Here is a 70,637-nt window from a genome sequence, read left to right on the forward strand (position 1 = left end):
CAAATAGGGGGTTGTGGCCTATGGCATCATTCACAGATGGAAATAGCCATGGTGTCTAGTAGGTGCAAAGTTATTCTCAATAAGATTTTATTGTAGGTAATTGCTAAAGTTGTTATCAATAAAACCAGAGAGATACCTCTGGGAGTGTGCTGTGTTCTCAACAACTTTCCAACTCTGTTCATTCCTGGCTACCCTTTTCCCTTCTCCGAAGTCTGAAGATAATACAGGGTGCCCCCAGGTGAGTATCTAACAGTTCCTTAGAAAGGACTTGCCCAGGTGTGGGAAAAGGTGGGGCAAAGAATGCTGACATGCTGTTCTCTTGCCCTGCAGTTGCAGCCAGTAGTCAAAGCTTTCTTATGTGGCTCCATCAGTGGAACCTTCTCCGCCCTCCTTTTCCAACCCCTGGATCTCCTCAAAACGCGCCTGCAGACTGTCCAGCCCTCTGCCCATGGGTAAGGCCTGCTGTCCTCGAGTTCACTGAGGAACTGATTTCAACAACTTCTCTCAGACGTGGGAGCATCTTTAGTGGGTTAAGTCAACTTCCATTCTCTTGGATGCTCAAAGAGAAACACAGGCCTGGCCCAACTTTCCTGTACTTTGTATATATTCTTTTTTGTTGGCTGCGCCAATGGCATGTGGATGTTCCCAGGGGTCAAATCCAAGCCACAGCACTGACAATGATGACTCCTTACCATTGGGCCACCAGGGAATTCCTGGATATATACGCATTTACATCTCATGTTAGTTAAGTGGGGTCATACCCTGAGCGGCTTCCTGGGATCTGCCCTGGTGACATTTGTATTTTATTGTGCTAGCCTGCAATGTTATAATTGAGCTGCCTAGCACAGGCAGTGGGTGGTTTTCTGGAAATAACATAAATATTGTCTCTTGTGTGCCCCCTTGTTGGGCTCAGCACTGTGCCAAATGTGTGTCAAGTGAGAGATCATCCCATTGTTTGCACTGTGGATAGACAAATAATCATGTACGAGCCACATCCTGAACACACGGGAACTCCAAGTAATTCCAAGATGCATTGTGGAGATTCTCAAGTTCAAGTGTTCCAGAAAAGAGTCCATACAGAGAAGTCTTTGAGAGGGGGGTTCTTGCATGAGGACCTGATCTAAGTGTTTTTTTCCTTCCTTGCCTCTGTTTTGTCTGCCTTCAGATCCAGACGCGTTGGGATGTTGGCTTTGCTCTTGAATGTGGTTCGCACAGAGAGTCTGCTGGGCCTTTGGAAAGGGATGTCTCCTGTAAGCTGCCTTCTGGGTCTTCTCCTGCACCCTCTCCTTTTATAATTAGCCATTCCTCACCCACCTTGCACATACCCTCTTTTAAGGGTGCGTTAGAGTTGGAGGTGGTGGGAGGGCCTTTGTGGTTCTGCCCGGCTCTCTCACTGTCACCCTGGGTGCCCTGGGCATGACTTAGTCTCTACAGCAGATGCAGCTGACGGGCGGGGGCATCAGCAGGGCCTCACCTTCCCCCATCCAATGCTTCTATACCTGCATTTCTTTGCCTGGAAGGCTTTTTCTGCCCTAGGAACCCACTTTGCCAGAAATGAGGAATTCACGCTCACCCTAACCCCACAGCAACCCCTAACCAGTGAAAGAGGCTTTTAAAACCTCCCTTCCCTCAAGTGGAGGGATAAGCCAGGCATTCAACACTGATTCCCAGTCTCCCCCAAGGGGATTGCCCAGGGCAATAACTGATTAGATGCTGCACCCTTCTCCCATCTCCTTTCCCTTCTGCCTTTAGTGTTCCCGGCACACCTTCAATCAACTGCTTGCAGGCACATCCTGGGTCTTTGGGGGAAGCCCCAGCTCAGCTTGGGGTCTTCCACGTTGGTCTTTGATTCCTTTCCTCCCTCTGGCTCTTCCTGCAGTCCATTGTCAGGTGTGTCCCTGGAGTTGGAATCTACTTCGGCTCGCTCTACTCTTTGAAGCAGTACTTCCTGCGAGGCCACCCCCCCACCGCCCTGGAGTCAGTTATCCTGGGGGTGGGCTCCCGCTCAATTGCAGGGGTCTGCATGTCACCCATCACTGTGATCAAGACACGGTATGAGGTGAGCTCGACAACTTCGGGCCCTTGGGATGAGTAAACAAGACACCGGGCTCTGAGTCAAGTGGCCACTGATGCCAACTCCCAATTTAGAACCCAACAGAAAGGCCGACATGGTCAGAGAACCCATCTGTGTAGTCAGGCCAAGCCACAAGTGAACCGGAGCCCCCTTGGTCCGGGGAGGTACCCTGAGGGTGGCATGGTTCAGGGCGCAAACCAGGTCCACCTACCAGCTGCTGGTTCTGTACTTTGCAGAGTGGGCGGTACGGCTATGAGAGCATCTACTCAGCCCTGAGGAGCATCTATCACAGCGAGGGGTACCGGGGCCTCTTCAGTGGCCTGACAGCAACACTCCTTCGTGACGCCCCCTTTTCTGGAATCTACCTGATGTTTTACAACCAGACCAAAAACATTGTGCTCCATGGTATGGTTAAAGGAAGGTGTGGTGGGAAGAGATACTCCTTGAGAGATCACATTCTCACTACTTTCTTTGAGATGGGAGACTATCCCTGTTCTTAGCAGCTCCAGATTCTAAGCCTAGTCTTAGGAATTAAGCCATGTCTGCATTGTGTGAGGCATGGGGCCAATGCTGGGGTACAGCATGGCCATGACAGGCATGGTCCCCACCTTTCTGTGTTGATAGCTTACAAAGGCAGAGGACTGATGTAATTCCTGAGTCAGGGAGGGGGTGGAATGAAGCGTGTTTTGCACAGGCCTTGTGCTGATACTCCCCATATCTGCTTGATCTTGATTTCTGGGTCCTACCCAAGGCCTCCTAAGTCAGAAGCTTTGGAGTAAGACCTGGGAGACTATATTTTTCTTTTCTTTTTTTTTTATGTCTTTTCTAGGGGTGCACCCATGGCATATGGAGGTTCCCAGGCTAGGGGTTGAATCGGAGCTGTACCACCGGCCTACACCAGAGCCACAGCAACTCAGGATCCGAGCTGCGTCTGCAACCTACACCACAGCTCACGGCAACGCTGGATCCTTAACCCACTGAGCAAGGCCAGGGATTAGTCGGATTTGAGCCACAACAGGAACTCCCCAACCTGTAGTCTTTAATTTCTCCAGTTTTCCCAATAATGTACTTTGTAGCAATTTTTATTTATTTTCAAGCATATAAGCGAACTTCATACTCTTAGCATGGGTTTATCTGATATTTGCTCTTGACTAGAGTCATTTGTACCTTTTTAGCAAGAGGAGCCATAACTGATCCCAGTACCTTATATCAGGAAGCTAAGGACATCCATTTGACCCACTGTGGGTGATGTTAACTTTTTGTCACTTTTTATCACACGATAAAAATTGTATCTCCTCTGAAAGCCCAATAGTTTTTTTCTTTTGTAATATGTAAGTATCTCTGTGGGGAGATATTTTGAATTTATATAAATCTATATAAGCCCCCCTGTTTTATCATCCATATATTTTAGCATCAGTCAACAATTCTTGCCTGAATCAATGATGATGTGCATGGTTGTGAAAAGGTGAATTTTTAGTCCCATTTTTCTATTTGCATTCTATTTATACCTTTAAATGTTAAATTCTTAGCTTTGTTTGAGTCCCAGACCCTCCTGGCTTTGAGGAAGAATTAATGGGCACTGGCACTGCTATTTATCTGTGACTGTGAGATTTACCTATAGCTGAATGTTGCCTTTGTTCCTTTCAGACCAGTTGGATGCAGTCCTTGTACCTGTTGCAAACTTCAGCTGTGGGATATTTGCTGGTATTCTGGCCTCACTGGTCACTCAGCCCGCAGATGTTATCAAGACGCACATGCAGCTCTCCCCGGTGAAATTTCGGTGGATTGGCCAGGCAGTGACACTCATTTTCAAAGTAAGGCTTTAGAATAAATATTGGGGAGTTCCTGCCATGGCTCAGTGAAAATGAATCTGAGTAGTATCCATGAGGACACAGGTTCAATCCCAGGCCTCACTCAGTGAGTTAAGGATCCGGTGTTGCCCTTAGCTGTGGTGTAGGTCACAGATGTGGCATTGCTGTGATGGTGGCGTTGGCCAGTGGGGGCAGCTCTGATTGGACCCCTAGCCTGGGAACCTCCATATGCCACGGGTATAGCCCTAAAAAGACCAAAAAAAAAAAAAAAAAGAAGAAAGAAAGAATAAATATTGGTTCATATTAAGACCTGCTTTCTAAAGCCATAGCTCACAGCCTTTACACTTTACACATTAGAATCACCTGGGGAGCTTTGAAAAATCCCCCTCCCAGGGTGGAACCTGGATTCATCATATTAGATTCTCTGGGGAGATGAAACGCTGGTGTCAATATTTTAAGTTCCCCTAATGATTCCAATATGTTGCCAAGGTTGAGAATCACTGCTAAAAATCTATAGTTATGGGTTGTTTTTTTTGTTTGTTTGGATTTTTAGGGAGGGAGCCTTTCCTCAGGATAGCCCGAGATGTTTGCTAAACAAACATGCACATGGATTTGTTTTGTGGTGGTGCCCACCACATGCAGAAGTTCCCGAGCCAGGGATCGAACCTGTGCCACAGCCACAGAAGTAACCAGAGCTATAGTAGTGACAATACCAGATCCCTAACCCGCTGAGCCACCAGGGTACTCCATATTCTTGGGCTCTACCCGGACCTACTGAATCAGGAGATCTGGGCAGACTTACTAACCTAATTAAGGAGCTAGGAGGAAATGTAGTCAGAAAAAAAACCCAGAAGGACATTGTTTGTTTCTAGGAGTTTGCTCTAAATCAGATGGACAGATGGTACTGAAGATAAAAAGTACAGTAGATGTAAAGGACACTAAAATGCTATTTAAAAGCCACCCAGTTGGCCCTTTGGAAACATGTACTTTTAACAGATTTTTTTTTTTTTAAAGGGCCACACCTGCGGCATATGGAAGTTCCCAGGCTAGGGGTCGAATCAGAGCTGCACCTGCCAGCCTATGCCACAGCCACAGCAACGCCAGATCCAAGCCTCACCTGTGACGTACACCATAGCTCAAGGCAACGCTGGATCCTTAACCCACTGATTGAGGCCAGGGATTGAACCTGTATCCTCATGGATACTAACCCGCTAAGCCACAATGGGACCTCCCAGATATTCTTGTTCAAGGTAAATTTGCCACCTAGATCTTTAGATTTTTCTGTACTTCTCAAAATTTTCTACGTAGCAGAGGAACCATGTAAGCATATGCAGCAAGTATCTGTCTTACCTTAGATATCAGCAAATATTTGTGAATCTGATCATATTCCTCACAAGTGCTTAGGTTGCCTGATTTCTTATTCTTCATACCTAAAATCGGGAAGTTTGAAAATTTATTTTTCAGTATATGTGAAAATGGCAGGAATGATAACAATAGGAAGGAACCATCCAGATTAAGAGGCGTTTTGTCTTTAATTCCTATATAGGCAACCAAGAACATGCAGTGAATTTAAAAAAAAGATTCTCCCCCCAGACAAGCAAATTTCCAAAAAGGCACATTTTTCTTTAGCCTGGAGCCAGGGCCCAGGGCTTGGCAAGCAGACCTGAGTCTGGATTTCAGCTGCCGCTTGGGGTTTGGGGCTTCTGTGCCTTGTATAAGCTGTACCACTGTACAGTGTATATAATAACCCTATAAGATTGTCATCTAAGAAATAAATTTCCCCTGGATAGAAGACACCTTAAGTTTAGCAATGATACCCCCCAATTTTTTGCTTCCGTTTTCTTCCTAGGACTATGGGCTGCGTGGCTTCTTCCAAGGCAGTGTTCCCCGGATCCTCCGCAGGACTCTGGTGGCAGCCATGGCGTGGACAGTCTATGAAGAGATGATGGCCAAGATGGGCCTAAAGTCCTGACCAAGTGGGGACTGGGCAGAGATGGGATCTATTGCCCATATTGTTTTATGCCAAGGGCCACTTCATCTCACTAGCCGGGAACAGGATGAAGTCCTACCTGGAAAGCCAGGCAGACATGTCACCCTCACTTACCCAGTTCAAACAGAGAATTGGTGGGCCTTGACTCAAGCCTTCCAAATCTCCAGAAGAGGAGTCACTGATACGGACACACAGTGGGGAGTTAAGAGAAGGGTTTGCATGCCCTGCAATGCTACTTGAAAAGGTATTTCCAGAGAGAGCTCTGTCAGGTGGCTCTGCACAGCCACCTACACCACGGTTCCTCTTTGGATCTGCTCTTGGGCAAGGAATTGCAACACCAAGGACGCTGTGGGCTGAGGACTCCAGCAGGGATCTGGATCTACAGAGAGGAGCCACTGTCACCAGTGGCTGGATCTGCATCTGAGGGGATGTTAGGATAAGGAAGAAAATATGTCACCACTTGGTTCCTAATCAATTTCTCAGAGGCTCCAGTGCAGGGAGACCATGGCTTCCTAGCCTCTACGTATCCAAATAATACTTTTGATCTTGGCCCCTGCACTGTTTCAACTCCTAGTTGTTCTGCCACTTTTCTGCAGCTGAAGTTGCGATAAATAAAGTGAAGCACTTTATCACTGAAAAACCTCGTGTCATCACTGTTCCAAAATAACAAAACAGTCTAAGGTGGCTGGTTTTTGATCTCTGTAGGTCCTCAAAGCTAAAAATTTTTTAAATATGTATTATATGATTCATCACTGCATGTGAGGCAGGGTGTTCAGGTGTCTTGATCTCTTCAGTCTTCCTTGACTCTCATCTTGGGGTGATGGGAGGCTGATGCCATTGAGGGCCCTGTGGGAGCTGGGGGGCTGGGGTGGGGGGCTGGGGTTGGGGCAGAGATGAGGCCTGAGGTCTGGAGGTACAGGCTTCATTCCAGTGCAGATGAGCTTATCTCATACACAGCTGGTGGATTCCAGCCACCAGAGTCCCCTTCCTTGCTCTGCATTTGTTCTTTTGGGGGCAAAAAAAAATTTTTTTTCTTTTTTTTAATTATTCAAATGAATTTATCACATCTGTAGTTGTATAATGATCATAACAATCTGATTTCACAGGATTTCCATCTCACAGCCCAGGCACATCCCCCCCCCAAAAAAAAAATCTTAAAATTTGGAGAAATAGTCTCATTTTCTCAAAATGGGGTCAATCTGAAACTTGCCTTTATGAAGTCTGTGGTCTGCATATCCCAGTCCTCAAGAATTTGTTTTTTCCTCTCCCGCAGTCTCCCACAAGTATTAAAGCTGAGAAAGGAAGTGGTTGATGAGCTTCAGCTGGCTTTGGGAACACTGCCCAGTGCCCTTTTAAATAAAACTGATTTTGGAGTTGCCGTTGTGGCACAGCGGAAATGAATCCGACTAGGAACCATGAGGTTGCAGGTTCGATCCCTGGCCTCACTCAGTGGGTTAAGAATCCGGTGTTGCCATGAGATGTGGTGTAGGCTGGCAGCTGTAGCTCTGATTTGACCCTTAGCCTGGGAACCTCTATATTGCTGTGGGTGCGGCCCTAAAAAGACAAAGATATTAAAAAAAAAACCTGATTTCATTCTTGGCTGTCTCAGACTTGAAGCAAATTACTTAGGGGTGGGGCTTTGTGGGAGTAAACAGTCATCTGGCAGCTGGAGATAAGACCTAGTAAGGCTCCAGGCAACAAGGACAGAAACACTGCTTTCAAGTTGTGTTATACTCAATTTCCAAGAATATATTATGAAATACCTCAAAAGATCACAAGAGTAAATGATACATTGCCCCTTCACTCACGTCACTCAAATGGAACAATTATCAGGATTTAATTTAACCACTTTTGCTTGTCTTTCTCCTCTCCCCCACCTCCTTTTTTCTTTCCTTAAGGAGATTGCAGACATCATACCATTCCACTCTTCACACGTCAATGCATTTCTAAAAATTATGGACATTCTTCTTACATAACTACAACGTTCTTATCCCACCTGAAAAAAAAGTTAACAATTTTCTTGCTTATCCAACACTCAGCCCATATTCACATTTCCTTGATAGTCTCAAGAATGGTTTTTTCAGTTGGCTTATTTGAGTCAGGATTCAAACAAGTTCTGAGATTGTTTCACCAGCTGGTCTAAATGGTAAGTGATTTTGAGGCAATCTAGGATTAGTTAGTTCCTAAGGGCCCAATCAAGTTAGGGAACCTAGCAATTAAGGACTCGGGGTTGCAAAGCTGAGATCTGCTGGCCAAGGCAGTGCTCCTACCAGGGTCCCCAGGCCAGAGCAGCGTGCATTTCTAACTTCTTGCTGACTTCATATTGTCAGGTTAACAGCTTTTCTCACCACATCCCGGTCTGGAGTCGAAAGTCAATGGTTCTCAAACTTGGCTGCACATTGGAATCTTCTGAAGACCTCTGAAAATCATTGGTGCCCGGGGTTGCCGCCCAGAGGTTCTAGGGTAATTCAGCTTGGATTATGGCCTGGTTATGAGGAGTTTCAAAAGTCCCTCTGGTGATTTTTTTTTTTTTTTTCCTTTTACCGGCCACACCTATGGCATATGGAAGTTCTTGGGTTAGGAGTCCAATTGCGGGATGGGAGCCATTTCTGTGACCTAACGTGGCAACGCCAGATACTTAACCCACCGACTGAGGCCGGGGATCGAACCCGATCCTCTGGGATACTAGTCGGGTTTGTAACCTGTTGAGCCGCAACGGGAACTCCGCCCCCTAGTGGTCCTAATGCGCTGCCAAGGTAGAAAACTACTGAGGAGCCTGCAAGGCCCGACAGCTCAGCTTCAGCCTAGCACTGCTCCAAGGGTTAAAGCAGGAGCTTCTCTGGGCCGGCATAACAGGGACTGGGGGATGCGGGGCGTGGCTCCGGGACGGGGGCGTGTCTTCGGCCTGAGAGGAAAAGGCGGGAGCGTCTAGGCCGCCGGACAACCTACCTCTGGCGGGGCTTTGTAGGATAGCGGAAACGCCTCTATTTTTCAAAACAAAGAGAAGCGGGAGGCGTGTGCTGCGCGCAGGGCTCACGTTGGTTCGTCTCACCCCGGCTCTTCGGCATCGTAGGCTAACAATGGAGGAAAGCCCGGGAAGCGGCCGGCACTTGGAGAGGAACCTTTGGAGGACTCCTCTGAAGCTCCCGCCCTTGACGATCCGCTTGCAGGAGACGCTGGACCAGCTGTCCCCGCAGGAGCTGCGCGACTTCCGTACCCTCCTCAAGAATGTGGACGCGGAGCCGCGCGTGAAGGAGCTGCGGTTGGAGCTGGAGGGCGGCAACGCGTCGGGGCTGGCCCAGCTCCTCGCCAAATACTACGACTCGGAGGCCGCCAGGCGCGTCATGGTTCAGGTGCTGCAACAGCTGCCCCGCGCCGACCTGCTGCAGCGCTGGCGGAGCGCCGCCCCTGCTGTCGCCGCGGCTGGCCAGGGTGAGCTCGCGGGGATTCCGGGGGCGGGGGCAGTGGAGCGGGTCCTCGGTGACCTCGGGATTAGGCCACACAGCCCGGGGATTCTCGGGCTGAGGGAAGGGGAACTGGAGAGGGAAGAAAGGACTGGCGGGGGAAGGGTCGGATGTGAGCTGCAGGTTAGGCCCTGGCGTCCAGGTGAGCGCCAAGGGAGCGGAGCTGGAAGATTGCGGGCTGCTAGGGACCGAGTGAAAGCGCGATGGGAGATGGGAGCCCTGGGTAAGCGGCCAGGAGAGAGACGGTTCCCAGGAACCGAATACAAGTGACCAAAGAGTAGCCATTAGAGTCTACCAACTCCTTCTGGAGCGGGCTTAGAAATCACTGACTCAGCAGGCTTGAAATGCATTTTAAACAAGTTCCTCTTAACGATTGTGGGAAGGAGAAGGGAAAGATGATGTGAGAAACCCAGTGTTGGAATCCCTCTGAAACACGTCCATACCATTAGAACATTTGCCATAAATTTGGGAAGATGCGGCTTAGGATCAAGGAATAGTAACAAGCTGGGGAGGTTAGGGTTTATCCCCACAAATTTAATAAACGTATGCGTTTGTAATATGCGAGTGTGTGTATGTGTGTATACATAGAAGGCAAGAGAGAGAGAAAGCAGTTCTTAAACCGGGCGCATTGAGGTAGACACTAAAATAAACCGTTGCTGGTCTCTGCCAGTCCCGTGCTTATGATCTGGTTGAGTTTTGAGGTTTGTTCCTTTGCCAATTTTTTTAGGTTTTTACTAGATGACAACTGTAAACCACCTCAAAACATGGTCAGTAGGAGGAATACCTGCCCTGTGAAGCCTTTCATTCTCCTTTGACTTCATCTGCACAGCACTTATGATAGTATCTCTCTAGGCTTAGTTGATGTATCATGCTTTTCTCATCACTCCTTTAGACTGTGAGTCTCTTGCAATTACAGTGGGTTCTTTTGTTCCTTTGTTTATTTTTAGAATCAAACTGCCCAGTAGGATGACTACACAGTGTAGAAACCCAATAAATATTTGAATTGAATTCTAAGAGATTATTTAATTAAAAAAATCAAATAGGGTCCAGTTTATTTGACTTCATTTTTCTCTTTATTGATGTCTTGGTCTCCTTTTCAGGAGGTGCATGTGCAGTCATGTTCATTGATCCTAACCTTTTCACCTCTGCTCTGGGTCTCCCTGTCCCTGAGCCTGACTGGGGTCTAAGGGAGTTTTGTTAAGTTTCCATCCTCCTGAGTTTGGGAGAGGCTATTAGAAAACGGTTCTAAAGCAAGATTGAAGGTTGCCGGGCCCCAAAACATAAGAGGCAACTGAATTCCTTGGGAGATGCACCTTGTTAACAGGAATGACAGTAGATCTTGATTAAAAAGAGAAAAATGTGGGAAAAAAATTTTTTTTCTGTTTTGTTTTCTCATGAAAATTCATTCAGTGATTCCAAGAAAGATGGCAAAGAGAAGTTATGACTGTATGGAAGATGAATTGGTAAGTTTCTTGACTCTTACCCCGACACTACACACAGGTCAGCAGATAGGTCAGTCACCATTTGCACTTTTTTGTGCTGCCTCTGTTGGGTTGAAGGCAAGTATTTGTGTGGTTTTCTCAAGTGGTCAGATCTCCATGCTTTCTGTCATCAACAGTAAAAGCAAAACATGAGCCAGTTAAAACCACTTTGCATACATTAACCAAATGAGATAAGTACTGTTATTATCTCCATTTTACAAATCAGGGCTTTGCAGGCTCTTATGGCCTTGGGCAACTACAGAAGTTGCTGGCTTCTGGCTCTTTTTGTTTTTGTTTGCCTCTTTTATAAGGGACATGTAAAACTGAAGTAGAGGAAATGTAAAGTAGAGAAAATAGAAAAATGAATCTTCAAACTCCAGCCCAACCTACTTACTGCCCTGCTTCTACAGTTAGCAACAAGTGGCCAATCTTTTCTTCTGTCCCCCCATTATTTTAAAGCAAATCCAGATATCATATCACTTTCATACATATTAATACTTTAGAATGTATCTAAAGGAAGATTTTTTTTTAAAGTCCATAATACCATTATTCTACCTAGAAACAAATTCCTTAAACTTGGCAAAAGATGCTTTTTTTTTTTTTGGCTGTGCTCTTAGCATGGGGAAGTTCCCAGGCCAGGGACTGAATCTGAGCCACAGTAGTGTCAGAGAGAGAGAAAGTAGTACTTATACTTAACCTGCTAAGCCACCAAGAGATTTCGGGCCTTCAGATTTCCTTGGCTGGTTCCTTTCTCTTTTACATTTGGATTGTTTTGAGTCAGGATCTGATTCAAACAAGGTCTATACAATTACATTTGATGGTTTGTCTCTTAAGAGACTCTTAATTTATGATATCTCTCCCTTTAACCTCTTATTTGTTGACAAAACCAGGTTATTTCGCTTTTAAAATGTCTCACATTCTGGCTTTTAATAACTGTTGCCCTGTGTTGTCATTTACCATTTTCCTTTAGTGGTAATGGGTGTGTATAGGCATTTAAAAATGAGATTGGGAGTTCCCGTCGTGGTGCAGCAGAAACAAATCTGACTAGGAACCATGAGGTTGCAGATTCAATCTCTGGCCTTGCTCAGTGGGTTAAAGATCCGGCATTGCCGTGGGCTGTGGTGTAGGTTGCAGACATGGCTCGGATCTGATGTTGCTGTGGCTGTGGTATAGACCAGCAGCTATAGCTCCAATTGGACCTCTAGCCTGGAAACATCCATGTGCTGCAGGTGTGGCCCTAAAAAGACAAAAGCCAAAAAATAAAAATAAATAAATAAGTAAAAATGAGATCGGCTTATTCATCCTAGTTTGAGAAGGTATTTGAAAGAAATACAGATCTTGCCAGGCCTCACCCCAGAACTGATGAGAGAGGAAATCGGTGTTATGCTCCTTCTCTGAACTGGGAAACCTCATCATTAACCTTAGAAAACACTCATTTCACATATGTGGCATATTTGGATTTCTGAGTTTGGTTTTATTTAAATATTGTTTCTTGGCTTTCCTTGAAAACAGGACTGCTATGACCTGAGTGGCAGTCGGAAGGCCTTCCTCATGTGTGTGCAGAAGAACAGGCCAGGTGCTGAGCAAGATATCCAGTGGATGGAGGAATGGCTTGACCAGTGCCATTTTGAACGTACATTGTGCATCGATCCCAACAAGATGGTAGCAAGTTAAAAACAAAAGCAAAAATTTGTAGCTTGGATATGATAATTTTTCTTCTTTTTTACAACATTTGGGGGCCTTCCTGCTGTGGCACAATGGGATCAGCAGTGTCTCTGCAGTGCTGGGACACAGGTTCGATCCCTGGTCCAGTGCAGTGAGTTATAGGATCCAGCGCTGTCGAAGTGGCAGCATAGGTAGCAACTGTGGCCTGGATCTGACCCTGGCCTAGGAACTCCATATACTAGGGACAGCCAAAAAAGAAAAAAAGTAAAAAGATAAATAATTTAAAAATAAATTTAAAAAATTGAGTTTTATGACCTGGTTAGAACCAGGGCCTGCTGAGCAATGGATGTGAATGTCCTGATGAAATTCTCCAGCTTACCTATTAGATACAGGTGGTTTTGTCATGTTAAGTGTGTGATACTGCTTGGAGCCCAGCAGGGACCTCCTGGGTTTCAGTCTTGGCTAAGGGCTGAGCCGGTTACAAACCTGACTAGTATCCAAGAGGACACAGGTTCGATCCCTGGCCTCACTCAGTGGGTTAAGCATCCGGCATGGCCTTGAGCTGTGGTATAGGTTGCAGACTTGACTTGGGCTTGTGGCTGTGGTGTAGGCCAGCAGCAGCAGCTCCGATTCAGCCCCATATGGGAACTTCCATATGCTTTTTAGGGCCATGGATTTGGCCCTAAAAAGTGGGAAAAAAAAAAAAAAAGCCAGAGGAATCTCAGCATCCCAGCAGCATTGTAGCCTAGGGGCTTTGAAAGGTCCTAATGGGACTTCCTTGGCACAGTGGGAGGAATAGGGAGAGGGATTGCTGAGAGCCCTGGGCAGAATTACACTGGGATTGAGTTAGGTGAGGTGACACAGGAATACAATGAAGTGGAGGTGGGTGGGAACTCCATTTTGACCTCTCTGACTCCAGCTGAATCCTGGCTTAGCCTTGCCCTTATCTGGGGATAATAATTTAGGAAAGTCTTTGATAGACCCCAGGAGTCACTCCTCAGGAATATCAAGGAACAGCATAGCAGAGGAGGAATCCTGCCTCTTCCTAGTTGTTACCTTAACTGAGAGTGATTTTGCCCCCAGTGCCCTCAGGACATTTGATAGTGTCTGAGGACATTTTTGGATGCCAGAATAGAAGCCAGGGGGTCTACTGAAGACCCTACAGTGCACAAGCCAGCACTCACAGTGAAGAGTGACCAGACTTGAAGTGTCACTAGTGCATTAATTCTAGAAATTCTGCCTGAAATTAAATGACTACTTTCTTCTCTAAAATGGGGATGGGGATGATGATAGTAGTTGATTCTGTAGGGCTGTGGTAAGGATGAAATGAGCTGCTTTGTATAAAAGTTCTCAGAATAGTAACTGAGATAGTAAATGCTCAATAAATTTTGATTTTATTATTTCAAAGCTAAAAACAGATCCCTTCATGTTTCCCAAGGAGTGTACCAGAATCTCTTCCACATTAGGCAGTCTTTTAAATCTAGTCTTCCATTCACATGGCAAATCTTATCAGTGTTCTGGTTTATTTTCCCAAAGGTCCAGAAGCAGCCTCTTTTCTCTACTTCCTATCAACATTTATTTGTAAATATTGAACAATCTTGGGAGTTTTCCAGCAGCCTAGTAGTTAAGGATTTGGCGTTGTTATGCTGTGGCTTAGGTTTGATCCCTGGCCTGGGAATTTCCACATGCTTCAGGTGTGGCTAAAAAACTAAAAGCTAAAACAAACCAAAAAAACAGCATGAAAAAAATTGAGCAATGTTACTGGTAAAATTATTTCACTTTTTTTTTTTGCTGTACTCACAGCAATGTGGAAGTTCAGGGATCAAACCCACAGCATAGTTGTGGCAACACCAGAGGATCTTTAACTGGCTGTGCCACAAGGGAACTTCCTATTTCACTGTTGTAAGTTTCATTTTCCTTATTATTAGTTTTGGTTGAACATTACTGGCTATTTGTTTTCGTCTATGAGTTACCTATTTGTATTCTTAGCCATTTTTCCTGATGGATTTTCTTTTTTCTTATTCTGTAGTTCATTTAGACAAAATAGGATGTAAATATTTTTGTCCTACCTCGTTACCTGCTTTTTGACATTTTGTTAAGCCATATGGAATTCTTTGAGGTTTTGCGAGGAAACTTGTCAGTCTTTCTTTTTGTCAGCTTCTTGGTTTTTGTGTCTTGATTAAACCCATGCCTTTCCAACTTAAATTTTTTAAAATTATTTTGTCTACATTTAAAAAAAAATAGTTTAAGGTCAGCCTTCTACTTGCTGGAATTTTTTGGGACAGTGAAGTGGGTGGTCTAACTTTATTTCCGAGTGGATAGCCAGTCATCTCATTTTTTTTTCTTTTTTTTCTTTTTCATATGGAAGTTCCCAGGCTAGGGGTCAAATTGCTGCCAGCCTATGCCACTGCAGGATCCAAGCCCAGTCTGTGACCTACACCAGAGCTCATGGGAATGCCGGATCCTTAACCCAGTGAGTGGGGCCAGAGATCAAACCCACCTCATGGATACTAGTCAAGTCTGTTACCCCTGAGCCACAAAGGGAACTCATTTGTTGATGATACATCTTTTTCCTAAGTTTTTGAAATTCCACTCGTACCATTAACTAAATCTCTGTGTATACTTGGATCAATTTCTGGATTCTAAAATAGTCCATTCTGAAGTTCCCATCGTGGCGCAGCAGAAACGAATCTGACTAGGAACCGTGAGGTTGCAGGTTTGATCTCTGGCCTTGTTCAGTAGGTTAAGGATCCAGCATTGCCGTGAGATGTGGTGTAGGTGGCAGACATGGCTTGGATTCCGTGTTGCTGTGGCTATGGTGTAGGCCAGCAGCTACAGCTCTGATTAAACTCCTAGCTTGGGAACGTCCATATGCCACAGGTGCGGCCCTAAAAAGACAAAAAGACTAAAAAATAATAATAATAAAAAATATTAAAATAGTCCATCATATATTTGTTTATACCTATGCCAGTATATCACTGTTTTATTCACCACGACTTTTATAGTTTTATTTTGATGTCTGATATGATCTATCCCCCATTCATTGTTTTTTGGTTTTCTTTCTTTTTTCTTTGGTCTTTTTAGGGCCACACATGAGGCATATGGAATTTCCCAAGATGGGAATTGAATCGGAGCTATAGCTGCGGGCCCATATCACAGCCACAGCAATGTGGGATCCTTAACCCATGGAATGAGGCTCAGGATTGAACCTGCGTACTAGTTGGGTTCGTTACTGCTGAGCCACAATGGCAACTCCTCTTTTTAACTTGTGAATGTTCATTTTGCTGTTCTTGAGCATCTGTTCTCTATGACCTTGAGAATCATCTGGTAAAGTTTCACAGAAATCCTTTGAGATTTTGATTGACATGACACTGAATTGAGGTTAATTTGGAGTTAATTGGCAAATTAATAGTATTAAGTCATCTCAAAAACATCTGCATGTCATGGTTTGTTTATGTTGCCTCTTCACTAAAGTTCTTTTTTATTTTTATTTTTTTTTTGTCTTTTTGTCTTTTAGGGCCGCACCCGGGGCATATGGAGGTTCCCAGGCTAGGGGTCTAATTGGAGCTGTAGCCGCTGGCCTACACCACAGCCACAGCAATGCCAGACCTGAGCCACGTCTGCAACCTACACCACAGCTCACGGCAACTCTGGATCCTTAACCCACTGAGGAAGGCCAGGGATTGAACCCGCAACCTCATGGTTCCTAGTTGGATTTGTTTCCACTGTGCCACAACAGGAACTCCCATCTCTGGTATTTCTGACTTTTTCTACCTTCAATTCCTTTTTCCTTTGTTTGCTGTGCCCATGGCATGTGGAAATTCCTGGGCCATGGATCAAACCTCTGTCATAGCAGTGACAGTGCTAGGTCCTTAACTGCTAGGCCACCAGAGAATTCCCTCCTACCTCCAGTTCTTTTTAATACACTACCCTGTTTTACAGGAGTTACTTGAAAAAATAAGATCATTTCGTGATGGACTAAATGAAATTAAAGATGGCGTTGGCTGTTGCCTTGTTACTCTTATGTCCCATGGAGAAGAAGGCTTTATTAAAATGAACAATGGTGAAAAAATCAGCCTGGAAGGCATCTTTGAAATGTTTAACAATAAAAACTGTCCAGCACTTCAAAAGAAACCAAAAATCTTTATAATCCAGGCCTGCAGAGGAGGTAAATAGAGACTTCTTTGTAATAGCTCTGTTTCTAGGAAATAGGAAATTCTCATATTGATGACTGAGGAAGAAGATTAAGTTTTGTATTTTTTGGGGGGGTTGTCTTTTTTTTTTTTTCCCTTAGGGCCACATACATGGCATATGAAAGTTCCCAGGTTGGGGTCAAATTGGAACTACAGCTGCTGGCCTACACCACAGCCACAGCCAAATCCTACAACACAGCTCTTGGTAATGCCAGATTCTTAACCCACTGAGCAAGGCCAGGGATTGAACCTGTGTCCTCATGGATACTAGTCAGATTCATTTCTATTGAGCCATGACAGACACTCTGAAAAGGAAGTTTTAAATAAAATTATTTTACATTAGTGGACCCACAGGCACAGCTTTCATTGTGTAGTATGCTAGGGACGTTGAGCTGGGAGGAAGGGACAGTGGGAAAATGTACCTGGGATAGGATAGTTAATTTAGGCCAAGGAAGGTGTAAGTCATTAACTTCATGAGGCAGATCAGGAAACCTCAAATTTGAGAGAGAGGTGGGCAGTTTCCTGGGAGGGGGGATCTCCCATCCTTTGTGTGATTCTGGGTGGGTCATGGGACTAATACTGAACTTATGTAACTTTAGTGGGTATTTCTCTCTCTTGTGGAGACACAGGCTTGTTGAAACTTTTGTCGATGGTTACTGGTGTCAATGGTATGTTATCGTAGGTTGTATTTTCATTTATCAAAAAATAGAGAGAAGAGACATTGGTGTGGAAACGGATGATGAACCCATGGACTCAGATGATGTATCTGAGAAGAGGCTGCCTACATTCAGTGATTATTTCATCATCTACCCCACCCGGGCAGGTAAGACAGTGAGGTTTGATGATAGTGAGAAACATATTCATCCTTTTAAAAAGATATTATCTGTGCTTTACAAATTGATGTATGTAAGGAGAAATTTTCATTAACCCATCCATCTCACTTTAGAAACTATTCCACAGAGTTCCTGCTGTGGCACACCAGGATTGGTGGCATCTTGGGCGCACTGTGATGCAGGTTCGATCCCCAGCCTGGGACACTGGGTTAAGGGTCCTTAAGGCCAAAAAATTTTAAAAAAGAGAGTTCCTATTGTGGCTCAGCAGTAACAAACCCAACTAATATCCATGAAGATGAGGGTTGTATCCCTGGCCTCGCTCAATGGGGTTAAGGATCCAGCATTGCCATGAGTTGTGGTGTAAATTATAGACAAGACTCGGATCTGGTGTTGCTGTGGCTGTGGTGTAGGCTGGCAGCTGCAGCTCCGAGTCAACCTATAGCCTGAGAACTTCCGTATGTCGAAAGTGTGGCCCTAAGAAAAAAAGAAAAAAGGGAGAGAGACAGGGAGGAAGGAGGAAAAGGGAAAGGAAGGGAAGGGACTGACCCACTTTCAGAGATGGCAGGTTTGCATCTGTTCATCTCTTTCTTGTGGGACTACACCAACCTCTTTGCAAAGTATCACATAATAAAATAAGATGATTGGCTCTCATGTGAAAAAGATCTTGATCCAAAGCCAGTTCTGTCACTTGCTGTCTTTGAGTCCTTCAATTTTCTTAGCCTCTAGATATGTCAGTTTCTTTATGCAAAATAAGATAAAATATATTTATGTCATTGGGATGTTATATAAATTAAATTATGTAATACAGATGTGCTTATCATAATAACTGGCATAATAAGTTTTAAAAAGAAATTAACCAATATGTTATGCTGATAATATTATTATTATTGCTAGTAATATTACTAATACTAAGTTAAAATCCCAAAGAATCTTCTGTGCTGAAGGGGTGGACTTGACTCAGTCATGAAGGGAAACAGGAAAATCTAGAGAGAAGATAGAAGTGGTCAAGGGCATTTATTTAGCTGTTTGTTTCTTGGTTTTCTTCAAAAAGAATTAAAGTAGGAATTCCCATTGTGGTGCAGTGGAAGCAAATTGACTAGGCACCATGAGGTTTCAGGTTCGATGTCCTCGCTCAGTGGGTTAAGGATCTGGTGTTGCCATGAGCTGTGGTGTAAGTCGAAGATGAGGCTCAGAATCTGCTTTGTTGTGGCTTTGGCGTAGGTCAGCAGCTGCAGCTCTGATTCAACCCCTAGCCTGGGAACCTCCATATGCTTCGGGTGTGGCCCTAAAAAGCAAAAAAAAAAAAAAAAGAATTGAAGCAGTTTGCAAATATGTGTGCAATTCAAGATAAAATGTTAGTGAATAAATGGAAGCAAAGCAAAGTAAAGACAGTAATGTAAAATGAAAATGTCTATGTTAAAGTTAAATGTAACTTTATTCACCCAAGAGAGATGAAAGTGCGTGTATTTTTTTTTTTTTTTTAAGAGCTGCACCTGCAGCATATGGAAGTTCTCAGGCTAGAGGTCAGTCAGATCTTCAGCTGCTGGCTTCTGCCACAGCCACAGCAAGGCTGGATCTGAGTCTTGTCTGCGACCTACACCACTGCTCACAGCAATGCTGGATCCTAAACCCACTGAGCGAGGCCAGGGATCGAACCTGCAACCTCATGCTTCCTAGTCGGATTCATTTCCGCTGTGCCAAGATGGGAACTCCCATTGTATCTTTAATGACGTGAAATTCCTCTTAGTTCCTTACCTTCTTTACTGCTATTATTTGTGGCTTCTATTCTTGATCTGACTTGTCAGTGGCTTACTTAGTTAAGAATCCTTTTTTTTTGGCTGCATCTGCGCCACATGGAGGTTCCCAGGCTAGGGGTTGAATCTGAGCTACATCTGCTGCCTACACCACAGTCATAGCAACACTAGATCTGAGCCGCATCTGCGACCTACACCACACCTCATGGCAATGCTGGATCCCTGACCCACTGAGGGGGTCTAGGGATTAAACCTGCAACTTCATGGTTCCTAGTCAGATTTGTTTCCACTGCGCCTCGACAGGAACTCTGTTAAGAATCCATTTTTAGTTTTAGTTTTGTTAATCCTCTCTAGTATTATGTTTGTTTTTTATTTCATTCATTTGGGCCCAGATTTCCATTTTTCTCCTTTTTTTTTGCTTTAGCTGTGCTGCAGCATATGGAGTTCTTAGGCCGGGGATCAGATGTAGGCCCAGTTTCGACTTAAGCCACATTTGTGGCCATGCTGGAGTCTTAACCCACTGCGCCAGGCTGGGGATCAAACCTGCATCCCAGTGCTCCCAAGACACCACTGATTCCGTTATGCCATGGCAGGAAATCCAGGACAATTTACTTTTATTGTTAGCATTCATATATTTACACTTTTAACATTTTACTTTTTGCTATTTATTTTTATTTGCTTTCTTCCCCCCCTTTATTCCACTTAAAACAATGAAGTAAAGTTGCTGTGTGCAATATTATGTTAGTCTTATTGCTCTTATTTCTGCTTGATTATGAATTTAGGTTGTTATTCTTAAATTTTCTCCTAGTACTGACTTGGAAGGTATGCATTTCATATCTCCTTATGGTTCCCCATGAAATTTTATTCACATGTATTTAATCTCAAGTTAATACAAAGCTTATCCGTACTTCTTGATGATACATGGAATCTTAGAACACTAAGTCTTATCACCTTCCACATTTAAGCACTATTATTTAACATTTTTTCTTATCCCCTATTTTTTGTAACTTTTAGTATATGAAATTATTATGTATTCTTACACTCCTTCCACCCTGATTTTCTTCTGAATTAAGACATTAAATCAACACATTTTCATCAACTAGGGTGGCATGTACTAAGGTGGCAAGCATTATTCTAGGTAATGCCTGTCCATTTTTTAAAACCCCACAAATTAGAATATTTTTGTAACATTTTATACAACCTTTGTTTGTTTACCCCTGTGTTTATCATTTTCTTTGTTCTCTATTCTTTTCTGAATCTCAGATCATTTTTCTGTGGTCATTTTCTTTTTACTTAAAGTATATCTTTTAGAAATTCACTCAAGGAGGAGTTCCCCATTGTGGTGCAGTGGAAACAAATCCGACTAGTATCCATGAGGATGTGAGTTTGATTCCCGGCCTCGCTCAGTGGGTTGGGGGCGGGGGATGGGGGGATGTGTGTGGGGGGATCCTGCGTTGCCCTGAACTGTGGTGTAGGTTGCAGTTGCGGCTCGGATCCTGAGTTGTTGTGGCTGTGGCTGGGGCCAGCAGCTACAACTTGGATTGGACCCCTAGCCTGGGAAATTCCATATGCCATGGGAGCATCCCTAAAAAGAAAGAAAAGAAAAGAAAAGAAAAGAAATTCATTTAAGGAAGATTTGTAGGTGGTAAATTCATTTTACACCCAAATGTGGCTGATCATGTGACAGTATCTTTGCTTGTTTCCTTCTTGTGATGCCATCTTTTATTTCTTTAAACATTTCACGCATTTATTTTATGTTTTATATCTAATATTTCCAATATCTAAAGTCTTTGGGGGGGGGGTCGCTCTTTTGGTTGTTTCTGCTGCCTGTCACTTGTGGGAGTTGTGTGTTTGAGCTGTTAGCTCCTTCTATAGAATTTTAATCTCTGGTACTCCTGGGGGCATACATTGGGAATACTTTCTTTTAAAGGGGATCATCGACCACATGGACCTCTGTGGCTCTCTCTCTTCAGGGTCTCTTGGTTAATGCAGGAATGCTAAATTCATCTCCCTACCTCCCAGGCACATTTTCCCGGCTTTACTTTCCACTGGAGTAGACATTTCCCCTGAGGCACAATGCAACTCTGGCTTTTATGTTTGCTTTCTGCTCCTAGCTCAAGTTTCAACTTCCTCATTTGGAGGAATGGAATGCTTTGGGGATTTCCATTAATTCCTCTCAGCTCAGAATTTAGCATTAAAATTTTGTTCCAGTCAAGCATCAAGTTTTGGAGTTCCCATTGTGGCTCAGCAGTTACGAACCTGACTAGTGTCTAGGAAGATGCAGGTTAGATCTCTGGCCTTGCCCAGGTCAGTCAGTTAAGGATCTGGCATTGCCATGAGCTGTGGTGTAATTCACGAACCAAGTTCAGATCCTATGCTGCTATGGCTGTGTGGTAGGCTGGCAGCTGCTCCTCTGATTCGACTTCTAGCCTGGGAATTTCTATATACCACAAGTGTGGCCCTTAAGAAAAAATATAAAAAGAATCAGGTTTTATCGTTGGAGGGGTATATAAAAGTTCTAGTGCCTAAAGTGGGAAACTGGACTATATGTTAAAGTGAAACTTTGTGGGTCCCCCGCTTTTACCTGATCGGATGAGGCAGTACCAAATATGTGTGGGGAGGTGGGACAGTGGGTTCCTTTATCTCCCATCAACGAGAGACAGGTATACTGCCTCCTTGGACAGTAGTGTGTGATCCTAGAAAGCAAAAAGTATGTTTATTCCAAGACCCAGCAGTTTCATTTCCAGGTATACACACTAGTGCTGTGGTCCCCCAGTTGAGCTCTACTTTTCTGAACCACTAGCTCAGGTAATTTATGGATCCAAAAATTAGATCATGCTACACTCTTTTATTTTATTTTATTTTATTTATTTCTTTTGTGTGTGTGTGTGTCTTTTTGCCTTTTCTAGGGCTGCTCCCGCGGTATATGGAGGTTCCCAGGCTAGGGGTCTAATCAGAGCTGTAGCCACTGGCCTATGCCACAGCCACAGCAACGTGGGATCTGAACTGCATCTGTGACCTACACCACAGCTCATGGCAACACCGGATCCTTAACCCACTGAGCAAGGCCAGGGATTGAACCTACAACCTCATGGTTCCTAGTCAGATTCGTTAACCACTGCACCACGACGGGAACTCCATATACTCTTTTAGATGTTATCATTTTCAGGGGTAGCTAGCCTTTGGAGGACTGCTGAGATAAAGAGCCAGTGTTATGGTGGTGTCCTAGCTTGAGAAGTCCTGCAGTGCCCAACAGGGGTACACATCCCACTAGTAATTTAGCAATGAAATAAAAATATTTTTCTTTCAATTTGAATGGGTTTTTTTGGGATCACCTATTCATGTGCCTGTTGGCCATTGATGGACCTTCTCTTGCCCAATCTTATATTGGATTGGCTTTCTCTTTTTTTTTTTTTTTTTTGTTGCCCCACAGCATATGGAGTTTCCCTGCCAGGGATCAGATCAAAGCCACAGGTATGGCATAGGTGCAATGCTGGATCCTTAACCCACTGATGGAGGCCAGAGATTGAAACTGCATCCTCACATAGACAACATCTGGTCCTTTACCTGCTGAGCCACAATGAGAACTCCCAAAAGCAAAAGTTTTGAAGCATTGATAGTTCAGTGGTAGAGTTCTTACCTGCCAAAAAGCAAACATTTTAGATTTTAACTTCAATTTATCAGTTTTTTTCTTTTATGATTTATGCTTTTTGTGTTCTAAGAAAACTTTGACTACCTTGAAGTTGTAAAGATGTACCATATTTTTTCTATGCCAACCCAGAGTTACTATGAAAACATGCAATTTTGATATTCCCATTGAGTTTCCATACTAGAGACATTTATGTTTCTTAATTTAATAACAAAAATAGTAGTTAAGTTTTTGAGTACCCCCAAATCAATTCCATGTGGATGTATTTACAGCTATTTAGCTTAAAATTCTAGTGTAAAAGTCAGCAATAAAAAAATAGAAAAGGGGAGTTCCTCTTGTGGCTTAGCAGAAATGAACCTGATTAGTATCCATGAGGACATGGGTTTGATCCCTGACCCCACTCCATGGGTTAAGGATCCAGCGTTGCTGTGAGATGCGGTATATGTTAGAGATGCTGCTTAGATCCCACGTGACTGTGGCTGTGACTGTGTCTGTGGTGTAGGCTGGCACCTGTAGCTCCCATTCGACCCCTAGCCTGGGAAGTTCCATATATCTTGGGTGTGGCCCTGAAAATTAAAAAAAAAAAAAGAAAGAAAGAAAAGGGAAAAATAAATATGACAAAATGATAACTCAAATCTGAGGGATGATTATGTGGGGCAGGGATTATTAAACTTTGCTTACTATTTTTGTGTATATTTGAAAACTTTTGCTTTAAAAATGCATATAAAGGGAGTTCCCATTGTAGTTCAGTGGAAATGAACCCAACTAGTATCCATCAGGATGCGGGTTCAATACCTGGCCTCTCTCAGTGGGTTAAGGATCTGGCATTGTCATGAACTATGGTGTAGGTTGCAGATGCAGCTCAAATCTGGCATTGCTGTGGCTGTGGTATAGTTGGGCAGCTGCATCTCTAGTTCTACCCCTAGCCTGGGAATGTCCATTGGGTACAGGTGCACCCCCCACACACAAAAAAAAAAGCACATAAAAAAGAATGTCCTCCTAGGAATTCCCTGGTGACCTGGCAGTTAAGGATCTAGAGTTGTCAGTGCTGTGGGGCAGGTTCAGTCCCTGGCTTAGGAATTTTGCCTGCCAAGAGTGTGGCCAAAAAAAAAATGTCCTTCTGAGGTTATGTGCTATTGGTCACATGAGTCTCATGTCTTAAGGCAAGTGTTTATTTTTTAAAAATTTTTATTAAAGTGTAGTTGATTTACAATGTTCTGTTCATTTTCAGGTGTATGGTAAATTTTTCTCTTTTTTAGATTCTTTTCCATAATGCAAGTGTTTATTCTCAGTTCAAAGCCATTTTCTAGGTTTTAACTGTGGATCAAAGAACAAGTGCAAACTTGCTAGTTAGAGAAGGAAAATGGACGAAATTTTTTTTTTTCTTTTGTAGCTCATGTTGCTTTACGGGACCCCCATACCGGCTCTGTGATGATCAGAGCAATGTCTAACGTCTTTCAAGAGTATGGAAATAAGTGGCACATTGCTGACTTCTTCACCAAAGTAAGTAAATTCCAAGTAAACGTGTGCTCCAGTCAGTCTAAAGCGAATAAGACCCTTGAGAACATTTTCATGAGAAGATTGACTTTAGCCATGAGAACATGAGTGATGCTGCTGAGTTGCTTGGAAACAGTGGGCTGATGGGAAGTTTAGAGAACCGTGGCAGCCTTGTTGAGAATTCTCGGCCGAGGGAAACTGATAGGGCCACTCTATTCATTGGTACATGAGTGAGGTGGATATCAGGTGAGCTTTTGAAGATCCTCCCTGCTCAGTGGTCCTGCCTGCCTGACTCAGCTCTCCCGAGGGAGGGGAGAACCCGAGGGCTTCTTTAAGGACTGACACTGTCTCACATTTGTCTGCCCAGCTTGCAGCCCATGGTAAATGTTCACTGAATGAATATGAGTGGCCAAGGACTGCGGTGGGTTAATATAGGAACCATAGTTTGGAGAAGGTCCCGATGATAGTGGTTTATCATATCAAGATTGAAGAGTAATTTTCTTTTTCTTTTCTTTTCTTTTTTTTTTTTGCTTTTGCTTTTTAGGGCCACATCCGTGGCATATGGAGGTTCCCAGGCTGGGGATCAAAGTGGAACTGTAGCTGCTGGCCTACACCACAGCTCACAGCAACAATGGATCCTTAACCCACTGAGCAAAGCCAGAGATCAAACCTGTATCCTCATGGATCCTAGTTGGATTCATTAACCTCTGAGCCACGAAGGGAACTCAGAAGAGTAATTTTCTTCTTGATCTGGGAGTTTTATACCTAAAGAGAGCTAATTAGAAAAGATTGTAGGAGTTCCCACTGTAGCATAGTGGATTAAGAACTTGAATGCAGCGGCTTGGGTTGTTGTGATGGCATGGGTTCTATCCCGCGCCCAGTACAGTAGGTTACAGTCTTGCTGCAGCTGTGGTGTAGGTTGAAGCTGTGGCTTAGATTCGATCCCTTGCCCGAGAACTTCCATATCCCGTGGGTGCAGCCATTTAAAAAAATAAATAAATAAAAGAGAGAAAAGGTTGTAAATGAGCACAGTAATAGTAGTACTATTACCCACTGCACAGCTCATTCTGCACCAAGAGCTGTTCCCTGCGCTTTACAGATGTGAATCCATTTAAGTCTTACAATAGCCCTCAGGGTGGGTATTGGGATTCATGTCCCCTATTACAGATGGACAGCTCGGAAGTGGCAGCCTTGGCCTCCCAGCCCAGGCAGAGTGCTGCTAGAGCTCATGCCTTGATCACAATTATGGAGTATTTTACTTATGCCTTACCTCCCTGAGGGATAGTAACTCTTATTTCTTTAAAAAAAGATTTAATGTTAATGGTTTACATATGATGATTAAGATCCTTCAAAACTTTTTCACCTCATTTTGAGGTGAGCTCTTGGGGGGAAAAATGTTAACAGGAAGGACTATAGATAATGTATAGACAGTCTTTCCGACCATATTCCCATATCTCTTATATTGCTCAGTTTATCTCCTTAAGAAAATAGTTTCTTTGATCACGTTGCTATTCAGCAGAAACTGGCACAACATTATTTCCCAGGCTAGGTGTCGAATCAGAGCTGTAGCCACCGGCCTACACCACAGCCACAGCAATGCAGGATCTGAGCCTTGTCTGTAACCTACACCACAGCTCACGGCATTGCTGGATCCTTAACCCACTGAAGGAAGCCCGGGATTGAACCCTCATCGTCATGGATACTAGTTGGATTAATTTTTGCTGAGCCATGATGGGAACTCCCCAAATCAACTATACTTTAATTTAAAAAATTAATGCAAAAAAAAAAGTCGGACACAGAAAAAGAAATTTTTTTAAGAGAAAATAGTTTCTTCTCGGCTTCTCAAGAATGTGTAATAAAAAAAGACAGGTTAAACCAACTATAAATAGAAATCCATTTTAGTTAAAGCTAACTGAAAAACTATTTTGCTGACCAGTGTTCGTTAAGTCTTTATTAAACCTCATTCTTTTTTTAATTGAAAGCTGATTTTTTTTAACTGAATGAAAGATTCTTTAAATTCTATAGTGCTTTATAATTTCCAAAAGTTTCACACACATGATTTTATACAATCCCTTTATAACTCTTTTTCCCTCTCTAACTTTATATTACCCCTCCCCTGCTTCCCTCTCCCCACTGGTAACCACTAGTTCATTCTTTGTATCTGTGAGTCTGCTTCTTTATTTATTTTTTGTCTTTTTAGGGCTGTACCTGAGGCACTTGGAGATTCCAAGGCTAGGGGTCAAATTGGAGCTACAGCTGCTGTCCTACGCCACAGCCACAGCAACGCCAGATCCCAGCCATGTCTTTGACCTACATCACCATCACGGCAATGCCAGATCCTTAACCCACTGAGCAAGGCCAGGGATCAAACCTGCATCCTTGTGGATACTAGTCAGAGTCGTTTCTGCTGAGCCATGACAGGAACTCTGCTTCTTTTTTGTTTTATTCACTAGTTTGTTATATTTTTTTAGATTCCACAAATAAGTGGTATTATACCATATTTATCTTCCTGTCTGACTTATTTCACTTAGCATAATACTCTACAATCCATCCATGTTGCTGCAAATAGCAAAATCTCAGTAATAGTCCATTGTATGCATGCACCACATCTTCCTTATCCATTCATCTATTGATGGACACTTAGGTTGCTTCTATACCTTGGCTATTGTAAATAATGCTGCTATGAACATTGAGGTGCCTGTATCTTTTTGAATTAGTGTTTTTGGTTTTTTTTTTTTTTTTGGACAAATGCCCAGGAATGGAATTGCTGGGTCATATGGTATGAGCACTGTTCATTTTTATTTTTTTATTGTTTTTTAGGGCCATACCTGTGGCATATGGCGGTTCCCAGGCTAGGGGTCTAATCGGAGCTGTAGCCACTGGCCTACGCCAAAGCCACAGCAACGCCAGATTTGAGCCTCGTCTGCAACCAACACCACAGCTCATGGCAACTCGGGATCCTTAACCCACTGAGCGAGGCCAGGGATTGAATCCGAAACCTCATGGTTCCTAGTCGGATTCATTTCCGCTGCACCACGATGGGAACTCCAAGCACTGTTCATTTTTTAAGCACTTTCTGAGTAGACACTGGCATGAAAGTCCAAAAATGAGCAGAATGTGACCTCTGCATTAAAGGTACTTATAGCTTAGTGAGGTAGCAGATGGCAGGTGTGCTTACAACCAAGCCTGGAGTTAATAGAGCAGTTGTATATTTGGTACGTAACGTAATCTACCCCTTTCATTTTACCATGAGGCTCAGAGAAGCTTAATGTGTTGCCCAGTATGACCCAGGGGCAGGTTGACCCTCAAACTCAAGTTTGTATGTGCTTCAGTGCCCTTTCCAGCTCGCAGTGCTGCCTTCCAAGCATTTGCTGGGACCTGGGTGCAGTTTGCATCATTTTCTTGGTGCAGTCGAAGGACTCTGCCATCTCCTTCTGTGAGGTTTACTAAGAAGCTTTTGCTAGGAGCTTTACATTCTTTCGGACAGTTTGTGCTTTTATTTTACAGGTGAATAACAGGGTGGTGCACAGTGAATTTAATCTCCAAAAGGAACCAGTAAAAGTAACACTTGTAATGGAATCAACTTTAACCAAGTTTGTATACTTTTGACATCAGGAAGATTGAAAAAAAACAAGGCCTGCCTTACAACAGACTTTGTAAAGAGCTGGGAGCATTTGTAGCATTGTACAAATGGTTGTCATTTTGCATTATTCTTGTCACTAGCTGTGTTTCTCAAATTTGTTTTGTAAATATATGTGTATGTTATTTTTCTACAATTTAACTATGCTTATTTGATACTTGTAAATAATTTGGCTTTTTTTTTTTTTTTTTAAGATCGCTGTTTTCTGAAAAAACTTTCCTGAACTTTTATCAAAACATGCAAGTCCAGACATTCCCACTGTGACTCACTGGGTTAAGAACCCAACTAGTATCCATGAGGATGTGGGTTCCATCCCTACCCTCGCTCAGTGGGTTAAGGATCTGGTGTTGCCCCAAGCTGTGGCGTAGGTCGCAGATGTGGCTTGGATCTGGTATTGGTGTGGCTGCGGCATAGGCCGGCAGCTGCAGCTTCGATTGACCCCTGGCCTGGGAACTTCCATATGCCAAGAGTGTGGCCCAAAAAAAAGGAAAACCATGAAAGTCCAGCTCCATTCGCGTTCTATTGATCATGTGCTTCTCTTGCTGCTTATTCCCCACCCTCTCTGTTCTCAGTTTGGTTTTGGTGCTGGTGTTAAGCCTCATTTTCTTGGCTTAGTCAAGAATTGTCTTTGTGTGGCCTTGTCCTCTGTTTTTCCTTATTTCCCCAGATTATTGTCTGCAGCCAGTCTGATCTCTTTGACTCTGTATGCCTTTCTCTTGTCTTAGCTGGATGTCTCTGTGCCCTTAAGGGCTTCATGTTTTTACCTCCTGCCCATTGCCCAGCTTCCCCCTTGTCTCCATATACCTTTGAACTGCTGTTCTCTCTACCTTGAATCTTCTGTTCTACCCCACGTAGGTAAATCCTTTCTATCCTTCAGAGTTTGGTCTAAGCATCACTTGCTCAGGAAACTTTCCACAAGCCCTCATGCTAAGTCAGCTCTAAGTGCTCAGAGACCCTCTACTGCTCTTCTGTAGCATTGGAATAACTGTGCGGTGGCTGTTTAATCTGTCTCTCCAGTTCAGTCGTAAACTGCCAGCGGCAGAGGCCATATGTTCTGTTCATGGCTGTATCCTAGCTTCCACCTGCCTTAGGACACAGGCCATGCAGTGAACATTCAGTGAGTGACTGATCACTGTCTTAACATTATCCATCACTCAGACCTTGCCTGTTTGTTACCTTTGTGCTTATCTAGTCATCTGCTACCCATCCCCCCTCCCCCCTGCCATGGATGTCTCATGACGGCTTTAACTCAACAAGTTGGAAGTTAACTTCAATTTCCCCTATTCTCTTCATATAGCCTATCCCCTTCTTTATAATCCTTTGATTCCCCACTGCCTGCAGGAACTACCCCCAAGTCCCCTGGAAGAATATTCCAAGTCTTTTTCTGTTAGACTTATTCTACACTACTCATGTACTAATATTTATCCTGGTAACTTGCCTTTCCCTTAATAATCCTCTCACAGAATTGGGCTCACGGATTAAGGAATGTGGATGAATGCTCTTGCATATGTCATCATACTGTGGTTCATTCTCTTTTCTGCCTGAAAGGCCTTTCATTATCACTGTGCATTTTTCAGGGTGCAACCTGGGTCGCATCCCACCACAAAGAAAACCTGTATGTAAACTAGTATTTTTAGAGTGACACACTGTGGACTGAGCATGAATTTTAATTGTTACTGTGTTCTAACTTTTGGTATAACTCTAGACTGTATTTGGACCTGGGTTTCCTCATCTGTATAAAAGGAGACTTGGCTCAGCAGATCCTGAGAGCTCATCACACTGGACCTCAGTGAACTTTGACTTCTTAGTGAACTCGCTCCTGAACACCCTCCAGAAATGGCTGTTCCTGAACCTTGGGAATCAAGCTGGCGGTTGCATATAGCTGTTGGGTCTTTGTGAGGATGTAGGCATTTGGTGAAATACTCTGAAGATTGAGAGCCAAATGGACTTCAGCAATCCAGAATCTCCAGCCCTGTCTCCATTTCAGGGATAATTATGTCCTTTTTAGTTAATTGTGGTTTCAAATATTAATACATGTAATTTACTTTGGAAACTTTTTTTTTTTGTCTTTTTGCTATTTCTTGGGCCGCTCCCGCGGCATATGGAGGTTCCCAGGCTAGGGGTTGAATTGGAGCTGTAGCCACTGGCCTACACCAGAGCCACAGCAACGCAGGATCCGAGCCGCGTCTGCAACCTACACCACAGCTCATGGCAACGCCGGATTGTTAACCCACTGAGCAAGGGCAGGGACCGAACCCGCAACCTCATGGTTCCTAGTCGGATTCGTTAACCACTGCGCCACGACGGGAACTCCCTACTTTGGAAACTTTTGAGTTATGAAATTTGGGGTTTTTTTGGGGGGGGGTGTTTGTCCGTGCTTACAGAAGTTCCCAGGCCAGGGATCGAACCTGCACCACCTGAGCAGTGACCCAAGCTGCTTCAGCGACAATGCCAGATCCCCAACCTGCTGCACTGCATGGGAACTCTGAGTTCTGACATTTGATATGTACCTTTGGTTTATAGAGCATTGAAATGTCTCTGGTTCATAAATAATATCAGGTGAGCCTTCTCTGTCCACTTAGATCCTGGAAGATTTCTGGGCACAAAACCTTGTTTCAGGGGGACAGCAGCAACAGCTGAAATAGCAACAGCTGTCTTTTTTTTTCTTATTTTTTTGGCCAGCATGCAGAAGTTCCTGGGAAAGGGACTAAACCTGCAGCACAGCAATGACGATGCCGGATCCTTAACCTGGTGTGCCACCAAGGAACTCCCTTAACAGCTCATATTTTCTGGGAGAGGTTAAGTGACTTGCTCAGAGTCACAGTTAGCATGTGTGAAACTGAGATTCGCAAGACACAAAGTGCCAAATGATAGAGAAAAGTTTTAAGACAGAATGCTTTTGATGGACAGAAGGGACCATCCCATTACCACTTAACCGTTGGCATGAGGGCTTTGGGACAAGGGTGGGGGAGTGATTTTGGAACCCTGCTCAGATCACTACAGGTCAGAGTCCTAGAGAGAACTGTGGGACAACTGGATACCAGACAGGCAAGGAGGAATTCTGGTTAGAAAGGTAGGTGGCCCAAGATGGATTTGATGCCTAGGGCCAGCCAGCTGCCCCATATTCTCTTCACTTCAAGAATAGACTCTCCTAGCCATCCAGTGCCCAAATATAGACCCCAAAACTAGTCCCTGGCACAGCTTTATATTGAAAAAAATTTTTTGTCTTTTTAGGGCCACACTGGTGCCATACGGAAGTTCCCAGGCTAGGGGTTGAACTGGAGCTGCAGCTGCCGGCCTATACCACAGCCACAGCAACATGGAAACCTGTGCTGCAGCTTGTGGCAATACTGTATCCTTAACTCACTGAGCAAGGCCAGGGATCAAACCAGCATCCTCATTGGATACTAGTCAGGTTCTTAATCTGCTGAACCACAACAGGAACTCCTTGGGAAAAAAAATTTTAAACCCAGTTAAATTTTTTTTTTTCCTTACATACAGATCCAAGAAACCAAAGTTTACAAAAAGAAGGCTCTGAGATTTTCATTAAAAATGTGCATTGATGGAGTACCCTGGTGGCCTAGTGGTTAAGGATCTGGTATTGTCACTGTCATGTCTTAGGTTTCATCTCTGGCCCAGGAAATTCCCTATGCCATGGGTGTGGCCCCTCAAGATGTGCATGAGTAAAAAATAATGGAGCAACTTGTGCAGAGGACCAGGAGGCTGAGAGGTGGGGAGGACAGATGGCTGGGGAGCAATAGCCCTTCTTTGCCAAGTGCCTCTTAGGCCAAGGGCTCCTCACCATGGTTTACTCTCATTACAGTATGTTTTCATCTTTGGGCTTAATTAACCCACTTCCTTGCCACAAATTTTCTTCATGCAGATCACTTCTCAAGGACAAAGTTAGAGGGGAAAAAAATATTTTGTAGAGGAACAAAACCTAAACATTGGAGTTCCCATTGTGGCTCAGTGGAAACAAATCTGTATCCATGAGGACGCAGGTTTGTTCCCTGGCCTTGCTCAGTGGGTTAAGGATACAGCATTGTTGTGAGCTGTGCTGTGGGTCGCAGACGTGGCTCGGATCTGCTGTAGCTGTGGCTGTGGTGTAGACCGGCAGCTCCAGCTCCAGTTCGAACCCCAGCCTGGGAACGTCTGTGTGGCCCTAAAAGACCAAAAAAACACAAAAAACCAAAAAACCCTAAACATAATTATAGTACAATTTTATAGTTGTTAACAATGGAAGTATTTTGGAGGTTCTTTGGTGCACAGGGGAGGAAGCTGCTGACATAGTTTGGGACTGACCCAGAACACCCTCCCTTGGAGTCCTGGAATGACAGAAAACTGCCCCTAAAAGGCATCTATTGGTTTTAAGTCTCTACCCCTACCCCCGACATTTTTTTTTTTTTTTTTGAGAGCCAAAATGTCTGCAAATATTCTCGGCAGTTTCTAAGGATGCTTTTAAAACCATGACTTTTCTTGGCTATCAGATCTTTATTTAAATGCTGTGGGGTTTGTTTTCTTTCAATTTAAAAACCTGTTCTTTGAGTTCCCATTGCAGCTTAGCAGTAATGAACCTGACTGGTATCCATGAGGCCGTGGGTTCAATCCCTGGCCTTGCTCAGTGGGTTAAGGATTTCGAGTTGCTTGTGAGCTGTGGTGTAGATTCCCATGTGGCTGTGGTGTAGGCGAGCAGCTGCAGCTCTGATTCAATCCCTAGCCTGGGAACTTCCATATGTCACAGGTGTGGCCCCAAAAAGACAAAAAAAAATAAAAACTAAAAACCTGTTCCTCATAGAAATCTCAAAAAACAAAAAATGAGGCCAAAAAATCTACCAGTTTCTCTACTTGTGTATCTGTAGTTCACATTAAAATTAATCTAGATTTTTTTTTTTTTTTGGTTTGGAGTTGGGCATATGTTTAAAAGATGTCCAAGGAGTTCCCACTGTGGTGCAGAGGGTTAAGAATCCAACTGCAACAGCTTGGGTCTCTGCAGAGGTTTGGATTTGACCCCCAACCTGGTGAAGGAGGTTAAAGGATCCAGTGTTGCTGCAGCAGCGGTGGAACTTCCACAAGTCGGGGATACAGCCTTTAAAAAAAGAAGCAAACAAACAGAAAAAACTCCAAGTAATTATTTTTTTTTGTCTTTTTTTGTTGTTGTTGTTGTTGCTATTTCTTGGGCCGCTCCTGCGGCATATGGAGGTTCCCAGGCTAGGGGTTGAATCGGAGCTGTAGCCACCGGCCTACGCCAGAGCCACAGCAACGCGGGATCCGAGCCGCGTCTGCAACCTACACCACAGCTCACGGCAACGCCGGATCGTTAACCCACTGAGCAAGGGCAGGGACCGAACCCGCAACCTCATGGTTCCTAGTCGGATTCGTTAACCACTGCGCCACGACGGGAACTCCCTCCAAGTAATTCTAAGTGCAACCAGGCTTAAACCTTCATATGCCTAATAATCAGGCATTGATTGATAGATTGATTGATTTTTATGACCAGGGCATACAGAGAATCTGCACCACAGCAGCGAAAGGAGCCATAGCAGTGACAGCGTGGAAAACTAAACCTGCTGCACCAGGGGGGAACTCCAGTTTTCTTTACAATAATTTAATGCCTAGGGTTTCAATTTCTCAAAATAATCGCCCTCATCCGGTAACTCCCTTTTGTACCATAGAATGTATGTCTTTTTAATTTTTAAACTTTTTTGCTTTTTAGGGCCACACCTATGGCATATGGAAGTTCCTGGGCTAGAGGCTGAATTGCAGCAGGAGCTGCCGGCCTACATCACAGCCTCTGCAAAGCTGGGCTTAACCCAGTGAGCAAGGCCTGGAATCAAACCTGCAACCTCATGCATACTAGTTGGGTTGGTAACCACTGAACCACAATAGGAACTCATTTTATTTTTAAACCACTTTATTATTTTTCTCCTTTTTTGGCCACCAGGTGGTATATGGAGTTCTCTAGCCAGGTATCGGATCAGACATCCAGTGGCGACCTGGGTGCAGCAACGCGGGGTCCTTAACCCATCGTCCAGGACCGGGAATCAAATCTTTGTTCCAGCGCTCCCAAGATGCCCACGGACCACACTGCACCAAAGCGGGGACTAAAGTATTTTATTTTTTTAAGGACTTTATGGTATTGGGTGGAATAAATATTAACTAATTAATGGATATTATAATTTTCACTCCACAAGAAAAAAAGTATGCAAACTATTCCTGCAGTCTTATTCTGCCCCCCCAAACTTCCTGTAAAATATTTTTTTTCCTAGGAGACTTGTTAATTTTTTATTTTATATTGGAGTATACTTGGTTTACAATGCTGTGAAGATAACTTTTAAAAAATCTGAATTACACAGTAACTTGTCCTCCAAAAAAATCAAAATGAGTTTTCCAGCTTTTGTTTACCCAAAACAAGCTTGTGTTCAACACCCCTTTGCACATAAGGAAATTGCAGCTTACAAGAGAGACCACTCAAGTTGATAGGTACGAAAAGCTGCGAGGGAACTCGGATGCCCAACTGGCTGGTTGGCTGGTTTCCCGGACGCGTCCCTGCACGCAAACCGCGCGCTCCAAGGACCCTGCCCGCGAAGGACTTCGCTAACGTCCACGGCAACGCCGCAGCCGGCCTTCCGGAGGAAGGCCCGCCCCCACGACTGCCTGCCTAGTTCGCCCTTCCGCTCGGCTCTTGGTTGTCATTGGCTGTCAGCAGACTATATAAGGACGTCATTTCCGCTTACCCTTCCTTTCCGCGCTGCCCAGACCGGGGTCCATACGGCGTTGTTCTTGGTGAGTTGTTTGTGGGTGTCCGGGCGTCCCCCAAGGCCACCAGAGCGAGCTTCTCGTTCAGAGGAGCAGTGCGGGGACCTGGGGGGGAAGTTTTCAGACGGAGCGCTTCTGTCTCGGGCCGGCGCGCTCCCCTTCAGGTCGGGCGGCCTGCACGTGGCGGGACTCGGGCCCGTGTGTTCCCGCAAGGCCTCGGAAGCAGACTGGGGCCTCGACCCCGGGTGCAGATGGGCAGGATGCCTAGAGTTAGGCCTACGCGAAGCGTTGTTGTCGCTTCAACATTCGGCAGTAAACCCAGAGACTTAGCCGCCGATATTCTCCAGTTTCTTGGGCTTGTCGGTTTTCCCTGTTCCCCGTTCAGAAGTTAGAGTTTCTGATGCTGGACAGGCTAAATAAAAGGTCCAGGTTCTGTCCAAAAGAATTTGGACAAGGAATGCAAATTAGAAGTAACAGAGATTGTCGGGTAGACAAGAAATGAAGCAGTTTATTAAGGGGCGGAGGCGAAAGTACTCCCAAAGAATGTAGGCGACTTCCTGGGTGAGAAACGCACGGAACGCTTTTCTGATTAGGGGCGGAAGATGCATTGTTGGGAGCTTTGTGGTGGGTTCTTGATTGCACCTGGCTACATCATGTTCTGTTCTGTTGCTGCTGTGTCTCCTGGAGCCACTGCATGCGCTTTAAAAGCCATTTCACCTTACTATTCAAGCGCGAAATGTGGAAAATAGTAACGGCGATCACCTACAGCCTGAGTATAAGTACTGCGCAAGCTCGGCCAAGCCCTGAGTTTTGTGGTTTTCTTTCTTTATGCCCTGCATTTGGCATACCATTTGTGAGCGCTTATACAAATGAGTGGGTGTTACAGTCATTGGTGGGGGGGGGGTGAGGGGTCATGTTCTCTTATTTTCATTCCAGCTGCACCTTCCCAAAGAAAGGGATTTTTGTCCTTATTTAGTTTTTACCTGAAATGTCATAAAGTTGTGCATAATGGAAAGTTTTTACCCGCAAGGCTAATTTCATTGTAATGAAGGTATAATGTGCAAACTGGTTACATTCAGACCTTGGAAATTACTGTCTTTTCTCACCTTTCTTTGTTTCCCTCCAGGGCACTTATGTCTCCAAGATGTGTGGTTTCCTGTCATCCTGGAGATTTCTGCTTTTCTTTGTCTTCTAAGGGAATCCTGTTGTTTACATGATGGATGGTTTCCTGCCATTTGGCCCTTGGCTCCCCTTTCTCTACTCACACCTAGACCACTCTTTCTAAAGAAAGATCACAGAATTTGTTGCAGTTTTTTTTTGTTTGTTTGTTTTTGTCTTTTTGCCATTTCTTGGGCCGCTCCCGCGGCATATGGAGGTTCCCAGGCTAGGGGTCGAATCAGAGCTGTATCTGCCAGCCTAGGCCAGAGCCACAGCAATGCAGGATCCGAGCCTCGTCTGCGACCTACACCACAGCTCACGGCAAGGGCAGGGATCCAACCCACAACATCAAGGTTCCTAGTCGGATTTGGTAACCACTGCGCCACTACAGGAACTCCCTGTTGCAGTTTTTTAAGATGTGGTATATCTATTAATGTTGTATCACTGCAGTGGACTAATCCCTCTGTAGGAAGTGTGGTCCATGGTGAGATTTAAACATTGTCATTTAACTCAAGGGGTGTTAGGATGCACTTGTTACACCATCCCATTTGACTCAGTGAAAAGGCCTTTTGTTAATTTTTTTCAGATTCCCGTCGTAACTTTAAGGGAGACTTTCACAATGTCCGGAGCCCTCGATGTCCTACAAATGAAAGAGGAGGATGTCCTCAAGTTCCTTGCAGCAGGAACCCACCTTGGTGGCACCAACCTTGACTTCCAAATGGAACAGTACATCTACAAAAGGAAAAGTGATGGTCAGTCATCGCTTCAGGTTTTTTTTGTTTCCCTTCTTTCTTACAGTTATAAGGACAATTATTAACCATGCTATTCTGATTGGTAGTGCTGGTGATGTGATTTCTAAAATATGAAAAATCTTTCATGAAGTATTAGGTTAAACTATAGATTAGTAAGAAGCTTTAAAACAGTAAAGGTGGGAGTGCCTGTCGTGGCTCAGTGGTTAATGAATCCAACTAGGAACCAGGAGGTTGCAGGTTTGATACCTGGCCTCTCTCAGTGGGTTAAGGATCCAGCATTGCTGTGAGCTGTGGTGTAGGCTGACAGCTGTAGCTCTGATTGGACCCTAGCCTGGGAACTGTGCTGCAGGTGTGGCCCTAAAGAGAAAAACAAAAAACAAACCAGTAAAGGTGAAATTCCCTCGTGGTGCAGTGGGTTAAGAATCTGACATTGACACTGCTGTGGATGGGTTTGATCCCTGGCCTGAGAACTTAAACATGCTGTAGGTGCAGACACCTGCCCCAAAACAAAAAAACTTAAGTAAAAGTGGTCTGGTGTGTTCCCCTCACCCCCAAAGTCTTTAGGGCTGTGCCTGAGGCATATGGAAGTTACCAGGCTAGGTGTTGATTCAGAGTTGTAGCTGCTAGCCTATACACCACAGCCACAGTAACATGGGATCTGAGCCATGTCTGTGTCCTATACCACAGCTCATGGCAACACCAGATTTCTTAACAAACTGAATGAGGCCAGGGATCAAACATGAATGCTCATAGATCCTAGTCGGGTACATTATGAGCTCAGCCACGATGGGAATTCTTGTAAAACTGAATTTTGAGAGGAAGGTAGAGCCAGAGATGGGAATAAAGAATTTAGCTTGCTTTGTATCAGAAAAGGGAAGGTAGGTTGTGATGAGAATATGGAAGGCATTAAGTTCTTTGGCTTAGTGATGGAATCACTGAAAGACCTAAGCTGGTATGCTACATGGTTTAAACAAGTTTGGGATGAATCTAACATCAGGACAGATAACGGAAAGAGTGGTAAGAGGCTAGGAAGCAGGTAAGGGCTTGTAGGATTCCATGTGGGGTGCCTGAAGATTGATTGACTTTGCATACTGAATCAATTCTGCACGCTATTAAAGCTCAGAGTAGAGGCCAGTCTTGGCCAATGAACTTCTGAGTGTCGGAAGTGTGCTATATTAATGGCAGGATTTTCGCTAACACCAGTAGAGCTTGCCTCTATGACTGGAGTTTGATAGTACTCTCTGCCACATGCATTAAGCTTTTTAGAAGAATATTCACTTGGAAAGCTTGGTCTGGTGTTAACGCAGCCTGTGTCCTCACCTAGGCATCTACATCATAAATCTGAAGAGAACCTGGGAGAAACTTCTGTTGGCGGCTCGTGCCATCGTTGCCATTGAAAACCCAGCCGATGTCAGTGTCATATCCTCCAGGAATACTGGCCAGGTTTGTGGAATAATGTGCTTGGGTTTTGTTGTTAAAAATAAATAATAAAAGATGTTTTGAAATGTATAGAAAAGTATAAGAAAAGAAAAGTAGGGTTTCCCCTGTAGTTAACAGTCCAGCGCTATCTCTATCAACTGCTGATTCAACTCCCCAGCACAGCATGGTGGGTTAAGGATCTGGCATTGCCGCAGCTGTGGCTCAGTCAGATTTCATCCCAGGCCTGGGAACTTCCATATGCTATGGATTCAGCAGAAAAGAAAAAACTCATAATTCTATTGTTTAGGTACCATTTGAAGTTGGCCCAAGTCACACTAATTGCCAGAATTCAACATTTATGACATTGCTTTTTTCTGACGGTATGTTAAGGTTCATGTTTTCACATTGGGTATTTTGTTGTGCTAGTAAATACTGAGGGTCACATTTTTCTGCAGTGAGCTTTTTGTATTTAAAATGTTGAAATACTAAGTTAGAAAATAGTAAATAATTGGGAGTTCCTGCTGTGGTATAGCAGGTTAAGAATCTGATTGCAGTGGCTCAGGTTACTGCACAGTGGATTAAAGGATCTGGTGGAATTCAGATGCTTGGCCCAGGAACTTATGGTGCAGGTGCTGCCATTAAAAAGAAAAGAGCAAATAGTAAATATCAACTTTAAAATTTTTCAGGATGGTTTTCCAAGAGTAGGGTAGCACAAGTCTCATAAACAGGAATAATAATCTTCGCCATATTCCCCCCCCTCCATGGGTACACCCACAGTATATGAAGGTTCCCAGGCCAGGGATTAAACTGCCTCTGCAGTAATCTGAGCCACTGCAGTCAGGTTCTTAACCCACGGCACAATGGGAACTCCTACCAGTTTTATTTTTAAAGAATTATTTTTTATTTTTTGTCTTTATTTTTTAAGATAACTGAATATTAAAATTTTTTTTGTCTTTTCTAGGGCTGCACCTGCAGCACATGGAGGTTCCCAGACTAGGGGTCTAATTAGAGCTGTAGCCGCCAGCCTACATCGCAGCCACAGCAACACTACATCTGAGCCACATCTATGACCTACACCACAGTTCACAGCAACACCAGATCATTAACCGACTGAGCGAGGCCAGGGATCAAACCCGCAACCTCATGGTTCCTAGTTGGATTCGTTAGCTGCTGAGCCATGACAGGAACTCCTTAAAAATTTTTATATTATAGTTGATTTACAGTGTTCTGTCAATTTCTGCTGTAGTATTGACTTAATTTTTTTTAATGGCAGGTGAAGTAACTTTGTCTTTTTTGTCCCATTTCTATTTTGATAATTATATTCCCCTTTTTCTGTTGAGAAAACTAATAGCAAAGCCAGTTTTTAAAAATCCGTAAGTGTACAGTTCCTGTCGTGGAGCAGGGGAAACGAATCCAACTAGGAACCATGAGGTTGCAGGTTCAATCCCTGGCCTCTCCAGGTGGGTTGAGGATCCAGCGTTGCCATGGGCTGTGGTGTAGGCCGGCAGCTGTAACTCTGCCTAGATCCCTAGCCTGGGAACCCCATTGTGCTGCAGAAGTGTCTGTAAAGAGACAAAAGACCGAAAAAAAAAAAAAAATCCGTAAATGCATTAAAGCTCTTAAATGAATTTCATTCATAACACTATTTCCTAAGTGGGCCTGGGCAGGATGTGCAGGTTTTTTGGTTGTGTTTTTTTCTTTTTTTTGCCCCTCTACATGGAGAAACCCACTCTGCAGCAGCAACCAGAGCCACTGCAGTGACATCAGATCCTTAACCTGTTGAGCTGCTAGAGAACTGACAGATTTTAAAAATTATGTAGTAAGATAGTCCTTTTGGAGTTCCTTGTTTGGATACCTAGTCCCACTAACTGAAGATGTGGGGTTTTTGTCTTTGGCTTTTTTTTTTTTTTTTTTTTAAGGGCTGCACCCACAGTATATGGAAGTTCCTAGGCTGGGGGTTGAAATCTGAGCTATAGCTGCTGGCCTACACCACAGCTCATGGCAATGTCAGTCAGATCCTTAACCCACTGAGTGAGGCCAGGGATTGAACCTGCATATTCACATGGATCCTAGTCGGGTTCCTTAATCTCTGAGCCACAAAGGGGAACTCCTGAATGTGACTTAACAGGAGGTTATTCCCCTAGAGGCTGGCTTATGACAACTTTTGTGGGAGGTTTTTTGTTTGTTTTTAAAGGGCCATACCTACAGCATGTGGAAGTTTCCAGACTAGGGTCAAATTGGAGCTGTAGCTGCTGGCCTACACCACAGCCACAGTAACTCAGGATCCGAACCGTGTCTGCAACCTACACGACACAGCTCACGGTGATGCCAGATCCTTAAGCCAATGAGTGAGGCCAGGAGTCCAACCCACATCCTCATGGATACAAGTTGAGTTCATTATTGCTATGCAGCAATAGCAACTCCCTGGGAGTTCTTTTCTTTCTTTCTTTTGGCTGCATCTGCTGCACTCAGGTGTTTCCTGGCCAGGGATCAAACCCATGTCCAGATTGACCAACCTGATCCTTAACCTGCTGAGCCACAAGGGAAGTCATCAATGGTTTTAATTAACGCTGTAGAGTGAACGTAGTGGCCGCTTTGTCCTTCCCTCAGTAAAACTTGACTCAGTATATAGGTTGGCCCAGGCAGTGCTGGCTGAGTGCTTGGAATATAGCAGTCAAGCAATCTTTTTGAAGGGAGGCAGGAAATTAGCTTGGGGGTTGGGGGAAGTAAGGGAGGATAAAGAAGGTGGGTGTGTTCCTGCTTTATGTACATTAGCTCTGAAAAACCATTGACCTAAGCACAGAAGTGCCAGCTGGATACCAAGTACTGTTCTGTGTTGTATATTTTTTTGTCTTTCAGGGCTACACTTGCAGTATATGAAAGTTCCAAGGCTAGGGGTCCATTTGGAGCTGTAGCCACTGGCCTATGCCAGAGCCACAGCAACACAAGATCTGAGCTATGTCTGCAACCTATGCCACAGCTCACGGAATGCCAGATCCTTAACCCACTGAGCAAAGCCAGGGATCGAACCTGTGTCCTCATGGATGCTAGTTGTGGTTGTTAACTGCTGAGCCACGATGGGAACTCCCTTTATGTTGTATTGATTCATGTAATTTTTATAATCCTATGAGGACCTTGGGAGCACATGGTTCATTGCCCCAGTTACTTACAAGTGGCCTACTTGGTACTTGAACCAGGCTGTTTGGTTCTGGATCCTGCAGAAGTGAGGAAGCTTCTGAGCCTGTCGGGTACTTGAGGGGAGAGCATCCCCAACAGAGGGTATGGGGTGGGGCTTTGCTTATCATGTTTTTTGGTTCTAGTTCTGTATTTCTCAGGTAATAAGTGGAGGATATAGAAGAGTTACTGGATGTTTTAGGTGTTTTACTTGATGCTTTCATTGTCGAGGAAGGGGTTTGGGGCGGGGGTTCTACTAAACAGGCTGCTTCATGTGATTACAAAACCTGGCGTTGGCACATTTATACTTGCAGAACTCCTATTGGACCATCTCTAGCACACTGCTAACTCTTAATTCTTCTAGCGAGCTGTGCTGAAGTTTGCTGCTGCCACTGGAGCCACTCCTATTGCTGGCCGCTTCACTCCTGGAACCTTCACTAACCAGATCCAGGCAGCCTTCCGGGAGCCAAGACTTCTGGTGGTTACTGATCCTAGGGCTGACCACCAGCCTCTCACAGAGGCCTCTTACGTTAACCTGCCTACCATTGCTCTGTGTAACACAGACTCACCTCTGCGTTATGTGGACATTGCCATCCCGTGCAACAACAAGGTAACAATTTTACAATCTAAAGCTGGACGAGAAACGCTCTAGAGAAGGACATTCCTCTGCACATTGTTAGAGCTTGGAGTTGAGGCCACTGGCCGATGAGCTCTCAAGTGTAGGTAGTGTGCTACACGAGGGGCAAGTTTTTCGCTAACACCACAAGGGTCTCTGGCCCAATGAGTGGAGTTGGATAGTAATACTTGCTACAAGTATGATTTTAATGTATGAGAGTTTTAAGGAGAGATGAAAAAATTTTTTTAAATGGTCTGTTTTCTTTGGCTTTTTTCTGTATTATTTCTTACTCTTGGGCCTTTCAGGTATTACTTGGCCTTTGTTTTCAGAGCAACTAGGTGTATCCTGCTATAAGATCCTTAAAAGGTGGGTTGCATATGGTTCGAATTGGTCCAGTTTGTCACTGGTCTCAATCAATTCCACAAAAGAACCAGGCAAAGTGTTTTTATTAATTTACCAGTGTCTGGGCACTGACCCCAAGTAATTAAATTTTTTGCCTTGCATGGCATCTTGATCAATCCCCACGATTCTAATGGCAATCAAGTTTGAGAACCAGAGTTAATAGAATAATTTTGTATGAACATGTTCAGATTAAGAGACATGTCTGTTCTCATGGTATCAAAGGCGGTCCTCCCTCAATGTTACGGCGACAGGTTAGGTGGAATGGGAGGTGCTTGCTCTATGAGATGGCCAAGTGTCACTTTATAATAATCTGGCACCCCTGCAGGGAGCTCACTCAGTGGGTCTGATGTGGTGGATGCTCGCCCGGGAAGTTCTGCGCATGCGTGGCACCATCTCCCGGGAACACCCATGGGAAGTCATGCCTGACCTCTACTTCTACAGAGATCCTGAAGAGGTGAGCTTGCACCACAAAGGTCTGTGGTCCTAAGAGCAAATTGAACACAATTGTTACTCTTGCAAGTAAAATCTGTCATTGACTATAAACCCCCCTCCCCCAACCCAGATTGAAAAGGAAGAGCAGGCCGCAGCTGAGAAGGCTGTGACCAAGGAGGAATTTCAGGGTGAATGGACTGCGCCAGCTCCTGAGTTCACTGCCACTCAACCTGAGGTGGCAGATTGGTCCGAAGGTGTGCAAGTGCCTTCTGTGCCCATCCAGCAATTCCCTACTGGTATGTATCATGATCTAAGGGCATCAGGCTGGTAGTTTGGAACTTCTGTTTTTAATCTAACTCATTATTTCCATGGCTGTATATGTATATATTGAAAGGTTTTCATCCCAGTGTGCTATAGCTGTGCCAATAACCTGATAGATTGAATTCAGGTGCTTTTTGAAATGCTGTCTTTTCTTTAGTCTTTTGAAATGTGGGGAGACAAAAATATTCTTGGAAGGGGCTGATGGCTTTTTTTTTTTCTCCCTTCAACAGAAGATTGGAGTGCTCAGCCTACCACTGAAGATTGGTCTGCAGCTCCCACTGCGCAGGCCACTGAATGGGTAGGAACAACCACTGAGTGGTCTTAAGTTCTTCCATGAACTCTTATTTTCTAAAAATAGAAGTGAGTTGGATGTAAAATAAACAGTTTCTAAATTGTGTTTATTTCAGTTTATTGGGCAGACCTGGGATGCTAAACATTGATGCTATCAAAGGGTCTTTTGTTAGCACATAATTTAAAATTTTTTTGTCAGATGCATCATACATGCAGATGATCATACAAAGACATCACCCATGTTAAAAGAATCAAGTTAAAGCCTCTGTAACAGGTTATCCAAGTTAGGAAGGTGCCAAGACCTGAGAAAATCTCACCATTCTCCTCTCTGCTTCTCCTTCCCTGAAGGCACACACTCCTCTCCTGCATTCCTTTGATTTGACCATTTTATTTATCTTTTTTTAGGGCCTCACCTGCAGTATATGGAGGTTCCCACTCTAGGGGCTCCAATCAGGGCTGTAAATGTTGGCCTACTTCACAGCAATGCCAGATCCAAGCCTACTCTGGGATCCAGGTTGTAGCTGTCAACAACCCTGAGAGCAAGGCCAGGAGACAAACCCACATACTCTCGGAGGCTAGTCTGGCTTGTAACCCACTGAGCTACCACAGGAACTCTCTGGCATGGCTTCTTGCTGACCTCTCAAAGCTGGGTTCCTTACAGCTGAAGGAACTCCCTCTTTTAATGGCTGCACCTCCAGCATGTGGAAGTTCCCTGGCCAGCTATGACCTACACAGCAGCTGTAACAATACCAGATCCTTTAACCCACTGTGTCAGGCCTGGGATTCAACTCGGCCTCCACAGGGACCTAAGCCACTGCTGTTGGATTCTTAACTCACTGTGCCATACCTGGAACTCCTGGCCATGTTAACCTTTTAAATCAACTATTTTGGAGCATTTAACCATTTACATTTAAGGTAATTCTCAATGTGTGTATTTTCATTGCTATTTAGTTAATTGATAAGTTTTTGTAGCTTTTTCTTCCCTTTTCTCCTATGATTTGATGATCATCTGTTTGGATGACCAGTGTGTGTATGTTGTAGATTTTTGTTTAAAGGTTAGCCAAGGTTTTGATTCCGCATTCTTTATGCAACATTGTTGTAAGTTGTTGGTTTCTTAATTCCAATGCTTTTGGCATATCCTGCATTTGTACCTCACAATTGTTGGTTGTGCTGGTTGTTAAAAAAGGGCCATATATGTGGCATATCAAAGTTCCTAGGCTAGGGGATGATTTGGAGCTACACCCAGCAGCCTGCGCCACAGCCACAGAGGATCCAAGCCTTGTCTGCAACCTACTGCAGCTCACAGCAAGGCCATTTTAACACACTGAGTAAGGCCAGGGATTGAACCTCCATATTCATGGTTACCAGTCTAGTTTGTTACTACTGAGCCACAACGGAAACTCCCATGATTGCTGTATTTGATAAATCATATTTGTGGATGATTTCCTACCTTCACTGTTTGCCTTTGTTAGCTTTCCCATCTGTAATTGTTCATAGTTGGGGCATTAAATTTTCTACCTAGAGAGGTTTTTCAGTATTTGTTGTAAAGCTGGTTTGGTGATGCTGAGTTCTCTTAAGTTTTGTCTGTAAAGCTTTTGATTTGTCCCTTGGAAACTCAACGAGAGCCTTGCTGGATAGAGTGTCTTGGTTGTTAGTTTTTCTCTTCTCATCCTTTAAATAGGTGGTGCTACTCTTTTCTGGCCTGCAGAGTCTGCTGACAAGTCAGCTGATAAACTTATGGGGATTCTGTTTTATATTTGTTGCTTTTTCATTGTTGGGTTTAATATTTCCTCTTTGTTTTGAATTTTTGTCAACTTGATTAATAGGTGTCTCAGGTGTTTTCTCCTTGGGTGTATCCTGTATGGGACTCCATACTTCCTGGACTTGAGTGATCATTACTCTGAATTCTATTTCAGGCAGATTGCCTATCTCCACTTAACTTAGTTGTTTTTTTAGGGTGTTTGTCTTGCTAACCTTCTGTGTTTGTAGTCTCCTTTCCATGGGCTGTAGGGCTATAGTACCTCTTGCTTCTGATGTCATTGTCATCCCTCTGATGTGCTGTGGATGAGATTGGTCCAGGGGCTTGTGCAGGCTTACTGGTGGGAGGGACTTCTGCCTGCCAACAGCAGTCCTGTGGAGCTGGTCTTGTCCCTCTGGTGGGCAGGTCCAAGTCGAGGGGTGTGTTAAGAAGCAGCTGTGGGGGAGTTCCTGTCATGGCGCAGCAGAAATGAATCCAACTAGGAACTATGAGGTTGCAGGTTTGATCCCTGGCTTTGCTTGGTGGGTTAAGGACCCAGGGTTGCTGTGAGCTGTGGTGTAGGCCGAAGACATGGCTTGGAACTCGTGTTGCTCTGGCGAAGGCTGGCAGCTGTAGCTCCGATTAGACTCCTAGCCTGGGAACCTCTATATGCCGCGGGTGCAGCCCTAAAAAGCAAAAAACAAACAAAAGAAAAACCCAGCAGCAGCAGCTGTGGGTTTACAAACAAGACTTTAGGCTACCTGTCTGCTGAGGACAGGGGCTGTGTTCCCACCGTATTGGGTGTTTGGCCTGAGGTATCCCAGCACAGCTTGTACTGATCAGTATCTCCTGGGGCCTCTGCCGCCAGTATCCTTCCCCCGACATTGAGCCACAGGAGACCCTCCACGGCCTGCCCCAGATTTTTATGGAATCCCCGCTTTGCCCTGGGACCCAGTGAGACCTTGAGCACCCTCCCAGAGTGGAGTCTATCTCTCATTCCTGTGGAGGTACTATGCTCAAACTCCACTGACCTTTAACTCCAAATGTTCTGGAGCTCGTCTTCCCCATGCCAGACCCCCAGGCTGGGGAGCCTGATGGGGAGATCAGAACTCTCACTCCTATAGGAGATTATCGTGATAAAAATATTTTCCAGCTTGTGGATCACCCCACCTGGCAGGCATGAGATTCTATTCCTACCTTTTCATGGTTTCTTTTGGATTATCTTTACTGGTAGGTCTCAGTCTTTTTTCTTACAGTTCACCAGTTGGTTGTAATTTGGTGTTTTCCTGATAGGTGAGTCCAGTCCTTCTACTCTACCATCTTGTCTCTTCCCAGGAATTGTTTTATTTTGTTAGCTTCCTGTAGATGGACTCAAAGCATAGTTTGTGAGTTTCTATAAATGGGATCATAGCATGTCTTGGGTGTCTTGCGTCTTTCCCTCAGTGTACCAGTGGCAGTTTGGGTTTTCCATGTTCTGGCCATTATCAACAGAGCTTACTTTGAACATTTGTGATAGATTATGGTGCACAGAAATTTCCCCACCCTGGGTTTAAAATGGCGCCCCTGTGGCGTATGAAGTTTCCAGGCTGAGGATCAAACTCACCCCTGCAGAGATATCACTGATCCTGTTTTGCCACAGTGGGAACTCTTGGGTTTTAAACGCTTAATTTCACCAGATACAATGGTTTCACAGTCATAAAATCTGAATACAGCCACAACCTTTAGCACTTTCTATTGAAAACACTGCTCCCTGCTCAGAACTGTTGTCTCTCAAATGCAGGCTCCATCCATGCAAGGTGTCGTCCTGGCCTCTTCCCCACTGCCCCCAGTCAGTCCCCTGCTGATGCTACACTATCCTTTCTCTAGTAAAGAGTTTTATGATCCACTGTGGTAATGGGTAGAAAAATCTTACCTTCCCTTTCTCCAAGTGTTGTAGCTATTAGTGGATCTTTGACATTGCCATAAACATTGTTTAAACCTAGTGCTATACCAGTGTAAAGCCAGTTGGGATTGCATTGATTCAGTAATTTAGAGCAGGAGTTCCCACTGTAGCACAGAATCTGGCTTGCAGAGGTGCAGGTCCCTGGCCTGGGAACTTCCATATGCCATGAGTGCAGCCATAAAGAAAAATTTAGAGCAGTGTTAACACATACAGCATTAGGGATCCTTTTGAAATCCTATTTTAAATAAGGGTTATGTAGTAGTAAATGTCCCCATTGCCTTGGGTTTCTGACATACCTGAGCAATGCAGACCCTTTGTGCAAGGCAAAGATGAGATGACCAATATTAGAATTTTACTCTGAAACAGATATTCTAAGCACGGGGGGGTAGGGCAGTGAATGGAGACAAAGCCTGTGACCTTGTGGCAGTTAGATTTCAGTCAAGGAGGCAGTAACTAAGTACACCACTTACTGTACGATTAAAGGTGAGGATATAGATTGAAGGTTTGTTTAAAAGGATCAGCACAGACATCTGTCCCAGCTCCTTACCCTGCTGTACCCTCACTGAAAGGCAGTGTCTCAAGGAGCATTCTCCCCACCCCACATGTGGCTCACACAGTTCACACGTGCAGAGCACTCAACATTGCCAGAGGTGTCGGACACCACCATCATGTCCTCACTGGAAGGCTTGCAGCCACTGGCTTTCCACCCAGTACTCTGTGCCAACACAAGGGGTGTCTTCTGTTTGTCATTTTCAAGAGAGTTAACAACTCTGAGTGTGGGAAAGTAGCCCTCCATCCAGACCATGGTGGCCACACGAAATTCTGTACAGGGGCCTCTCAAGATTTCAAGGCTGGAGGAATGACAGGGCTGGCTTGACATTTGCTTCAAAAATTTTTTTTTGTGTTAGAGTTTATCATTTTATATAGAAATGTGTTGTAAACTGCTTTTAAAGACAATCTAGTGGTTAACACAATTGGAAGATTAAAAAGACTCGGGTTGGTGAACTAGAAAAATGAAATAACAAGAGAAGATACACAGAGTAAAATGATTTGATACAGCTAGTTGGAGTTTCAGAGGAAGAAAAAATAAGGAAAGTCGGTATTGAAAAGTCTGGAATTTTTCTGTACTCATGAATCCACAAATTCAGGGATTCCAGTGTGTACCAAGTAGGATCCATTTATTTTTTAAAGAAAAACCTATCCTTTGTTGAGTCATGGAAACAACCAAACATAAAATGTTGTCGAAATTAACCAAATAGAAGAATGACCCCTGACTTCCCCATCTACAGTGACAGCTGAAGACAACAGAATGAGAAGGACATATTAACCCAACTCTTATCCAAGAATTAGGACACCGTATTTCTCCAGAAAACAAAGTTTAAGAAAAGTGATACCATGAAACTGGAAGAGTGCTGATATTTTACCAATGTCCCTTATCTCTTCTGTAGTAACAGGTGCCCTCATTTCTAGCTGGCTAGGCTAAGACGCTTTTGCCTGCCATTACATGGTAGTAAGATGTTTGGAGGCCGCCTTTTTTTTTCCTTGTTTTGTCTTTTTCTAGGGCTGCAGTGGTCTATGGAAATTCCCAGGCTAGGGGTCTAATCAGAGCTGTAGCCGCCAGCCTACTCCAGGGCCACACAGCAATGTGGGATCTGAGCTGTGTCTGCAACCTACATCACAGCTCACGGCAACACTGGATCCTTAACCCACTGAGTGAGGCCAGGGATCGAACCTGCAACCTCATGGTTCCTAGTTGGATTTGCTAACCACTGAGCCACGACGGGGACTCCTTTCTTTATTAGGGTAGACCTATAATCTGACCAGATCTGTGGCATTAGGACATGGTCAGGAAAATCCTGAACGGTGGATCATGTTGACAATTGACAAATACAAAGCATGGGGCAAGTTTGACTGCTTTAGACAAAATCCTGTAAGAAATAAGAACTCTAAACCTAGGCAGCTTGTAAGCAGAAATGGAAGATGCAGATTTCTGCTAGTATAGGCATGTGCTGTCTGGCCTTCAGTATATTTGGCCAAACACATGTGTGACCTTGTCAAGCAGTTAAGAGCTAAGAATCTGAAGGGGCCGACCGACGGAGAGAACACATGGAGAGCCAGCACAGATTAGGTAGGATTAAAGAAGGTGTTTTTCACTACAAACCTAACAGAAAAGTCTGGAGTACCTGCTGTGGCATGATGGGATCAGCAGCATTGCTGCAGCTCCAGGATGCAGGTTCAGTCCCTGGCCTGGTGCAGGGGGATAAAGTATCTGAGGTTGCAGCTGTGGCTTGAATCTGATCCTAGGCCTGGAACTGCATATGCTTCAGGGTTCCCCCCCCCCCCAAAAAAAGGAAAAAATCTTGCAAAATCAGATTATGGTAGGAGGGCTTTGGAACAGGAACTCCTACTGGCTGGTGGGAACATAAGTTGCTATAGTTTAGCATTATTTAGTAATATAAGCATATGTAACATCCTCTTGGGTATGCACCAAAGAAACCTCTGCATTATTTGCATTAGGGTATGTGGACAGGAATTCTAATCAAACCTGGAAAGAGCTCTGGGTCCATCTAGAGCACAGGTCATAAGCTGCTTGCTGTATGTCTATCACAAAGCCCCATGCCATGGTGAAAATGAACAAAGCATAGCCAAATGCAGTGACATGTAGAAAGCTAACAAGCATAAGTTTGGGCAAAAATGTTAACAAATTATTCCTATTATGAGATTCCACTTGTAAAAAGTTCAAGGACAGGCAAAGTTATGCTAGATGCTTTAGAGATGTAGTCCTTGGTGTGAAACATGGAAATCAATAGAATGTCTAAATCATGGGGTAAAAGCCAAGTAGAATAAGAAAATTCAACAAAATACAAAGCATGGGGCATGTTGAAGTGTCTGAATGTCTCTATGAGAGAGGTGAGAATCTAAGAATGTCTGAATTCCCTGGTAGCTCTGAGGGTTAAGGATCTAGTGTTAGCACTCTGGCTCAAGTTGTAGCTGTCAAAGGGGTTTGATACCTGACTTAGGAACTTGTGCATGGCATGGGCACAGCAAAGGGAAAAAAAAAAAAAAAATTTCATCCACATGCTCATTGTGTAATGTGACCTTTCTACTAGCCCATGGCTGGAAGAAGTCTACGTCCTCTCCCTTCTAACCTGAGTGGAACTGTGTGACTCTCAAACTAAGAAGGCCCAGTGGAAGTGATGCTATGTAATTTCCAAGCATAGAACATGAAAGTACCACTCCCTTCTGTATCTCTTGGGACACTGGTTCTGAGAACTCAGCCATCAATCAGTAAGGAAGTCCAAACAGCTTAAGAGAATCCTGCTTAGAAAAGCAGCAAGGCCTTTTACCCCAGGCCCTGGACCAGTAGAACTGCCAGCTAACAGACAGTGTTAACTCGATGGCCCTGTAGATGATCTATACTGAAGGTTAATTATCCATTGTCAATTAGAACCATCTCAACTGATGCCATGTGGAGCAGATGAAAGCCATTCCTGTCAGACTTTCTCAAAAACTGCATGTTTGTGAGCAAAAGGAATGATTGTTGTAGTTTTAAGCAACTTAGCTTTAGGAAAGCTTGTTCCTCAAAAACAGATACAATAGGAAAATTCTAGAAGCATTTTCACTAAAGTCAGAAACAAGACATGGACACCCACTATTAACACTGTATCATAGCAGTGAACTTAGTAGGCAATAAAATTGTGCAAGAATAACTATATACACAATCTATACAACTGACGTTTCTTTATAGAATTTACCAGAAGCATTTCTCTACAATATTATAGCTTTTGTATCTATTATATACATTAACTAGATAATAAAATATTAAGTGGCTATCACATACTTTATATACCTATTTTCCTATTTTTAATGTTTTCTAAATTTCTAGTTGTATAGACATAGCTATCATGAATATCCCATGGTTAACTGGATCAAATAACAGGAATATTTTAGGGATCTAAAGTAAAAGCATTAAGTATTCTGGGATTACATTTATAGTATCACCGAAAGGGACTAAAGGTTTCAATTTATCATTACCCACAGTAATTATTAATCTGTATTAATGCGATTAATGAAAAATTTCATTTCAATGCTGTTTTCTTTGCATTTCAGTTAGGTAGTGAGCAGCTGCTGATGTTCTTTGATTTGAACATACAGAAAGCCACAAAGCTTGATGCTTCCAAAAGCATTCCTCCACATGTGGGGAGGCGAGTCTAGGTGGCCTTAAGGTCCCTCTGCCAGCAAGTCTATGCATAAGCTTACCAAATAAAAAAGCCACTGCCCAAGGTATATACAAAGTTATGAAAGGGAAAAATCTACAACCTAGATAGCCTGTCCAGCAAGATTATCACTTAAAATAGAAATTTCTCAGACAAGCAAAAACTTAAAGAATACAGCAATATGAAACCTATCCTAAAAGTAATTTTTTCTTTTTTCGCTTCTTCTTTATGGTTGTACCCATAGCATGTGGAAGTTCCCAGACTAGGTTTTGAATTGGAGCTGTAGCCACTGGCCTATGCCACAGCCACAGCAATGCCAGATCCAAGCTGCGTCTGCAACCTACACCACAGCTTGTGGCAATGCCAGATTGGGCCAGGGATTGAATCTGCAATCTCACAGTTACTAGTCAGATTTGTTTCTGCTGAGCCACTATGGGAACTCCTCTAAAAGTGATACTGAAAGTTCTCTTCTAAATATAAAATAAATAAGATATAGGATGGATAATATCTAAATTGGAAAGTAATAACATAAATTAGCCAGTATACAGATCAAAAAGAAAAACCTATTTGTGAAAACAGTGATAAACACAAGTAACACAAGGATGAATATGAAGATTTTTAAAAAAGGACATCAAAATCAGAATGGGGAAGGAAAGTAAGAAAATGTAGACACTTTGAAATGTGTTTGAGCCTATATGACTATCAATCTGAAGCAGGCAGATAAAAGGTAAACATACCTGAAAAAATAGAGCAACCTCAAATCAAAAATAAACAATAGAGTCACAGAAACCAAAAAGAAGATAAAAGCAGAAAATGAAATCATCAAACCACAAAAAAAAAAAAAACCAATCAACTGGAAAACAAGGTTTAAAATGATGAAAAACACATATATAGCAATAGTTACCTTAAATGTCAATGGAATGAATGCTCCAGTCAAAAGACATAGAGGAGTTCCTACTGTGGTGCAGTGGGTTAAGAAACTGACTGCAGTGGCTCAGGTCAACGGGAGGCATGGGTTTGATTCCCCAGCCTGGCGCAGTGGTTTAAAGGATCCAGCATTGCCACAGCTGTGGCATAGGTTGCAGCTGTGGCTCAGGTTCAATCCCTGGCCCAGGAACTTCCATATCCCACAGGTGAGCACCACCCCCCAAAAAAAGAGTGGAGGACTGGATTAAAAAAAAAAAAAAAAACCCTACAATATGCTGCCTACAAGAGACCCACATTAGGGCAAAGGACACAAATAGATTGAAAGTGAAGGCATGGTAAAAGATGTTTCTTGCAAACAGAAATGACAAGAAAGTGGGAACTGCAATATTCATATCAAACAAGATAGACTAAAAGGCCATTAAGAGAAGACACTATTTAATGATAAAAGGATCAGTTGAAGAGGAGACTATCATACTCCTCAACATATATGGACCTAATATAGGAACATCCAAATACATAAATCCTAACAGACATAAAGGGAGAAATTGGAATAAAATAGCATTAGGATACTTCAACACCCCACTCACAGCAATGGACAGATCTTTTGACAGAAAATCAATAAGGCAACAAATTCTAAATGATACAATAGAACAGTTAGACTTATTTGATACTTTCAGCACATTACATCCAAAAAAAAAAAAGAATATACATTCTTTTCACCTGCACGTGGAACATTCTCTAGGACTGACCACATACTAGGGCATAAAACTAAACTTTTTTGGTCTTTACAGAGCTGCACCCGAGGCATATGGATGTTCCCAGACTAGGAGTCAAATCAGAGCTGTAGCTGCTAGCCTACGCCACAGCAACGCCAGATCCGAGCTGTGTTTGTAACTTATACCACAGTTCGCTGTAATGCCAGATCCCTAACCCTCTGAGCAAGGCCAGGGATCGAGCCCAAATCCTCATGGATACTAGTCATATTCGTTACTGCTGAGCCACAATGGGAACTTCAAATTTTTTAGAGTATAGAAATTATTTCAAGCATCCTATCTGACCATAACTGCATGAAACTACAAACCAACCAAAGGAAAAAGAAATGAAAACAACAACAACAACAACAACAAAAAACAGCTACATGGAGACTAAACAATGTGCTACTAAAATACCAATGGTTCAGAGTTTCTGTTGTGGCTCAGTGGTTAACAAACCCGACTAGTATCCATGAGGATGCAGGTTTAATCCCTGGCCTCGCTCAGCGGATTAAGGATCCAGCATTGCCCTGAGCTGTGGTGTAGGTTGCAGATGCAGCTTGGATCCCGAGTTGCTGTGGCTATGGCGTGGACCAGCAGTTACAGCTCCGATTTGACCCCTAGCCTGAGAACCTCCATATGCTGTGGCCGTGGCCCTAAAAAGACAAGGAGAAAAAAACAAAACTAATGGTTCAATGAGGGAATAAAAAAGGAAATTAAATACCTCAAGACAAACGACAATGAAAACACAATATAAAATTTGTGCTGTGGGGAGTTTTCTTGCGATACAGGGAATTAAGGACCCAGAGTTCTCACTGCAGTGGCTTGTGTTTCTGCTGTGCCACAGTTTCCATCACTAGTCCAGGAACTTTCACATGCCTAGGGTATGGCAAAAAAAGGGTGGGGGGGAACCTATGGGATACCACAAAAGCAGTTCTTGGAAGGTCACAGTGATACAGGCCTTCCCCTGAAAAACAAGAAAAATCTCAAATAAAACTACCACCTAAAAGAATTAGCAAAAGAGCAACAAGAAAAAAAACCCCCCTAAAGTCAGCAATAGGAAATAATAAGGAACAGAGAGAAAATAAAAGAGATTTTTTAAAATAGTAAAAAAAATAAAAATAAAAAAAATAAAACCAAAGCAGGTTCTTTTAAAGGGTAAACAAAATTGACAAACCTCTGGCCAGGCTCACCAAGAAGAAAAGAGAGAAAACCCAAATAAATTAAAAAGTGAAAGAAGGAGAAACCCTAACTGATACTGCCAAAATACAAAAAGCATAAAAGAATACTATGAGCAATTAGATGCCAACAGATTTGACAACCTAGAAGAAATGGACAACTTTTAGAAACATAGCCCACCAAAACAGAATCAGAAGAAATAATTTGAAGAGATCGATCACTAGAAGTGAAAAAGAATATGTAATAATAATAATAAAAACTCCCTAGACACCTAACTCCAGGACCAGATGGCTTCAGAAGTGAATTCTACCAAACATACAAAGAACTTATACCTGTCCTTCTCAAACTCTTCCAAAGGATTGAAGAAAACACTCCTAAAGACATTCTATGAAGCCACCCCCCACCCAATACCAAAGCTACGCAAAGATACCAAAGAGAAAATTACAGGCCAATGCTTTGATGAATATGGATGCAAACATTCTCAACAAAATTTTATCCAATCGAATCCTACAACACACAAAAAAGGTCTTATACCACGACCAACTGGGATTCATCCCAAGTTCACAAGAATGGTTCAGCATATGCAAATTAATCGTCATATACCACATTAACAAAAGAAAGGTAAAAAAACCCACATGGTTATCTCAAAAGATGCAGAAAAATTATTTGACAAAGTGCAAAATCCATTCATGATAAAAATTCTTACCTAAGTGGGTATAGAGGGAACATATGTCAACATTGTAAAAGCCATTTATGACAAAACCACAGCCAATATAATACCCAATAGAGAAAAGCTAAAAGCCTTCCCATGAAACTCTGGAAAAAGACAAGAATGCCCACTCTCACCACTTTTATTCAGCATAGTATTGGAAGTCCTAGCAATCAGCCAAACAAAAAGAAATAAAAGATATCCAGGAGTTCCCATTGTGGCGCAGTGGTTAACGAATCCAACTAGGAACCATGAGGTTGCCGGTTCGATCCCTGGCCTTACTCAGTGGGTTAAGGATCCAGCGTTGCCGTGAGCTGTGGTGTAGGTTGCAAACACGGCTCGGATCCTGCGTTGCTGTGACTCTGGCGTAGGCCAGTGGCTACAGCTCCAATTAGACCCCTAGCCTGGGAACCTCCATATGCCACAGAAGCAGCCCTAGAAAAGGCAAAAAAAAAAAAAAAGGTATCCAAATTGGAAGGGAAGAGGTAAAACTGTCACTATATGCAGATGACATGATACTATATATAGAAAACCCTAAGGCCTCCACACAAAAACTGTTTGAAATGATTGATGAATTCAGCAAAGTAGCAGGATACAAGATTAACATTCAGAAATTGGTTGCGTTTTTGTATACCAACAATGAAATATCAGGAAGGGAATGTAAAAAAAAAAAAAAAACTTTTGAAATCACCCTCCCCCCACAAAATACCTAGGAATGAACCTAACCAAGCAGGTGAAAAACTTCTATGATGAGAACTATTAAACCTTAATAAAGGAAATTAAAGGAGATTCAAAGAAATGGAAAGATATCCCATGCTTTTGGATTGGAAGAATTAGTATTCTTAAAGTGGCAATACTACCCAAAGCAATCTACTGATTTAATGCAATCCCTCTCAAATTACCCATGACATTTTTCACAGAACTAGAATAATCCAAAAATGTAGATGGAACCATAAATACCCAGTAATGTCCAAGTAATCCTGAGGGATAAAACAAAAAACTACCACAACAAAGAAGGGGCATAACTCACCCAGACTTCAGATAATACTACAAAGCTACAGTAATCAAAACTGTATAGTTTTGGCACAAAAATAGACATATGGATCAATGGAACTGAATAGAGAGCCCATAAATAAACCCTAGAGTCAATCTTCAACAGAGGAGGAAAGAGTATAAAATGGGGGAAAAGAGGACTTCCCATTGTGACTCAACTGATTAAGAACCTGACTTTGTTCCTATGAGGATGTGGGTTTGATCCCTGGCCTTGCTCTGTGCGTTAAGAATCTGGTGTTGCTGCAAGTTGTGGCGGAGGTCACAGATGCAGTTCAGATTCAGTGTCGCTGTGGAACAGGCCAGCAGCTGTAGCCCTGATTGGACCCCTAGCCATATACCGCAGATGAGGCCATAAAAAGAAAAAAATGAGAAAAACACAATGTCTTCAGCAAGTGGTGCTGAGAAAACTGGACAGCTGCATGTAAAGCAATGAAATTAAAACACCTTCACACTGTGTCCAAAAATAAACTCAAAATGGCTTAAGAAACATAAGACAAGACATCATAAAACTAGAAGAGAACATAGGCAAAACATTCTCTGACATAAAATGTTAAATGCTTTATTAGGTCAGTTTTCCAAGTCAAAAGAAATAAAAACAAAATTAACAAATGGGACCTAATCAAACTTACAAGCATTTACACAGCAAAGGCAACCACTGAAAAAAGAACACCTAGGAAGTAGGCTTGGGGGTTAAGAAGCTTACATGGTGTCCCTAAGGATGTGGATTTGATCTCCAGCCTTGCTCACTGGGTTAAGGATTTTAACTTTGCTGCAAGCTGCATCATAGGTTGCAGAGGTGGCTCGGATCCTGTGTTTTTGTGGCTCTGACGTAGGTCAGTAGCTGAAGCTCAGGTTCAAGCCCTAGCCTGGGAACTTCCATATGCCACAGGTGCAGCCCTAAAAAGAAAAAATAGAATAAAAAAGAAAAAATAGAATAAAAAAGAAACCTACAGAATGGGAGAAAATATTTGCAAGCGATGCAACCAACAAGGGCGTAAATCTCCAACATATACAAACAACTCATAAAATTCAACAACAACAAAAAACAAACAGCCCAATCAAAAAATGGGCATAAGACCTAAGTAGACATTTCTCCAAAGAAGACATATGGATGGCCAAAAGGCACAGGAAAATATGCTCAACATCACTAATTATTAGGGAAATGCAAGTTAAAACTACAGTGAGGTATCACCTCAGACTGGTCAGAACGGCCATCATCATTAAATCTACAAATAAAAATGCTGGAGAGGGTGTGGAGAAAACAAAATACTGTTGGTTGGTCCAGCCACTATGGAAAACAGTTTGGAGGTTCCTGCAAAAACTAAAATAGAACATAGTTTCCCACAGCATCCCACTCCTGGGCATATATCCGGACAAAACAGTCATTCAAAAAGATACATGCACCCCCTATGTTCACAGCAGCACTATTCACAATAGTCAAGACAAGGGAAAAAAAGGAAAAAGAAGGAAAAAAAGAAAAAAGACAAGGAAACAGTCTAAATGTCCATCGACAGATGAATGGATTAAGAAAATTTGGTACATACACACAGTGGAATACTACTCATCCATAAAAACGAATGAGTTAATGCCATTTGTAGCAACATGGATGGAACTAGAGATCTCATACTAAGTGAAGTAAGTCAGAAAGACAAATACCATACAATATCACTTATATGTGTGATCTAAAATATGGCAAAAATGGATCTATCTATAGAACAGAAACTGACATGGAGAAGAGACATGTGGCTGCCAAGAGGGAGAAGGAGAGAATAGGATAGACTGAGTTTGGGGTTATTAGATGCAAACTATTACATTTAGAATGGATAAGCAATGATGTCCTGCTGTACAGCACAGGAAACTATATTCAATCTCCTGGGATAGACCATGATGGAAAAGAATATTAAAAGACTATATAGGAGTTCCTGTCGTGGTTTAGCAGAAACAAATCTGACTAGGAACCGTGAGGTCGTGGGTTTGATCCCTAGCCTTGCTCAGTGGGTTAAGGATCCATTGTTGCCGTGAGCTGTGGTGTAGGTTGAAGATGTGGCTCAGATCTGGTGTTGCTGTGGCTGGGGTATAGGCCAGTAACTGTAGCTCCAATTAGACCCCTAGCCTGGGAACCTCCATATGCCATGGGTGTGGCCCTAAAAAGCAAAACAAAACAAAAAACCCTATATGTATATAAAATCTATATATAATATAGATTACTATATAATGTATATCTGAGTCACTTTGCTATATAGCAGAAATTGGCACATTTAAACCAAGTATACTTTAAGAAAAAAAAAACTAAAAATAAAGTTATTGCCTTCCATGGTTGCTGCAAAAATAGAGAGTGATAACTGATAGTTTGTAATTTTACTAGTCAAGGATATTGTCTGAAAACTATGTGTTCTGCACAGAGCTAGGAACATGGAGTTCCCAGAAAACTAAGGTGATTCCCTGTCCTTCTGGAACTTAGTCTGTAATTTGGAGAGAAAACAAACAAAGGCATCTATCATGTGAATGTGCCAAAGGCAGAGATACCTATGCCACTTATGGTTTTCTATCAAAACAGTAGATTTATGAGTTAATAACATACATAACTTGAGAAAAATATTTTACTTTATAGTTCAAACAATTTAAATATTTTACCTTATCCATGCCCATAACAGAAACCACCAGGTAAATTAAAATGGGAAAATAGAGGCATTTATGGCTTTACTACATCTAAATCTAGAACCCTAAGCAGGGCACCTGCCAGGTCACTGTCAGTCATTCTGCTAACCATGGGAGGGCAGACTTCATGGGAAATGCTTCCTTGCTAGCACTTTTTCAAACCCTAGTGTAGACCTGGTATAAGTCTTCTCTGCTATCTGAGATCTGATGCTCAGGGGCCAGAACATGACTGAGGGGGCTGCAAACATAGTTTCTCACCTTTCAGTCTTGCACAAGGGTTCCACCAGGAGGTAGATCAAAGGCCAGAGAAAAACATGTCCCTTTTTGTGACATGAGATTGACAAAGAATTCCCCCGGCACCCTGCCATTGATCAGCAGTCCAAGGGGCTCAGTATTGCAGAGGGCTTCCTCCTGTTCAAATGGACATGGGAGATGAAAAGGGCTCTGGGTAATGAACATCTTTCTCATAGCACTTTCCTGAGGCTGGATGGGCTTGTACTGTCAGCACAAGCACAATTCCTGATGTTTGAACAGGTCCTGCATGACTCTCGTCATTAGTGTGGAAAAGTTTTGGTTTTTGCTTTTTTTCATTTTTTCATTTCTGTCTTAGACTCTTTTATTTTAGCTTTTTTTAAGGGCTGCCCCAGTGGCATCTGGAGGTTCCCAGATTAGGAGTTGAATCGGAGCTACAGCTGCTGGCCTGCACCACAGCCACAGCAATGCCAGATCTGAGCTGCATCTGTGACCCACACCATAGCTCACAGCAATGCCAGATCCTCAAACCACTGAGCTAGGCCAGGGACTGAACCTGCACTCTCATGGATATTAGTCGGATTCATTTCCACTGCACCACAGCGGAAGATCCTAGACACTTTTATTTTATTCTAACTTTGTTGTTCTCCAGATTCCCCAAGGTTATCTTCTTGGGTCAACATCTTGATGGTGCCCAGGTGTTACCAAGTCCAAGCCAGTCCTACTCGCCCCTGAACAAGCCAATAAGTCAAAAGACAAGTTGTTGGGGCAAGGAATGGTGACCTTATTAGGAAATCCAGCAGGCTGAGAAGATGGTGGACTCATGTCCAAAAAAACCATCTTGCCTGAGTTAGAACTCAGGCTTGTTTTATACTAAAAGGGGAGTGAGTAAAGTCAAAATTTCCTAGTCAGCCTTTGAGGGGGATGTGTTAAGTTTTTCTTCCTTGCAGTCATTCAGAGGTGGGCCTGGTTAGGATGTTGCCTGAGCTAAACAAAGGTATTTAAATTTTGTGTGTGTGTATGTGGCTGTGGATGGAAGAAAACAGGGCCATAAGCCTCAAACTTGAAAGCATGCAGCTAGAGTAAGGACAGAGAATAGAATATATAGATCATGGAAAAACATGACCTCTTCTCGGAATGCCAAGAAGCTTACGCTAGGAAAAAACTTAAGATAGTTAAGGCTTATGGTCCCTGTGAAGGGAACAAATAGGGCTGCTGTAGAAGTTAAGGCTTTGCTGAGATAAGATCTGATGATTGTTAGAGCAAACTCTCTTAATCATACACCCCTCATAAGATATGTTTCCTGTATTGGTTTAGCAAGCTTTATCCATGATCTCTTTGAAATTTTTACCCCCCACACTTTTACACCTAGCCTTTGTTCAAAATCCTAATAAAAGATAGACCTTGAGTTTGCTCGGGGCTCTTGCTTGCTACAGCATTAGCCATCTCTGTGTCTTCTTCAAGCTGATCTCTAGGCATAGCCCAAGTTCTGATTGTCATAGATGGAGACATGTGGTCATGCCCATGGCATGTGGAAGCTCCTAGGCCAGGGATCAAACTCAAGCACAGCAGTGATGATGCCAGATCCTTAACTGCTAGGCCACCAGGGAACTCCCATTTTATTCTGTCTATAAACCCAACTAGTGCGTTACTTACCACAGCATAGACTCCAAACACTTGCTACTGTGTAAATGCCATCTACTGTTGTTCAGGAAACCAGAGCCTTATATGAAAGACTTAAAACTTGCAGCAAGTAAAAAACACTCAATAATTTAATTTTGTACAAGAAACTTGGTGCATTTATACACCTTCCCAATTAAAGCCTGCTTCTGTGAAACTACCCAAATTATTTTAGTTTTTGTTTGTATCTTTGAAAAAAAACCTTTAGGCAGTGACTTGACCCCTTCACCTGGGAGATCGTGGCTTATATCACCATTGGACACCCCACCAAAGTGCATAGCTCAGGGGCTTTGAAATATTTTCTAAGGTGGGACATCTTTGTGAAAGTGAGTGGAATTTCTGATACATACTGAAAGAAGTTTGGAATGAATGAAGTGAATAAAAGGGCAATGAAAATGCACACTCCCATTTGAGACGGTAACTGACTCTTTAGGAATGAGATCAAGTTCTTATGTGACTTCTAAGTTGGCACAAAAGGAGATTTCCAGTGAGGGGTTCTAAACTTGCTTTTACCACCTAAAGGGCACTGTTCCTATGCAATTTCTGTCTTGAGTTTAAGGGCTTACCACTCATGAAACTTTACCCATATTTCCTGAAACTTTGTCGAAGGATTAGACCTGATTTTATAATGTACAAGCTGCTCTTATCAGATATAATTTCCCCTGGATAACCACTGAAAACTCAGAGGAAAATATTTTTAAGAACTATTGCTGGAAGATGCTAAGAGAAAACAAAAGCATAGGTTCTGGAGAGGAACAGACCCCTACAGGAACAAAGTCACTGGGTGAGTTTCCCCCCAATTTTTTTTTTTGCAGCTTTTATCTGTTGGTCAACCTCTGTCCATCCCAACCAGGACAGCTGAAACCTGGGCAGAATGCAGTGGGTCTTCTAACTTGAAGATCAAGAACTAGTTTGAGGCAATCACTATAACCCCACTAGTACACATTGGCAATCATCTCAAAGAAAGAAAGAATTGTATTTCCTCAGATGTACAAGGATGGGAATGTGTACTTGAGATTGTTCAATGACAGAGAACCAACCACAGGGGGCAGCATGTAACAGATGTACAATGAACGTTAACTTCCTTTCTCCTCTTCGTTCTCGAGGAATAGGAACAACACTCTGAGTTCACATTTCATGTACCCAAATTCCTCTTTTGGTCCCTTCTCTGAACTTAGTCTAATAAAACATAAAAGAAGGGCAACTGTTCGTGGATGATGGCCCCATAAATATTACCAAGCAGAGAAACTTCAAACACCAAAGAAATCTTAAGTCCATGTTGTTGCTGGAAAAGAACAGGACAAAAGTCACTTTGGGGGATACTTAATATTCAAAGGAAAAAGAAACTTGTAGCCACTGAAGGAATTAGCAATTTCTTCTTTCATCCAGAAACAAGATTGGGACTGGTAGGATTAAGGCAATTAGCCTTGGGCTATCCATGGGGGATTTAAAGGTGGTCCCTGGTCTTGGCCACTGTCACAAGCAGGCCTTCATAATTTTATCTTCCTTATTTTTATGCACTTGTCTATTTTCAACAGTGTAGGTTTAAGAAGCTGCCTTGGAGTTTCCATCATGGTTCTGCAGTAGCAAACCTGACTAGTATCCGTGAGGACTTGTGTTTGATCCCTGGCCTTGCTCAGTGGGTTAGGGATCCGGCATTGCTGTGAGCTGTGGTATATAGGTCACAGACATGGCTTGGATCCTCCATTGCTGTGGCAGTGGCGTGGGCCAGTAGCTACAGCTCCAATTCGACCCCTAGCCTGGGACCGAACATCCATGTGCCTTGGGTTCAGCCCTTAAAAAAAAAAAAAAGGTGGCTTTGTCCCACCTCCAAGGTGGCTAATGCTTAGTGAGTAGGGGGTGTCCCCACTAAGCATTAGCCACCTTGGAGGTGGGAAAAGACAGCATCTCGGATCAAAACTGGACAAGTCTGGCTGATCAAGATAATCACTTGAGCTGTAAAGCCAGCTGCTTCCATTGGTGGGTCATTTTGGCTGTCACCAGTCACACTGCCATGACAACATCTTGACACATTCTTGACACTGAAGCCCACATGGCCCCCAGGAAGGGTTTCATTCAAAGCATCGCAGTTAATTTCAATAGACTTGACTTCAGTTGTAACACTCATTGGAGCAAAGGGAATCACCATGCCAGGTTTGAGAACACCAGTCTCAACCTGACCCTTAGGGACAGAACCACCACCACCAATTTTGTCCATGATCTGGAGGGGCAGACACAAGGAATGCACTCGCCGGCATTTTGACAAGCCCATCTATGGGAAGAGTGATCCTCTTGCCTCAGAGGGTGTTGTTTTAGATGAGGTGTCCCAACGTCCCCACACTTTTTTTTTTTTTTTTTGAGTTCAGCAGTTTATTGCACATAAGATGTGGGGCACCTTCCTACTACCCCATTTTCACACTAACCAAAATAAGGCTGGTTTCCCTGCTGAGAGTAGTCACCAGATGTGAATTAGTAGGCAAAATTCAAAAGGTGAACTGGTGGAGATAGGATTAAGATGGCAGAGTAGAGGACTGGAGTTTAACTTCTCTCATGGGTAAACAACAAAATTACAACCAACTGCTGAACAACCTTCAATAAAATCAACTGGAAGTGACCAAAAAAAGATATCCTACTCCAAAAGACAAAGAGAAGTCCATATTGAGACAGTAGGAGGGGCAGCTACACAATATAAAACCCCATACCTGCTGGGTAGGTGGCCCACAGACTGGAAAGTAACCTATATCACAGAGGCTCACCCATGGGAGACAGAGTTCTGAGCCCCTTGTCAGGTTCCTGTGCCTGGGAATCTGGCATTGGGAGGAGGAGCCCCAGAGCATATGGCGTTGAGGGCCAGTGGGGCTTGTGTGCAGGGGCTCCATGGAACTTGGGGAAACAGAGACTCCACTCTTGAAAGGTGCACACAGGCTTTCATGTGCACTGGGTCCCAGGGCAAAGCAGAGACTTCCCAGGAATCTGGGTCAAACCCGGCTGATGTTCTTAGAGGATCTCCTGGGTAAACAGGGAGTGACTGTGACTCATTGTGGAGGAAGGACTTTGGAGGCAAAGGTCTCAAGAATAATCATCAGCATGAACTCTTCTATTTTTTTTTTTTGTGCGTGAAATTTTATTTTTATTTTTTTACAAAATAAAATACATATATTTAAATACAATTACATTCACACAGATTATTATATCATGGATCTTAAGAAGCAGATTAAGTGACTCCCTCTGGAGAAGTGGAATGGAAAATATGCTGAGACAAATAGGAAATTTATTCTGTACTTTATCCCATTTTGTATGGCTTTCATCTTTACTATTTAGTATTATCTATTACATTTCAATTTTTCTTTAAATATTAGCATTATATTAAAATTGTGTATATTATGCAACTAAAATTTATAAAGGAGGAAGCCTTATATACCATTAAATATTTTATATAGCATAATAAAAAGAATAACTGGTAAGAATAACAAAAATAATATACCCTCTGAAAATAAGTAAAATATAAAATGCATAAATTGGTTAAAAAACAGCATAACTATAAAATATGTCCTCACAATTTGTTACATCTTATTGATTCTTCAATATAGGCATTACACCATTCTAGGTGATGTGATAAACAAGACATTAAGACCTTACATTGTACCATGGAGAGAAATGGTTATTAATAATATAATTGTAGAACTGTATTATTTAATTGTACAGTTGTGTTATTTAATTATAATTATCATAAATTCTTTGATAGAGAGGAAATCAGAATCAGTTCTAAGAAGACTTCAGCATTTCAAGAATGATGTCAAATGACCCCTTTCATGGTGGATATGCACTTATTTACTATGAGATATATTTCTTCTTCAGAGATTCCTTGTTTGTGCATCAATTGTAGATTTTTGGTTTGCAGTTATCCTGAAGTTTTGATATAAAAGTCTATATGTATATGAGATTGTTTTAAGTTGTTGTTCTCTTAATTGCAAGTTCATCTCCAGTGTCCTGCATTTGTACCCACCACTTCTCATGATTTCTGATTGTGGTGGTATAATTGTGCATGGATGGTTTCGTATCTTTACTGCATGTATACCTTTACTGGTGGGCCTTGTCATTTGTGGAATTTTTGTTTCCTGTTGCTGTCTTGTCTTTTCTGCCTAGAGAAGTTCCTTTAGTATTTGTTGTAAGCTGGTTTAGCGTTGCTGAATTCTCTCAACTTTTGCTTATCTGTGAAGCTTTTGATTTCTCCTTCCAATCTGAATGAGAGCCTTGCTGGGTAAAGTAATCTTGGTTGGAGGTTTTTTTCCTTTCATCATGATAAGTATATCATGCCACTCCCTTCTGACCTGCAGAGTTTCTGCTGAAAAATCTGCCAATAAACTTATTGGGATTCCCTTGTATGTTATTTGTTTCTTTTCCCTAGCTGCTTTCAAGATTTTTTCTTTGTCTTTAATTTTGGTTAGTTTGGTTAATATGTGTCTCAGTGTATTCCTCCTTGGGTTTATTTCATATGGTACTCGTGCTTCCTGGATTCGAGTGAGTGGTTCCTTTCCCATGTGAGGGAAGTTTTTGGCTATTATCTCTTGGAATATTTTTTATGTCCCCTTCTTTCTCTTCTCCTTCTGGCACCCCTATAATACGGATGTTGTTGCGTTTCACGTTGTCCCAAAGTTCTCTGAGACTCTCATTTCTTTTCAGTCTTTTTTCTCTTTTCTGTTCTGCATCCATAATTTCCACTAATCTGTCCTCCACCTCGCTTTCATTCTTCTGCCTCCTGTATTCTGCTGTTAGCTGCTTCTAGTGAATTTTTTATTTCAGTTATTGTATTTTGCATCTCTTCTTAAGTTTTATATCTTGTATCTCTTTGCTCAGTGTTTCCTGTAAGTGATCCATCTTTGCCTCCAGTTTATTTCCAATGTCTTGCATCATCTTCAGCATCAACAATCTAAAAAGTCTTTTTCCTGAAGGCCAAGAATCTCCTCTTCACTTAGCTGATTTTCTGGGGTTTTTCCTTTCTCCCTCATCTGAGTTATAGTTCTCTGTCTTTTCATTTTTATAGGTTTTTGGTGTGGTGACCTTTTTACAGATAATAGGGTTGTAGCCTCTCTTACTTCTGATGTCTGCCCCTGTGTCTGAAGTCAGTATGGGGGGCTTGCTGTAGACTTCCTGATGAGAGGGACGCTGCTGAATATTCCTGAGAGCTTTGCTTCCAATGTCCTCCCCTCACAAGCCACATTCACCCCTGATTTCCCAGGATGTCCTCCAAGAACTGCAGTCAGGTTTGACCCAGATTCCTATGGAGACCTCGCTCTGCCCTGGGCTCCAGAGCACGAGAAAGTCCATGTGCACCTTTTAAGAATGGGGTCTCCGTTTCCCCCAGTCCTGTGGAGCTCCTGTGCATAAGCCCCACTGGCCTTCAATGCCAGATGCTCCAGGGGCTCTTTCTCCCTGTGCCAGATCCCCACACATGAGGGTTTGATGTGGGGCTCAGAACTCTCACTCTTGTAGTTGAGTCTTTGTGAACCAGTTAGTTTTCAGTCTGTGGAGCTTCCCACCCAGGAGGTATGGGGTTGTTTATATCACAAAATCACCCATCCTACCTCTTGATGTGGCCTCCTCTTTTTGTTCTGGAGTAGGGTATCTTTTTTAAGGTTTACAGTCCATTTGGGTGGAGATTGCTCAGCTTTTAGTTGTAAATTTTGTTGTTTTTAGGAGAGAAGTTGAGCTCCAGTCCTTTTATTCTGCCATCTTAATCCTCTCCTTATCAGCATGAACTCTTTTAAAGGTGGCCATTTTGGAAAAATCTAGCCCCACCCATCATGGTTGAGAAGCCCCAGGCCAAACAAACTGGGTGGGAACACAGCCCACATACCAGCAAACAGGCTGGCTAAAGACCCTCCCCCCATAGGCACACAGCCACCTCCAATCACAGCCAGCAACAAAGCCCCACTGACCAGAGGGATAGGAATCAGCTCCACCTACCAGTGGGCAGGCACTAGTACCTATCATCAGGAAGCAAGAGAGGCTACAACCCTTCATCTGCAAAAAGGAGACCATGATAAAAATCTATACAAAATGAAAATGCAGTGAATTATCACTCAGATAAAGGAATAAGAAAACAAACAAACAAACAGAAAAACAGAAAATTGATGTAGAGATTACCAACCTTCATGAAAAAGACTTTGGACTAATGATAATAAAGATGTTTAGAGATCTTGGAAATAAACGGAGGCAAAGATTGATAAATTAAACAAACATTGAACAAAGAAATAGAGTATTTAAAGATTAAGCAAGCAGAGATGCTAAATACAATAACTGAAATAAAACATTCACTAGAAGGAACCAGCAGCAGAATTCAGGATGCAGAAGAATGAATGAGTGAGGTGGGAGTCAGACTAGTGGAAATCACTGATGTGGAAGAGAAAAGAGAAAAAAGATTGAAAAGAAATGAAGACAGTCTAAGAGAACTCTGGGACAACGTTAAACTCACCAACATCCATATTATAGGGATGCCAGAGGAGATGAGAGAGAAAAAATCCAGAAAAAATATTTGAAGAGATAATAGCTGGAAACTTCCCTAACATGGGAAAGGAATCACTCACTCAAATCCAGGGAGCACAATGAGTACCATATGAAATAAACCCAAGGAGGAATACACCAAGACACATATTAATCAAACTAACCAAAATTAAGGACAAAGAGAAAATCTTGAAAGCAGCTAGGGAAAAGAAACAAGTAACATACAAGGGAACCTGGGTAAGGTTATTGGCAGATTTTTCAGCAGAAACTGCAGGCCAGAAGGGAGTGGCATGATATACTTAACATGATGAAAGAAAAAGCAAGAGAGGCTACAAGATTACTTTACCCAGCAAGGCTCTCATTCAGATTTGAAGGAAAAATCATAAGCTTTACAGACAAGCAAGAAAATTCAGCACCACTAAATCAGTTTTACAACAAATACTAAAGGAACTTCTCTAGGTGGAAAAGAAAAGACCACAGCTAGAAACAAAAATATTACAAATGGCAAGGTTCACCATTAAAGGCACACACATAGTAAAGGTAGGAAATCATCATCTGGTTATGCTACCAAAACCAGAAATCGTGAGAACAGAAGGGTACAAATACAGGATACTGAGATGCATTTGCAATTAAAAGATCAACAACTTAAAACAATCGTGTGTGTGTGTGGGGGGGGGGTATGTCTATATCAAAACTTATTTACTGCAAACCAAAAATCTACAATAGATACACACACAAATAAAAAAAAGCAACTCAAACACAACACTAAAGATTGTCATCAAACCACAAGAGAACAAGAAAAGCAGAAAAAAAGACCAGCAAAAACAAATCCAAAACAATTAATAAAATGGCAATAAGAACATACATATCAATAATTGCCTTAAATACAAATGGACTAAATGTCCCAGCCTAAAGACAGAGACTGGCTGAATGGGTACAAAAACAGGACCCTTATATATGCTGTCTTGAAGAGACCCACTTAAGATTTTGGGAGAAAGTGAGAGGAGGGAAGGAAATATTCCAAGTAAATGGAAATCAAAAGAAAGCTGGAATAGCAATACTCATAGCAGACAAAATGATCTTAAAGACTATTTTAAGAGACAAAGAAGGACATTACATAATGATCAAAGGATCAACCTAAGAAGAAGATATAGCAATTGTAAATATAACAATTGTAGATATAACAATTGTAAATTTAACAATTGTAAATATAACAATTGTAAATGTTTGTCACCTAAACATATAAGGCAACTGCTAACAACCTTAAAAGGAGAAACTGACAGTAACACAATAATAGCAGGGAACTTAAACACCCCACTTACAGCCATGGACAGATTATCCATACTGAAAATCAACAAGGAAACATAGGCCTTAAATAATGCATTAGACCAGATGCACTTAATATATATTTATAGAATAGTCCATCCAAAAGCAGCAGAATACACATTCTTCTCAAGTTCACATGGAACATTCTCCAGGATAGATCACATTCTGGGCCGTAAATCAAGCCTCAGTAAATTTAAGAAAATTGAAATCATATCAAGCATCTTTTCCAACCACAATGATGTGAGACTAGAAATCCATGACAAGAAAAAAACTGCGAAAAACACAAAGCACATGGAGACTAAACAACATGCTATTAAACAACCAATGGATCACTGAAGAAATCAAAATGGAAATTAAAATATACCTAGAAGCAAATGACAACAAAGACACAATAATCCAAAACCTATGGAATGAAGCAAAAGAAGTTCTAAGAGGGAAGTTTATAGTAATACAAATCCACCTCAGGAAACAAGAAAATGCTCAAAAAATCTACCTTTATGCCCAAAGCAACTAGAGAAAGAAGAATGGACAAAACCAAAAGTTAGCAGAGGGAGAGAAATCATAAAGATCAGAGCAGACAGTGGTAATGAACCTGACTAGTATCCCTGAGGATGCAGGTTTGATCCCTGGCCTTGCTCAGTGGGTTAAGGATCCAGAGTTGCTGTGAGCTGTGGTGTAGTTCACAGACATGGCTTGGATCTGGCATTGCTGTGGTTGTGGCACAGGCCAGTGGCTACAGCTCCAACTCAACCTCTAGCCTGGGAACCTCTATATGCCATGGGTGCAGCCCTAAAAAGGCAAAACGACAAAAAAAAAAAAGGAGAGAGAGAGGACTCAAATCAACAAAATTAGACACAAAAAAGAAGTTATAAGAGACATCACAGAAATACAAAGTATCATAAGAGACTACTACAAGCCAATAAAGTGGACAACCTAGAAGAAATGGACAAATTCTGAGAAAAGTACAGTCTTCCAAGACTAAAGCAAGAAAAGATGAATGGACCAGTCACAAGTACTGACATTGAAACTATGGTTTTAAAACTTCCAACAAACAAAAGTCCAGGACCAGATGGCTTCACAGGCAAATTCTATCAGACATTAAGTTTTTTTTTTTTTTTTTTTGCCATTTCTTGGGCCGCTCCCGTGGCATATGGAGGTTCCCAGGCTAGGGGTCCAATCGGAGCTGTAGCCACCGGCCTACATCACAGCCACAGCAACACAGGATCCGAGCTGCGTCTGCAACCTACACCACAGTTCACGGCAATGCTGGATCGTTAACCCACTGAGCAAGGGCAGGGATCGAACCCGCAACCTCATGGTTCCTAGTCAGATTCGTTAACCACTGCGCCACGATGGTAACTCCTATCAGACATTTAGAGAAGAGGAACACCTAACCTTCCAACTATTCCACAAAATTTCAGAGGAAGGAACACTCCCAAACTCAATCAGTGAGGCCACTGTCACATTGATGCCAAAACCAGACAAAGATGCGAGACCAAAAACAAACAAACAAAAAAGAAAAGAAAATCACAGGCCAATATCACTGATGAACATAGATGCAAAACTCCTCAACAAAATACTAGCAAACCAAATCCAGCAATACATTAAAAGGATCATACACCACAATCAAGTGGTATTTATCCCAGGGATGCAAGGATTTTTCAATACCCACAAATCAATGTGAAATACCACGCTAACAAATTGAAGAATAAAAACCATATGATCCTCTCAATAGGTGCAGAAAAAGCATTTGACAAAATCCAACACCCATTTCTGATTAAAAAAAAAAAAGCGGAGTTCCCGTCGTGGCGCAGTGGTTAACGAATCTGACTAGGAACCATGAGGTTGCAGGTTCGGTCTCTGCCCTTGCTCAGTGGGTTAACGATCTGGCGTTGCCGTGAGCTGTGGTGTAGGTTGCAGACGTGGCTCAGATCCTGCGTTGCTGTGGCTCTGGAGTAGGCTGGTGGCTATGGCTCCGATTAGACCCCTAGCCTGGGAACCTCCATATGCCACGGGAGCGGCCCAAGAAATAGCAAAAAGCCAAAAAAAAAAAAAAGCCTCAAGAGAATGAGCCTAGAGGGAACCTACCTAACATATTAACATATATGACAAACCCACAGCTAACATCGTTCTCAATGGTGAAAAGCCAAAAGAATTCTTGCTAGATTAGGAACAAGACAAGGATATCCACCCTCACCACTGCTATTCAACATAGTTTTGGAAGTTGTAGCCATAGCGATAAGAGAAGAAAAAGAAATAAAAGAATCCAAATTGGAAAGGAAGAAATAAAACTATCACTGTTTGCAGATGACATGATACTATACCTGG

At 42.9% G+C, this 70,637-nt stretch overlaps 3 protein-coding genes and 2 non-coding genes across 7 annotated transcripts in view; all 5 read left to right on the forward strand.

The window, feature by feature from the left end:
• Positions 1-6,515, forward strand: part of SLC25A38 (solute carrier family 25 member 38) — a 12,868-nt gene extending 6,353 nt beyond the window's left edge. Inside the window, exons 2-7 of one of the 2 annotated variants that reach the window (XM_047770434.1) lie at positions 331-452; positions 1,166-1,250; positions 1,880-2,059; positions 2,311-2,479; positions 3,722-3,888; positions 5,735-6,515. In XM_047770434.1, coding sequence (XP_047626390.1) covers positions 331-452; positions 1,166-1,250; positions 1,880-2,059; positions 2,311-2,479; positions 3,722-3,888; positions 5,735-5,857 — 846 coding nt within the window. In that variant the 3' untranslated portion in view covers positions 5,858-6,515. The remainder of the gene's footprint in view (positions 1-330; positions 453-1,165; positions 1,251-1,879; positions 2,060-2,310; positions 2,480-3,721; positions 3,889-5,734) is intronic. The other variant, XM_047770442.1, reaches the window with a different exon arrangement.
• A 2,121-nt stretch (positions 6,516-8,636) lies between these two features.
• On the forward strand, positions 8,637-28,395 carry LOC125122221 (caspase-14-like). Of its 2 annotated transcripts, XM_047770451.1 has the most exons (7): positions 8,640-9,307; positions 10,750-10,802; positions 12,333-12,482; positions 16,428-16,653; positions 17,388-17,501; positions 24,308-24,417; positions 27,919-28,391. In XM_047770451.1, exons 1-7 carry the CDS (start codon positions 8,956-8,958, stop codon positions 28,018-28,020), a joined length of 1,107 nt encoding a protein of 368 aa, XP_047626407.1. In that variant the 5' UTR covers positions 8,640-8,955; the 3' UTR covers positions 28,021-28,391. The 2 variants fall into 2 exon arrangements, with proteins under 2 accessions (XP_047626411.1, XP_047626407.1); XM_047770455.1 differs by lacking the exon at positions 12,333-12,482 and having other exon boundaries at positions 8,637-9,307; positions 27,919-28,395.
• Positions 28,396-34,751: 6,356 nt separating this feature from the next.
• RPSA (ribosomal protein SA) lies at positions 34,752-43,476 on the forward strand. The gene is made up of 7 exons (XM_047770463.1): positions 34,752-34,834; positions 36,552-36,717; positions 38,042-38,160; positions 41,675-41,920; positions 42,654-42,782; positions 42,891-43,056; positions 43,312-43,476. The coding sequence occupies exons 2-7, from the start codon at positions 36,585-36,587 to the stop codon at positions 43,404-43,406; spliced, it is 888 nt and encodes a 295-aa protein (XP_047626419.1). The 5' UTR covers positions 34,752-34,834; positions 36,552-36,584; the 3' UTR covers positions 43,407-43,476.
• Positions 37,819-37,969, forward strand: LOC125114313 (small nucleolar RNA SNORA62/SNORA6 family). Its single transcript, XR_007131755.1, has one exon. It is a non-coding gene; the product is annotated as a small nucleolar RNA SNORA62/SNORA6 family (small nucleolar RNA).
• Positions 41,976-42,125, forward strand: LOC125114306 (small nucleolar RNA SNORA62/SNORA6 family). Its single transcript, XR_007131754.1, has one exon. It is a non-coding gene; the product is annotated as a small nucleolar RNA SNORA62/SNORA6 family (small nucleolar RNA).
• Positions 43,477-70,637: the final 27,161 nt, after the last annotated feature.

Source organism: Phacochoerus africanus, chromosome 1 (assembly GCF_016906955.1).
Source record: "Phacochoerus africanus isolate WHEZ1 chromosome 1, ROS_Pafr_v1, whole genome shotgun sequence".
Taxonomy (NCBI): Eukaryota; Metazoa; Chordata; class Mammalia; order Artiodactyla; family Suidae; genus Phacochoerus; species Phacochoerus africanus.

Excerpts from the sequence above, each read along its gene's own strand:
- RPSA (XM_047770463.1), top strand. The coding sequence starts at position 36,585 with ATGTCCGGAGCCCTCGATGTCCTACAAATGAAAGAGGAGGATGTCCTC. Across the intron at positions 38,161-41,674 it reads CCTCCAGGAATACTGGCCAG|CGAGCTGTGCTGAAGTTTGC; the intron begins GTTTGTGGAATA and ends TAATTCTTCTAG. Across the intron at positions 42,783-42,890 it reads TCTACAGAGATCCTGAAGAG|ATTGAAAAGGAAGAGCAGGC; the intron begins GTGAGCTTGCAC and ends CCCCCAACCCAG.
- LOC125122221 (XM_047770451.1), top strand. The coding sequence starts at position 8,956 with ATGGAGGAAAGCCCGGGAAGCGGCCGGCACTTGGAGAGGAACCTTTGG. Across the intron at positions 10,803-12,332 it reads ACTGTATGGAAGATGAATTG|GACTGCTATGACCTGAGTGG; the intron begins GTAAGTTTCTTG and ends CCTTGAAAACAG. Across the intron at positions 12,483-16,427 it reads GCATCGATCCCAACAAGATG|GAGTTACTTGAAAAAATAAG; the intron begins GTAGCAAGTTAA and ends CCTGTTTTACAG.